The sequence below is a fragment of the Megascapheus bottae genome, chromosome 21, assembly GCF_031878675.1.
Source record: "Megascapheus bottae isolate mThoBot1 chromosome 21, mThoBot2.hap1, whole genome shotgun sequence".
Taxonomy (NCBI): Eukaryota; Metazoa; Chordata; class Mammalia; order Rodentia; family Geomyidae; genus Megascapheus; species Megascapheus bottae.
In genome coordinates, this window is record NC_143529.1 from 39415579 (window position 1) to 39484572 (window position 68994).

The following is a 68994-nucleotide window of genomic DNA, read 5'->3' on the forward strand; positions in this document are numbered from 1 at the left end:
CGGCGGCGGGATGGACGGGGCCGCGGCGCGCTTCGAGCCTCCACCCCGGCGAGGCTGCCCGGCCGGGGCGCGGCGCGGGGCGGCGCGGGGCGGCGCGCGGCGGGGCGGCCTTACCTCTCCGCGCCGCTGGACGGCCCGGCCTGGGCCCCGGCCGCTGCGGTCCGCGAGCCCGCGCTGCGCCGCTCGCCCGCCGCACTGGGCGCTGTGACGGCGGCGCCGCGTGACGGCTGCGCCCCGGCCCCGGCCCCCGCCCGCCCGCCGCTGGTTGGCTGCGCGCGGCGCCCGAGCCGCTGCCGCCAGCTGGTTCGTCGCGCGGAGTGGGGGCGTGACGTCACCGGAGGGGGGGCGGCTGGTGCCCGCCGTCCGCGCCCGCCTCCCCGCGCCCCCATCCCGCCGTCCGCGCCCGCCTCCCCGCGCCCCCATCCCGCCGTCCGCGCCCCCCTCCCCGCGCCCCCTCCCCACGACCCCATCCCGCCGTCCGCGCCCCCATCCCGCCGTCCGCGCCCGCCTCCCCGCGCCCGCCTCCCCGCGCCCCCATCCCGCCGTCCGCGCCCCCTCCCCGCGCCCCCATCTCCGCGCCCCCATCCCGCCGTCCGCGCCCCCTCCCCGCGCCCGCCTCCCCGCGCCCCCATCCCGCCGTCCGCGCCCCCCTCCCCGCGCCCCCATCCCGCCGTCCGCGCCCCCTCCCCGCGCCCCCATCTCCGCGCCCCCATCCCGCCGTCCGCGCCCCCTCCCCGCGCCCGCCTCCCCGCGCCCCCATCCCGCCGTCCGCGCCCCCCTCCCCGCGCCCGCCTCCCCGCGCCCCCATCCCGCCGTCCGCGCCCCCTCCCCGCGCCCCCCTCTCCGCGCCCGCCTCCCCGCCGCGGCGTGGGGGGGGGTGGGCCGGGCTGCGACGTCGGGACCCGAACCCGCGCCCGGCTGCGGGCCGCGGCGAGGCGGGGCGCGCGCCTTCCGGCCTGGCTCCTCTCCAGACCATGGGCCCGCGAGGCGAGCCCTCCGCACCCCACCCGGCCGGACCCCGGGTCCCATCCCGGGCCTGTCCGCAGGGCGCTGGCCTCCGCCCCGCCGCTGCGCTCTCCCCCGCGGGCCCGCCGGGGGTCGTAGGCCCATCGCCAGCCATGTTTCCAGGAGTCCGAGGGGTCCCCCTTCCCCAAGAGTCGACCCGCTCCGCGTCCTCCCGTCCCGGCGCGCTCACCGCGTGGGGTCCGCGTCCTCCCCGGCTGGGGTGTGAGCCGGGGCCTTGCTGTCCAGCGGTGCCGGCGCCTCCTGCGCTCTGCCGGGCCGCACCCCGCGGTGTGCGCCCGGCGTGGAGTCCCAGCCGCTCCCGAGGCCGCGAGTTCAACCCTGGGCTTGGGCGCTGTCCCTGAGCTCTTCAGCTCAAGGCTAGCGCTCTACCACTTTAGCCACAGCTCCACTTCCAGTTTTCTGGTGTTTAAAGGGTCTCCTGGACTGTCCTGCCCGGGCTGGCTGTGAGCCATGATCCTCAGATCTCAGCTTCCTGAGTGGCTGAAATTGTATGGGCCACCAGCGCCCAGCTTGACAATCTTCTTTTCAACTCATATTTAATAATGCTCTTTATTTTCCAGTAGTGTTTGCTTCTTTAAAAAGAGCCTTTAAAAAAAAAAAAAGCTGGACTTGGTGGCTCACGCCTGTCATCCTAGCTACTCAGGAGGCTGAGATCTGAGGATCGAGGTTCAAAGCCAGCCCGGGCACTAAAGTCCATGAGACTCATCTCCAATTAACCACCAGAAAATGGTGCTGTGGCTCAAGGGCTAGGGTGGTAGCCTTGAGCTGAAGAGCTCAGGGACAACACCCAGGCCCAGAGTTCACCCACAACAGGACAAAAAAAAGAGCCTTTTGTTTCCAATTTCCAATCTCCTTGCATTATGGTAAAATAGAGTGGCCAGTGGGATCCTGGCAGAAAGCGGACCGCACACTCTATGCTGCTAATTCAAGCCGTGTTTTATAACAAAGAATGCCCGCAAAGCTGTGGGCAGGTCAGAAAATCCTAAGGGCTGGGCCGACTTCCAGCCCTCCTGCCCATAGGGGGAGCAGTGGCTCCTCTGCTAAAGCAGAACTCAGTGGGAGACCTCGCTAGCCCGGCCCCCATGCTCTGCTGACACTGTCTACAGTGACAGCTCTGAGGTGTTTAAATACCCTGTTCTTGCCCTTGGCCTGGCTTTTAAGATAGTTAAGATACTGTCTTACACGTACCCATGGTTGGAAAAGATGAGGGGAAACGAGGAAGGAATCACTCTGAGCAAGATGCATTGTGCTTATGGAGCACTAGGATCACGTCTATGTGTGTGTGCTCATGGAGCACTGGGATCACGTCTGTGTGTGTGATCATGGAGCACTGGGATCACGTCTGTGTGTGTGATCATGGAGCACTGGGATCACGTCTGTGTGTGTGATCATGGAGCACTGGGATCACGTCTGTGTGTGTGATCATGGAGCACTGGGATCACGTCTGTGTGTGTGATCATGGAGCACTGGGATCACGTCTGTGTGTGTGATCATGGAGCACTGGGATCACGTCTGTGTGTGTGATCATGGAGCACTGGGATCACGTCTGTGTGTGTGTGATCATGGAGCACTGGGATCACGTCTGTGTGTGTGATCATGGAGCACTGGGATCACGTCTATATGTGATCATGGAGCACTCGGATCACGTCTGTGTGTGTGATCATGGAGCACTGGGATCACGTCTGTGTGTGTGATCATGGAGCACTGGGATCACGTCTGTGTGTGTGATCATGGAGCACTGGGATCACGTCTGTGTGTGTGATCATGGAGCACTGGGATCACGTCTGTGTGTGTGTGATCATGGAGCACTGGGATCACGTCTGTGTGTGTGATCATGGAGCACTGGGATCACGTCTGTGTGTGTGATCATGGAGCACTGGGATCACGTCTGTGTGTGTGTGATCATGGAGCACTGGGATCACGTCTGTGTGTGTGATCATGGAGCACTGGGATCACGTCTATATGTGATCATGGAGCACTAGGATCACGTCTATATGTGATCATGGAGCACTCGGATCACGTCTGTGTGTGTGATCATGGAGCACTGGGATCACGTCTGTGTGTGTGTGTGATCGTGGAGCACTAGGATCACGTCTATATGTGATCATGGAGCACTGGGATCACGTCTGTGTGTGTGTGATCGTGGAGCACTAGGATCACGTCTGTGTGTGTGTGTGATCATGGAGCACTGGGATCACGTCTATATGTGATCATGGAGCACTAGGATCACATCTGTGTGTGTGTGATCATGGAGCACTGGGATCACGTCTGTGTGTGTGTGACCATGGAGCACTGGGATCACGGGACTTCGCCTCTTGTTGTGTGCTGACCTCGGGAGCCGTGGACTCTGCCTGTGGGATGTGGGAGCCCTGAGGGTCAGGTTGGTTGTGCAGCTCCTCTGTGACCTCCTCCTCATCTCGTGCTCATGCCGGAGGCCCAGGCCCGCGTCGCGGGTTTCCCTGCTTGCCCTTGCTTCTCCTCTTCCCCCCAGGTTGTCTTTCCCGTTTTTTCTTTCTTTGTCGTCTTTTGCTCTCTTCTCCTTCCCTTTGTTCAACTTCCCCTTCCCTTCCCCTTCCCATCTCATTTCCTTGAAACACCCACTTTATTCCATTCTCAGCTTCCAAACAACCCACGGGCGGCGTTTGCCGGCCACTCACCTCCTGCTCCTGAGGTCAGAGTTCAGAGGGGCAGACGGGCTGACCAGCTGGACCGCAACTCCTCCTCCCCCACCCTCGTCCCTGCGGCCACCCACAGGCTCCAAGGCTAGGAACTGTGAGACCTGGCCAGCGCGACTCCTCCGGGAGGGGGGCCCCTGCCCTGGGAACACACCCGCTGGCGGGTCAGCCACGACCCAGATACCTTTCCCAGGCTGCCTTCACCCCTGGCCAGGCATCCATGCGTCCACCCCTCCATCCTTCCATGTCTGGCGTCATCTGAGCTCTGTCCAACAGAAGGATGGAAAGGCTCTGGCAGCAGTTCTGCAGGAGAGACCCCGCCTCAGGAGGGGTCGCCTGAGGTGGGGCGAGGTGTGGTGGGTGGGGGCGTGTCCTCAGGAGGGTCACCTGGGTTGCACTTGGTAGGGGGATGCTGAAAAGTCCACCTGTTGAACGTCTTTGGGAGTTCATCAAATAATTCTTACCTTACTGAAGCATAGAAGAAGTGAAGCCTGAAACCACGCAGTGTCTAGTGTAAGTGTGGATACATCACACAGCAAGAAGAGGGGGGCTGTAGAAGGCTGGAGGTGAGGTTGTCTAGACGAGGGGGGCTGTAGAAGGCTGAAGGTGAGGTTGTCTAGACGAGGGGGACTGTAGAAGGCTGGAGGTGAGGTTGTCTAGACGAGGGGGGCTGTAGAAGGCTGGAGGTGAGGTTGTCTAGACGAGGGGGGCTGTAGAAGGCTGGAGGTGAGGTTGTCTAGACGAGGGGGGCTGTAGAAGGCTGGAGGTGAGGTTGTCTAGACGAGGGGGGCTGTAGAAGGCTGAAGGTGAGGTTGTCTAGACGAGGGGGGCTGTAGAAGGCTGGAGGTGAGGTTTCTAGACAAGGGGGGCTGTAGAAGGCTGGAGGTGAGGTTGTCTAGACGAGGGGGGCTGTAGAAGGCTGGAGGTGAGGTTGTCTAGACGAGGGGGGCTGTAGAAGGCTGGAGGTGAGGTTGTCTAGACGAGGGAGGCTGTAGAAGGCTGGAGGTGAGGTTGTCTAGACTAGGGGGGCTGTAGAAGGCTGGAGGTGAGGTTGTCTAGACGAGGGGGGGCTGTAGAAGGCTGGAGGTGAGGTTGTCTAGACTAGGGGGACTGTAGAAGGCTGGAGGTGAGGTTGTCTAGACGAGGGGGGCTGTAGAAGGCTGGAGGTGAGGTTGTCTAGACGAGGGGGGCTGTAGAAGGCTGGAGGTGAGGTTGTCTAGACGAGGGGGGCTGTAGAAGGCTGGAGGTGAGGTTGTCTAGACGAGGGGGGCTGTAGAAGGCTGGAGGTGAGGTTGTCTAGACGAGGGGGGCTGTAGAAGGCTGGAGGTGAGGTTGTCTAGAAGAGGGGGGCTGTAGAAGGCTGGAGGTGAGGTTGTCTAGACCAGGGGGGCTGTAGAAGGCTGGAGGTGAGGTTATATAGACCAGGGGGCTGTAGAAGGCTGGAGGTGAGGTTGTCTAGACCAAGGGAGCTGTGGACACCCTCTCACCTCCCCGTCCCTGTGAACACCGCCCGCTCTCATCTCTTCGTCATGGTGGACACCGGCCCCTCTCACCTCTCCCTGACCCCAGTCTCCGTCACACTGTTCCCCAAGGGTCCGCTCAGAAAATGTAGAGGACATGAGCCGTAAGTTAAGGCTGGTCAAGGTTCCTTTCACCAGGAGCGTGACACCACGGACACAGAGACAGCAGAGTGCAGAGCCTTCACCACCAGCCAGGAGGGCAGAGGCCCAGAACTGACAGGAGACATGCTAGCTTCTCATTTCTAGAGGACGTACGTGGAATATTTGGAAAATGTACTGAAAAGAAGTAAGCTAATGAAAAAATACTATGAGCTTACTACAGTTTTCCCCTAGATTCAAAGCAGTGACAGAGGTTCACATGGGAAAACAGACACGTAAAAGCCATCAGAAAATGTGTCCAAACTAAGAATATGGAGCACCGAGTTATGAAATCTGATATGAGAGCTGGGCGCTGGCAACTCACGCCTATGGTCCTAGCTGCTCAGGGGCTGGGATCTGAGGGGTGCAGGCTGCAACTAGACTCGACCGAAAAATCCATGAGAACCTTATCTTTAATTAACTGCTAAAATATGACATTGGAGCTGTGGCTCAAGTGATAGAGTGCTAACCTCAAGCCAAAAAAAAAAAAAAATCAGCGTAAGGAAAAGTAGATCAAAACAGTGCGATTTTTTCTTGACCTACAAAATTGTCCCGGATTCACGAGTCTCAGGATGTCCGTATGTCCTTCTGTGCTCCATAAAGCGTCCAGGGCACAAAGCACAGTAGTTCAGAGGCAGGAGCTCCTGGCCAGCAGTAAACTTGGAGAAACAGGTCACAGGAGTGAAATGCAGCGCCCTGGCTGAGACGCAGAGAGGAGTGCCCAACCCCCGCCCAGGGCCCCACACGCCCAGGGCCTTCAACCGTGACTGCCTAAGGCCCAGCCACCCGCTGTGGCAGAATGGGGGGGCTGTCCAGGTGGCAGCTGCCTGGGTGGGTAACGGGGAGAAGGGTGGTCAGAGGACAAAGTGGGAGAGCGGGGACGACAGCCAGGGGTTGTGGGGGGTGGGGGGACATCCGTCCCCAGGGCAGGGACTTGCTGGGCCCAGCAGCTGGGCTGGGCCAGGCTCCACTGGTGGGCACTGCCATCCAGGCTGAGGTCTTGGTACCGGGAAGGGAGCCCTGAGCTTCCCTTCAGAGCGGTTCCCGATTTCCAGGAGCTGTGACGCCGCACCGGGGTGGAAGCTGTCTGGCTCAGGATTTCCAGAATCGCGCGTAGAAACATTCGGATTAAGAGTCAGTGAAGTCTTGAATGGGGAAAATAATGTGGAGCCCAGCGGGGACAAAATAAAACAGGCACATAAATAATCCCTGCGAGGTGCAACGGCACATCGCCTGGAAAGAAGTGGGTTAAGACGTGCTGGCTGGGGAGCCCAGGCTCCAGGCAGGCCCGGCGCTCCTCCGCGTCCCCAGGGCCCTGTCGCCTGGCAGCCCCTCTGTACTGTCCCACCCCTGGGGACCTGGCTGGCTGCCCGGCAACCGGGGGAGGCTGGAGCTGGGTAGCGTCTCTCAGCGGCGCCCTTTGTGGGTGGACGGGTCCACGTGCAGGCGGCTGCCGGCCGGGTCTGGAGCGCCTCCCCCTCCACCAGGGCAGGGGCAGCCCGAGGGCTGGCACGGGTGGGATGAGGAGGGTGCAGTGTCCAGGCCCCTGCCGCTGGCCCCTTCCGTCCGCCAGGCTTCCTTTCCTTGGCTGACTTGGTTCTGTGACAGGGCCCTCCTGGCCCCCGCGCCACATATCCCTGTCCCTCGGAGCTGCAGGGCCTGCCTTGCCCGGCGTTCGCTGCTCCGGCTCCATCGGCTGGCTCCACCGCCCGCTTCGCTCAGGGCTGGGTGCCGTCTGCTGGAGTCTCGGGCTGGGCTGTGCATGGCGAGTTGGGCATGGGCTCCGGTGTACTGCCACCTGAGGACCGTCCCCGCCTCCCCAGCTCTCGCCATTGGCTGGTCTTGAGTCCCTTGGAGACCGGTTTCTCCGGGGCACGAACAGGCTGCTCTGCTTCTGCCGGCCACCGCTGGCCCGGGACGGGTGGAGCAGCCCAGCTTGTGCTCTGGGGCTGTGAAGGGGAAACGGGCCAGCCCTGGGGATGAAGGGGACTGCGCTGTGAGGGGCGGGGTCCCCTGGGCTGCGGGGGAGGAGGTTGTGTGCACAGCCCGCCCGCATGTCGGAGGCCAGGCAGAGGGGCTCTGCGGCCTTGGCTCTGGGTGGCGGGACCAGCCTCGGGACCCTGCACCGGAGTCCATGCCCGGGGCCTGCCTGGCCCACGCTGCTCTCCTGTTCAGAATCCAGCATCCGCCGAGCAGAAGGGGAGCAGGAGGCCCTGGCGGGGTGGCTGTGGTGAGGCCCCTGGCTTCTGACACGGCCGCCGTGGATGCCTGCGCCTGTGGACGGCTCTGCTGGGCTCAGTGGCCATGAGCTGGCCAGACAGTTGCTGACACAGCGTCTGCGGGGCTGCCACGTCCAGAGGCCCTCAGTGACCAGCTTCCACACCCTCCAGGATCCGGACTCCTGGCCCCTGCTGGTCTCTTTCATCTGCCCACGGAGACCCTGCAAGGCCAAGCTTCCTCTGTGAGGATGAGGGAGTGGGGACCGGAAAGCGGTTCTGTGTGCGTGACACGTGGGACAGGCTCTGCTCACCCCTGGGACTCCCCAGGGGTATGGCCTGTGAGGGCTTCCCCTCCCCGTGGCGTGTACAGAGTCTTGTGAGCCTCCAGTGCCTGTCCGCGGTGCAGCCCAGCGCAGCTCTGTGGTCTTGCAGACGCCAGCACGCAGGGAAGCAGGGTGGGCGGTGCTACCGGGGAGCCAGCCCAGCCGCCCCGCCCCCCCAGCCACCCCGCCCCCCAGCCACCCCACCCTGCCAGGTTCTCAGCACCTTCTCCTCAGTGAGTCACAACGCCTGCTGCCTGCTGCCTGCTGCAGCCCCATGGATGCACTCAGCCATCTCAAGAGCCTGGCGTGAAAATGAGCGGGTACAGAAAGCATGCACACTGTACAATCGTACCCACCACGGAGAAGAGTGGCACTCCATCACTGCAGCAGCTTGAGGAGACCCGGAGGGCACTGGGCTGAGTGGAAGAAGCCAGACACCAAGGCACTCTGCGTTTGCTTACACACGAGTGTGACAGCGCCGAGTCCATGGAGAAGCAGAGTGGTGGTCAGTAGAGACTGGGGACAAGGGAAGATGACAGAAGGAGGCCAGATGCACACACATACACACAAACACACACACACGCACACACACGCACACAGAAACACACCTACGGCTGCACGCGCACAGCAGAAGGGGCACGTTGTGGTCTACAGCCCAAGATGTTCTGCAGAGAAATGTACTGTGCCCTGCTTCGGGCACCGCACACCAAGTCTTACATCAAGTAGCACAGCAGACCCCATAAGTACTCACTCTTAGTTGCACAGCTTTAGAAAAGCAGCGCCTGGCAGAGCGAGCCAGGCAGGAGAGACAGGACGGATGGATGGACACTGCATGCGTCACTCAACATACTTCTGATAAAGTTAACATGAATCTCTTGCTTGGTAGCTTTGCTTGCGCATTTAATATTTCGATGGCACTTCTGTTCCAGGTGAAGAAAGAAACGTGCTAGACGTAAATCTTGGAAAGAATCATAGCTACTATGTGGAGATAAAGTGTTTTTACTGCTTAGCTAACCAAAGAGAACAAATGAGAAACAGAGAGGTGACCGGACAGTAAGAAACTGGGACACACAGCCAGCAGGAGCCAAGAGGGGCAGGGGTGGAAGCTGGGGTAGTTCTGGCGTTGTCTCCTGGCCCCTGAGGCTCACAGGTGAGGGGCTGCTGCCCTGGGTAGAGGACGCCGAGCCCTCCCCGGTGAGAGGGGAGGAGAACGGCGCCTTCGCTCCGCCCAAGCCCTGTGTGCGAGGGTGCACGTCGCCGCCTAGGGGCTGCTCAGTAGAAGAACAGAAAATGTCTGTGTTGAGCTGGTAAACCAGGAGCCAGAGCAGCGCTGGACACACGGCGTGTGCTGTGAACATTTCTCCCAGTGTGCAGCTTGCTCGTTATTCTCTCAGTGTTGATTTTGATGAGCAAGATTCTGTTTTTCTATGGCCAGTGCGTTCTCTTGTCCTAAGAAATCTTGATCCACAGGTCACAAAGGTGTCCTCGAGGCCCTGTTGTCCTCCCGCTGCCTGTGTGTCAGCCCCCGCCAGCCCGGCCAGCTCAACGCCCTTTGACCCTTGCTCCAAAGTGGCTCTCACTCCCTGCCACAGGCTCTGTCTGCTTACACTCTGTTCTGTCCCATCGATCTGTTTGTCCTTCCTCTTGCCAATTCCACTGCCTCTGCAACATTTTGCAATGAGGCGTCATGCAAAAATTAGGGAAATAGTAGCATTTGTGAAATCTGGTACGGACGCATGGGTCTTGAAACCTCTCAAAATATTTTAAAGCAACAATAATTAAACACGCATGGATGGTATGCTCTAATCACAGTAACCTAACTCTAAAAAGGAAAGAATAAATGTCACAATGAGTCCATTGAAAGCCACATGCTGCTTCATCGTGTCTGACAGAGGACGGCACTGGGGACCAGGTCTCTGCCTCCCCACCCGCTGCCCTGCAAATGGCGAGCAGACCCCCTCGGAGGTTCTCCAGAGCCACGGAGAAACAGCCAGGGCCTGGGTACCCGGCCCAGCCACCATGTGGCTCAGGGCGCCCCAGGAGCTCTGGTGGCCTCAGTCGGAGCCCACGCTGGTTTGCAGACCCCCGGTGTCCTGTGCAAGGCTTCTGTGCTAGCAGGGGACTCCAGCACCCTCTCCTGTGCGCTGCCACCTCCTCTCCCCTCAGGCTGTCCTGCCCCACCCCTGGCTTTGGGCAGGACTTCTCTGCCAGTTTCCTTGTGTATAAGCCAGGGGTCCCTTAGGGACGGGCCCCTCCAGCTCTGCCAAAGGCCCGGGCACCACCTCCCCCAGAGAGGCGGTGCCAGGCTCAGGCGATGTCCGTGGCTCGGGCTCCCAGGTTCGAGGGTGACACTGCAAAATTAGGTTGGCTGCAGAAGTGTCTGGAATGGAATCTTTTCCTAGCTCTGGGCAGGAGAGGGGCTGACCTTGGAGGAAGGGTTTGGGAATCAATTCCTGAGGTTTTCGTTGGTGAGGATGTGTAAGGACAGCCAGACCCAACCCAGCCCATGCTGCCACCCTGCACAGCCTTTCCAGGGCCAGGTGGGGCATGGCCTCCCCAGGCGGGTTCTGGCCCTGTCACTCCCCAGGGCAGCCATGGGGGAAAGGCAAGTGGGGGGACATCAGGAGCGGGCACTGCCTCTCCAGCCACTGGATACTGCCCCTGGGAGGTGGTGGACACTTTCCTTGGTGGGACCTAGTTGGAAGGGATGGGTCCCTGGGGGCCAGCTTTGGCTCCCCCCCCCCACGCCGGGTCTCTCTGGCTTCTGTCATCATGAGAGGCGCAGCTTCAGCCACATAGCCTCCCATACACACCTTGTTCCCCGCAGCCCGCAGGCGATGGCCCAGCGACCTTGGAGGAGGTCTCAGAGCCTGTGGGCCACAGCCTTTCGTTTCTCCCTTCCTGTCGTGGTCCCGGGTCATCTAACTGGCACTGACACACGCCAGCAGGTACTAAGAATTCTGCTCCCCACACCGTGTGGCAGCCGTGCGGCCAGCAGGTGGCGCTGGCGTCCTGTGCACAGCCTGGTCCTGGCTCCAGTGTGCATGGGAGCTGGGAGTCTGAATCCCATACTGAGATGTCCCTACTCCCTAGGGAAGAAAGCCACCTCTGGGTATAGGGACAAGGCTCCTGACGCCACCACCAGAGCCTTGTTACCTCTCCATCTGTTAAAGCCACCAACTGTTGGGAGCCGTGTGCAGGGTCAGGCTGGCCCATGAATCTGCATCACTGAGTAAGATAACCACACAAAGAAATGAGTTGTCACATATGAACGCCATGCCTCACTTTGAGCTATATCGTCGGTATTGTGAATCACTTTCTGCTGAGACGTGATTACCATTGGCTACGAATGTGTTATTGCTTTATCACTCTCTGCTGAGACCTATAGTGAGAGTAAACACGTGGACCTGCCCCACCCTGCCCACCTTTGTGCTGATAAGCTCCTGTACCCTGTATTAGCTGAATGGACTTCCTCAATAAACGAGCTCCTGCCTTGACAGGTCTCCCTGACCTCCGGCAAGGGAGGGCTGGGTGCAGGCGGTCAGTCGGCTCTCTCCTTTCTCGGCTTGTCCTGGTCGGGGCGTGTTCTCTCTCTATCCCTCCTGTGGGTCAGGAGGGACTGAGGACTAAAAACCCCAACAACCAAAGACTGAGTTGCCCAGCAGTGGGTGAGGCTGGTGGAGGGCGTGGAGAAAATGGCTGGTCAGGGCCGGGAGCCTAGTGGTAGAGTGCTGGCCAAGCATGCCCAAAGCCCTGGGTTTGATTCCTCGGTACCACGTACAGAGAAAAAGACAGAAGTGGTGCTGTGGCTCACGTGGTAGAGCTCTAGCCTTGAGAAAGCCCAAGGACAGTGCTCAGGCTCCGAGTTCAAGCCCCAAGATTGGCAAAAAAATATGGCTGGAACCAGAGCAGCACCCATTTCTATCTGGGGACAGATGAAAAAGACACTTTCTCAAAAAGCCGAGCGATGCTTGCGGGACAGTGGGCATGGGTTGGATGCAGTGTCCTTGTAATGGTGATGGTGCTTCTTCAGACTGCTCGTGCAGCGTGTAAGGTCAGGCCTCTGCGTCGGGTCCCATGCTGGGTAAACCATTGCACTGTGATATGCAACAACTCAGAGGTCGGACCTGCTCAGTGGGGTAAAGACAGAGTGGAATATTCAGTCAGAAAAATCTTGAGGGGCTCTGGACAAACATATCTGGCCAATCCAAAAGAGGTAATATCCAATTTTGTATAGTCAAACTTACAGCCTCCCCGAGGATGAAAAAATATATATAACGGATCTGAAATGCCAGAAGGATACCCATGAGACAGTGTTCCCACAGGAAAAGGTATCACTGTGTATGTGGCCCCGGAATCTGAGCTTACCACGGCTCCAAACACATGGCTTCAATTAGCCAAAAGAACCACGAGTAAAACTTCCTTTTGTCTCAAGGAAGGCTCGTCTGTACACAATATTCTATTGCAAAATTTGGTCAGGCTTTCTGGGAGTTATCAAGGGCATAAAAATGTAAATCATGATGACACTGTAATATCCAGCCACGTTGGGGGGCCCTGAATCCCCCAGCAATAGAGTCACCAGCACTCAGTGAACTGAGCCTGGAGTCCTTTCAATAGCAGCCCAGCCGTGCGCTCTTAAAGGTACACACCACTCGCAGGCGGTCATCCTCGTGCGCTGTCACCTCTCGATGTCCAGTCAGTAACCACAAGGACACGACCACACACGGGTGGTAGAGCAAGGTGAGCATTTTTACAGAAACAAAAACCATGTGGCAGCTCGGCCTGCCAGGTTACTGCATTCTGGGCCTCTGGTGGGACACCACAGCATTTGGCATGCTGGCTTTGGTGCAAGCAGCCTGGCTGAGGCCACAGGTCACCTGTCTGGAAGTTGTCTTAGCAGCACCCACTTTCCAGCTTGGAGTCTATGGCACTTCTAAGACACTCCGCCCGCCATCTCATGTCTCTGGGGGACCAGAGACCCCCCAGGAAACGCCACTTCCCGTGTGCACCCTTGTTCTGTGACTGCAGAATCACAGATCAGCCATGGTCACTACCGGGACAACAGGCAGCAGGGCTAACGTGGCCCTCAAATCACTCCACCCTACTCCATCTGTGGGAAGAGGTGCGATCCCACCTTCCAGCCCCCACAGACGCTGCACAGGCCTGCAGCCCTGGGATGGGAGCCTGAGCGGGATGTGAGGGACACTCTAGGTCAGCAGGACAGAGTGGATGACAGGAGGAAGTGAGAGTGCAAGTCAGAGGAGGTTAGGGTGGAAAACTGGAGGAAGTCAAAGTAGATGGCAGGAGGAAGTCGGAGTGGAAAACTGGAGGAAGTCGGAGTGGAAAACTGGAGGAAGTCGGAGTGGAAATCAGGGGGAAGTCAGAGTGGAAATCAGGAGGAAGTCGGAGTGGAAATCAGGGGGAAGTCAGAGTGGAAAACTGGAGGAAATCAAAGTAGATGGCAGGAGGAAGTGGGAGTGGAAAACGGGAGGAAGTCGGAGTGGAAAACAGGAAGAAATCAGAGTGGAAAACTGGAGGAAGTCGGAGTGGAAATCAGGAGGAAGTCGGAGTGGAAAACTGGAGGAAGTCGGAGTGGAAAACTGGAGGAAGTCAGAGTGGAAATCAGGAGGAAGTCGGAGTGGAAAACTGGAGGAAGTCGGAGTGGAAATCAGGAGGAAGTCGGAGTGGAAATCAGGAGGAAGTCGGAGTGGAAATCAGGAGGAAGTCGGAGTGGAAAACTGGAGGAAGTCGGAGTGGAAATCAGGAGGAAGTCGGAGTGGAAATCAGGGGGAAGTCAGAGTGGAAAACTGGAGGAAGTCGGAGTGGAAAACTGGAGGAAGTCGGAGTGGAAAACTGGAGGAAGTCAGAGTGGAAAACTGGAGGAAGTCAGAGTGGAAAACTGGAGGAAGTCGGAGTGGAAATCAGGAAGGAATCAGAGTGGAAAACTGGAGGAAGTCAGAGTGGAAAACTGGAGGAAGTCGGAGTGGAAAACTGGAGGAAGTCGGAGTGGAAATCAGGGGGAAGTCAGAGTGGAAATCAGGAGGAAGTCGGAGTGGAAATCAGGGGGAAGTCAGAGTGGAAATCAGGAGGAAGTCGGAGTGGAAATCAGGGGGAAGTCAGAGTGGAAATCAGGAGGAAGTCGGAGTGGAAATCAGGAGGAAGTCGGAGTGGAAAACAGGAAGGAATCAGAGTGGAAATCAGGAGGAAGTCGGAGTGGAAAACTGGAGGAAGTCGGAGTGGAAAACTGGAGGAAGTCGGAGTGGAAATCAGGAGGAAGTCGGAGTGGAAATCAGGAGGAAGTCGGAGTGGAAATCAGGAGGAAGTCGGAGTGGAAAACTGGAGGAAGTCGGAGTGGAAAACTGGAGGAAGTCGGAGTGGAAAACTGGAGGAAGTCAGAGTGGAAATCAGGAGGAAGTCGGAGTGGAAAACTGGAGGAAGTCGGAGTGGAAATCAGGGGGAAGTCAGAGTGGAAAACAGGAAGGAATCAGAGTGGAAAACTGGAGGAAGTCGGAGTGGAAAACTGGAGGAAGTCGGAGTGGAAAACTGGAGGAAGTCGGAGTGGAAATCAGGAGGAAGTGAGAGTGGAAATCCGGAGGAAGTTGGAGTGGAAAACTGGAGGAAGTCGGAGTGGAAAACTGGAGGAAGTCGGAGTGGAAATCAGGAGGAAGTCGGAGTGGAAAACTGGAGGAAGTCGGAGTGGAAATCAGGAGGAAGTCGGAGTGGAAAACTGGAGGAAGTCGGAGTGGAAATCAGGAGGAAGTCGGAGTGGAAAACTGGAGGAAGTCGGAGTGGAAATCAGGAGGAAGTCGGAGTGGAAAACTGGAGGAAGTCGGAGTGGAAATCAGGAGGAAGTCGGAGTGGAAAACTGGAGGAAGTTGGAGTGGAAATCAGGAGGAAGTCGGAGTGGAAAACTGGAGGAAGTCGGAGTGGAAAACTGGAGGAAGTCAGAGTGGAAATCAGGAGGAAGTCGGAGTGGAAATCAGGAGGAAGTCGGAGTGGAAATCAGGAGGAAGTCGGAGTGGAAATCAGGAGGAAGTCGGAGTGGAAAACTGGAGGAAGTCGGAGTGGAAATCAGGAGGAAGTCGGAGTGGAAATCAGGGGGAAGTCAGAGTGGAAAACTGGAGGAAGTCGGAGTGGAAAACTGGAGGAAGTCGGAGTGGAAAACTGGAGGAAGTCAGAGTGGAAAACTGGAGGAAGTCAGAGTGGAAAACTGGAGGAAGTCGGAGTGGAAATCAGGAAGGAATCAGAGTGGAAAACTGGAGGAAGTCAGAGTGGAAAACTGGAGGAAGTCGGAGTGGAAAACTGGAGGAAGTCGGAGTGGAAATCAGGGGGAAGTCAGAGTGGAAATCAGGAGGAAGTCGGAGTGGAAATCAGGGGGAAGTCAGAGTGGAAATCAGGAGGAAGTCGGAGTGGAAATCAGGGGGAAGTCAGAGTGGAAATCAGGAGGAAGTCGGAGTGGAAATCAGGAGGAAGTCGGAGTGGAAAACAGGAAGGAATCAGAGTGGAAATCAGGAGGAAGTCGGAGTGGAAAACTGGAGGAAGTCGGAGTGGAAAACTGGAGGAAGTCGGAGTGGAAATCAGGAGGAAGTCGGAGTGGAAATCAGGAGGAAGTCGGAGTGGAAATCAGGAGGAAGTCGGAGTGGAAATCAGGAGGAAGTCGGAGTGGAAAACTGGAGGAAGTCGGAGTGGAAAACTGGAGGAAGTCGGAGTGGAAAACTGGAGGAAGTCAGAGTGGAAATCAGGAGGAAGTCGGAGTGGAAAACTGGAGGAAGTCGGAGTGGAAAACTGGAGGAAGTCGGAGTGGAAATCAGGAGGAAGTCGGAGTGGAAATCAGGGGGAAGTCGGAGTGGAAATCAGGAGGAAGTCGGAGTGGAAAACTGGAGGAAGTCGGAGTGGAAAACTGGAGGAAGTCAGAGTGGAAAACTGGAGGAAGTCGGAGTGGAAATCAGGAAGGAATCACAGTGGAAAACTGGAGGAAGTCAGAGTGGAAAACTGGAGGAAGTCAGAGTGGAAAACTGGAGGAAGTCGGAGTGGAAAACTGGAGGAAGTCGGAGTGGAAAACAGGAGGAAGTCGGAGTGGAAAACTGGAGGAAGTCGGAGTGGGAATCAGGAAGGAATCAGAGTGGAAAACTGGAGGAAGTCGGAGTGGAAATCGGGAGGAAGTAGGAGTGGAAATCAGGAGGAAGTCAGAGTGGAAAACTGGAGGAAGTCGGAGTGGGAATCAGGAAGGAATCAGAGTGGAAAACTGGAGGAAGTCGGAGTGGAAATCAGGAGGAAGTCGGAGTGGAAAACTGGAGGAAGTCAGTGGAAAACTGGAGGAAGTCAGAGTGGAAAACTGGAGGAAGTCAGAGTGGAAAACTGGAGGAAGTAGGAGTGGAAAACTGGAGGAAGTCGGAGTGGAAATCAGGAAGGAATCAGAGTGGAAATCCAGAGGAAGTCTGAGTGGAAAACTGGAGGAAGTCGGAGTGGAAATCAGGGTGGAAATCTGGAGGAAGTCGGAGTGGAAAACTGGAGGAAGTCGGAGTGGAAATCAGGAAGGAATCAGAGTGGAAATCCGGAGGAAGTTGGAGTGTGGGCAGGAGGAAGTCAGCGTGGGTGGCACCGGACTGGGTCACCTATGACTGCCACGTCAACCAGCGAGGATCACACAAGTCAGGTGGCGTTCAAGTGCTAGCCTTCTGGAGTTCGGGGGCTGTGCCCAGACTCCCAGGGGCCTCCCCACCCTTGCCGAGGCAGGTGTCCTCTGCAGACGTTGGGTCTGGAGAGGCAGGCGTGTGGCGGCATGTCCTGAGGGCAGGCCTGGCAGTCTGCGGCCCAGGAGTGAGGTCTAAGGGAGGACTTGGTGTCAGGGCCAGGGGTTGTGGGCCAGTCCTGCCCTGAACTACCTGATCGGCAACAAGGTCTGGGGAGGCTTGAAGACCAGCTGCACGTCACTGTGCAGACCCCTAGAGCCCCCGCACGTGGGTCAAAGGAGGGACAGAGGGGCAGCAAGGCCCCTGCCTCACAGGGAAAGGCACAAGTCTAGATGCCAGTCCTGGAGTAGCTTGAGCGGCCATAGCCACCAGATGGTGACCTTCACGTCTGTCCAAGGAAATGCTCTGTGCGCCAGTGACCTTCAGTCAGGTCCGCGATGCCCTTTTAGTTAGCTGGAATTTCATCAGTATCCCAGAAGATGTGAGGGTTTGGAATTTAAAAATCCTCCTGTTGAACTTTAAGTTGATATTAAATAGATTCAACACAGAGAGAAAGCATGGGTTTATTTGTTCAGTGTTTGTTCAAGTCAGCCTGTGTCATCAATTGAGGAAATGCAGATAGCCAATGAACTTGGTTCTGGAGTGTGAGAAGATGTGACATGAGGACTGCCCTACCCTGAGGTCTGCTGTGGGAAAAGCCACTTCCAAATGTCAGGGTCACACGCCCTGGAGCACAAAGGGTGAGAAGATCCGCCTGCTTCTCTGGAAACGTGGGCAACCTCAGCCAGGCTGGCATCCCTGCTGCCCCGCCTGGAGGTGTGGCACCAGGAGCCACAGAGGATTTTGCATAAAGAGCCATGGCACAGTGCATGGACCCTGGGCACGGTACAGCCCAATGACACAGCACTGACCCTCACACAGGAAGAGGGGCAGAGCCCCGGGAGACCTTCAGTCCTGCGTGGGGCTCACTGCCAGCCTGCTCTATCCCAGTGGACACACACACAGTGGGCGGCGTGTCAGGTAGCCAGGCCTTGCCCCCACGGCATGCTCAGGCCTGACCACGGGGGAGGTAGAGGAAGAGCTGTCTAGGATCGCCCCTTGTCTGCCCGGCATCCCAGCCCCGCATAGTCAGGCTCTCCTAAGCTTGACTGGGTATGTGGGAGGTCAGCAATGGGGGCCACGTACCCTGGGACCATTCAAACAGGATATTTCATGTCAATACATTTTAAAAGGAAACCAACCCTGGCACTGAGAGGAAGAGACAGCTTCGGGTCCTGGCAAGAAGTCCATCGGGAAAACGGAGACCCCACCCCAGGTAAGAGAGACCCTGCTGCCCAGGTTCTGATCTGCACCTCTCACCCACCCTTGACAGCCAGCCCCAGGCCCAGCCTGTCTGTCTGAGCTTTTTCATTGTATGTTTTGGCTACTTTCCATTTGATGTGCTTCTATTCGAGAGTAGAATCTGGAACTGTCAGACCGTGGTGGCCAGGAAGACAGGGGCTGTGAGCTACCTTGTGGTTCCCCACTGTGGTTCCTCCCCTGAGGCTCCTCCCCTGTGGTTCCTCCCCTGTGGTTCCTCCCCTGTGGTTCTTCCCTGTGGTTCTTCCCTGTGGTTCTTCCCTGTGGTTCCTCCCCTGTGGTTCCTCCCCTGTGGTTCCTCCCCTGTGGTTCCTCCCCTGTGGTTCTTCCCTGTGGTTCCTCCCCTGTGGTTCCTCCCCTGTGGTTCCTCCCCTGTGGTTCTTCCCTGTGGTTCCTCCCCTGTGGTTCCTCCCCTGTGGTTCCTCCCCTGTGGTTCTTCCCTGTGGTTCCTCCCCTGTGGTTCCTCCCCTGTGGTTCCTCCCCTGTGGTTCTTCCCTGTGGTTCCTCCCCTGTGGTTCTTCCCTGTGGTTCCTCCCCTGTGGTTCTTCCCTGTGGTTCCTCCCCTGTGGTTCCTCCCCTGTGGTTCTTCCCCTGTGGTTCCTCCCCTGTGGTTCTTCCCTGTGGTTCTTCCCCTGTGGTTCCTCCCCTGTGGTTCCTCCCCTGTGGTTCTTCCCTGTGGTTCCTCCCCTGTGGTTCCTCCCCTGTGGTTCTTCCCTGTGGTTCCTCCCCTGTGGTTCTTCCCTGTGGTTCCTCCCCTGTGGTTCTTCCCTGTGGTTCCTCCCCTGTGGTTCCTCCCCTGTGGTTCTTCCCCTGTGGTTCCTCCCCTGTGGTTCCTCCCCTGTGGTTCTTCCCTGTGGTTCCTCCCCTGTGGTTCTTCCCCTGTGGTTCTTCCCCTGTGGTTCTTCCCTGTGGTTCCTCCCCTGTGGTTCTTCCCTGTGGTTTCTTCCCTGTGTTTCCTTCCCTGTGGTTCTTCCCTGTGGTTCTTCCCCTGTGGTTCCTCCCCTGTGGTTCCTCCCCTGTGGTTCTTCCCTGTGGTTCTTCCCCTGTGGTTCTTCCCTGTGGTTCTTCCCTGTGGTTCCTCCACTGTGGTTCCTCCCCTGTGGTTCTTCCCTGTGGTTCCTCCACTGTGGTTCCTCCACTGTGGTTCCTCCCCTGTGGTTCTTCCCTGTGGTTCCTCCCCTGTGGTTTTTCCCCTGTGGTTCTTCCCCTGTGGTTCTTCCCTGTGGTTCCTCCCCTGTGGTTCTTCCCTGTGGTTTCTTCCCTGTGTTTCCTTCCCTGTGGTTCTTCCCTGTGGTTCTTCCCCTGTGGTTCCTCCCCTGTGGTTCCTCCCCTGTGGTTCTTCCCTGTGGTTCTTCCCCTGTGGTTCTTCCCTGTGGTTCTTCCCTGTGGTTCCTCCACTGTGGTTCCTCCCCTGTGGTTCTTCCCTGTGGTTCCTCCACTGTGGTTCCTCCCCTGTGGTTCCTCCCCTGTGGTTCTTCCCTGTGGTTCCTCCCCTGTGGTTTTTCCCCTGTGGTTCCTCCCCTGTGGTTCTTCCCTGTGGTTCTTCCCTGTGGTTCTTCCCCTGTGGCTCCTCCCCTGTGGTTCCTCCCCTGTGGTTCTTCCCTGTGGTTCTTCCCTGTGGTTCCTCCCCTGTGGCTCCTCCCCTGTGGTTCCTCCCCTGTGGTTCTTCCCTGTGGTTCCTCCCCTGTGGTTCCTCCCCTGTGGTTCCTCCCCTGTGGTTCTTCCCTGTGGTTCCTCCCCTGTGGTTCTTCCCTGTGGTTCCTCCCCTGTGGTTCTTCCCTGTGGTTCTTCCCTGTGGTTCCTCCCCTGTGGTTCCTCCCCTGTGGTTCTTCCCCTGTGGTTCTTCCCTGTGGTTCCTCCCCTGTGGTTCTTCCCTGTGGTTCTTTCCTGTGGTTCCTCCCCTGTGGTTCCTCCCCTGTGGTTCCTCCCCTGTGGTTCTTCCCTGTGGTTCTTCCCCTGTGGTTCCTCCACTGTGGTTCCTCCCCTGTGGTTCTTCCCTGTGGTTCCTCCACTGTGGTTCCTCCACTGTGGTTCCTCCCCTGTGGTTCTTCCCTGTGGTTTCTTCCCTGTGTTTCCTTCCCTGTGGTTCTTCCCTGTGGTTCCTCCCCCGTGGTTCTTCCCCTGTGGTTCTTCCCCTGTGGTTCTTCCCTGTGGTTCTTCCCCTGTGGTTCCTCCCTTGTGGTTCCCCTCCTGGAGTTCCCACCCTGTGATTTCCCCTTTTTGTTGGACCGTGTATTGTGTGGACCTGAGGGATGTGGACCAGGTGTGGTATGGACCTGAGGGAGGTGGCCATGTGTGGTGTGGACCTGAGGGAGGTGGACCATGTGTGGTGTGGACCTGAGGGAGGTGGACCATGTGTGCTTTGGACCTGAGGAATGTGGACCGGGTGTGGCGTGGACCTGAGGGAGGTGGGCCGGGTGTGGCGTGGACCTGAGGGAGGTGGACCGGGTGTTGTGTGGATCTGAGGGAGGTGGACCGGGTGTGGTGTGGACCTTAGGGATGTGGACTGGGTGTGGTGTGGACCTGAGGGATGTGGACTGGGTGTGGTGTGGACCTCAGGGAGGTGGGCCAGGTGTGGTGACAGCCCAAGGCGTCCCTGCGACCGAGGGGGAGGGAAACACTGTCTTTGTGAATGTGCTGCCACCAGAACCTGAGCTCAAGGCCTTATGCTGTCCTGTGGCTTTTCCAGTCGTGGCTGGCACTCTACCCTTGAGCCACACCTCAAGTCAGACCTTTTGTCTGGTTCATTGGAAATAGGAGTCCCATGGACTTTCCGCACAGGCTAACTTTGAACTGTGATCCTCAGATCTCAGCCCCTGAGTAGCTAGGATTATAGATGTGCATTACCTGAACCTGCTGGAAACTACTCAAAGAACGAATGGGCCTGGGTGAGTGCGTGGACGTGTGTGTGTGTGTGTGTGTGTGTGTGTGTGTACACAGGTGGTACAAATATGAGGTAGGTGTTGAGTGTGTGCAGGTGAATGTGCATGCATAAAGTGAATGTGTGTGTTAGTGTGAGAATTAATGTGAGTCTGAGGATCCATGTGAGTGAGTTAGTGTGGGAATGAATGTGTGACTTTGTGTGTGAGCAGGGTCTCATGTCCTGTCCGGCGGGACGTCAACTAGAGCCAAGAACCTAGAGGGAGGAATGAAAGGGACAGGAGACACGAAGAAGGCAGCAAGACAAGCATTCTGATCAAGCTGCAAATTTTATTTTTCACACAGGGGTTTATATGCCTCTTCAGGAGAGGCAGGAGGGGGTTGGGGTGTGGGAACCGCTTGGGGCAGGGGGTGTGGTAATGGGATGTTTGCTTCTGCTCCGGGTAGAAGCCAGGTGGTAGGATGTTTGCATATCAATGCAAGCAGACATGCAGGCACCAAGAATTCAGGGAAGGGGAGAATGTCTCCGACAGTCTCACACCACACATACTTATTAATTAAACTGAGGCAGGACCAGCAAATTAGAGTCCCTGGCCAACTCTGGGCCTTCAGCTTGAGTTTTTCTGTGAATAAAATGTTAATGGACCCCAGCTCCGTGCTTCATGCAGACACTGAGACCAAGTTAAACAGCTGCAATTGTGTGGCCCGCAAGCCTGACCCCGTAAGAACCACGTTTCACACTGCTGTGCCAGCAGGGCCCATTGGCTGAAATCCCAAGGCTAAGAGAGCCAGTGGGCTCCTCTCCACGCTGGGTGTCTTTGACCAGACTCCAGAGGCGCCCCTCCCCGGGTGAGGGTCAATATGTGGGCTGTCTGTCCTGTAGCAGGACAAACATCGATCAGGTTTAAAGAATCTGTGGGCAGGGCCCTACCCACCAGGCCTGGCCTCTGAGTCCAGCGCTGGGCCTTCTGGGAATGTTCCGGGCACTGACCAAGGCCAGTGTGCTCTGGGCCCGCCGTGCAGCAGGTTGGGTTGGGAACATGGCCTCCCATCAGCTGCTGGTACAGCCCCCAGACGCCCTGCGCAGGCCCCTCCGTGTCCCCAGCCGGCTTCTGCTGGGGCCGGGCCCCTCCAACCTGCAGCCCCGGGTCCAGGCGGCCGGGGGGCTCCAGGTGATTGGCCACATGCATAAGGAGATGTTCCAGGTAAGTCTCGGCAGGCTGTCGGGTCCTGGTTGGGGCGCCCACGCGGGGATGGACGGGGAGCAGCTCTGACCCCCAGCTGGCCTACCAGGTCATGGATGACATCAAGCAGGGCATCCAGTACGTGTTCCAGACCAGGAATGCCCTCACGCTGGCCGTCAGTGGCGCCGGACACTGCGCCCTGGAGACGGCCCTGTTCAACCTGCTGGAGCCCGGGGACTCTTTCCTGGTTGGGGCCAATGGTGTCTGGGGACAGCGAGCTGCAGAGATTGGGGAGCGCATTGGTAAGGGAGAGGGGCCAGGCGTGGCCCTGCTTGACCTTCACATTCATAAGGGAGAGGAGTCAGGCGTGGCCCTGCTTGACCCTCGCATTGGTAAGGGAGAGGGGCCAGGCGTGGCCCTGCTTGACCTTCACATTCATAAGGGAGAGGGGCCAGGCGTGGCCCTGCTTGACCCTCTCATGGCCTCCTAGACAAAGGTGTCACCCACTAGTTCTGCCAGTGCCAGCCTGTGCATCCCAGTGAGAGCCCCTGCACCCTCCAGCTCCCCCAGCTCCGGCCTGCTGTGCCCCTCAGCCCCTTCCTCCCCTCCCACCCTCTCTTCCAGGCAGGTGTCAGGGCTCCGAGGGACCTGGACCCTGACGGGTGCGGCACAATATGGTCTCTGCTCTTCCTGGCCTCTGAGTCCAGGGCGGGAAGGGGTGGGGAAGCTTCTGGTCTGAGGCCCCGTAGCCATGTGCAGTGCCGGGCATCACCGGCCGTGTGACAGGACAGGCTTGCAGAGGCTGACACGCCCCTAAAGCTCAGGAATAGGCCCCTTTCTAGAGTCTGCACACCCCGCCCAGCTAGGGGAGTCTCCAGGAGACAGGAAAGCGTACCAGCCAAGCGACGACTGTGGCTTTGGGGACTCCCTTCCCCACCAGCCCCAAATGCCATGCTAGTAGAGGACCGCTGGTGGGCTCAGGGGGGTGGATGCTGACTGGAGGCCAGGGTGGTGCTGGGTTTACAGGAAAAGTGGCTCTCCCCCCCTCCTCTGCGGTCCCACCCCAGGGCCCTCAGCTGGCTCCCACGGTGGGCGTGGAGGTCTGTACACTGCTCCCTGCCCATTCTGCCCTGCCCCCAGGTGCCCGGGTGCATCCCATGATCAAGGAGCCTGGAGGCTGCTACACACTGCAGGAGGTGGAGAAGGTACCTGGCCGAGAGCGTGGTGAGGGGATGGGGTACAAGACACCCAGGGGTGAGGTCTTCCAAGCATCTAGGACTGACCACAGGAGAGCAGGCCAATGCCAGGCAAAACACCTGGCTACAGCCCTGCAGGAGGCAGGGTGGACTGGCACCACTTTTTTCTCCTAATTCTTCTTGACAGAAACCCCCTCCCAGAGCTGGGGCATGCCAGCTGCCCCCGGCCACCCCACGCTGACCAGAGCCGGGGCATGGCAGCTGCCCCCGGCCACCCCACGCTGACCAGAGCCAGGGCCAGCCCACGCTGACCAGAGGCTCTGAGGCCCTTCATACTCCTGCTGCGTTCTGCAGGCCAGCGGGGTGGGGTCAACGCCCCGCTGTCCCCTCTGCCCAGGGACTGGCCCAGCATAAGCCGGTGCCCCGCTGTCCCCTCTGCCCAGGGACTGGCCCAGCATAAGCCGGTGCCCTGTTGTCCCCTCTGCCCAGGGACTGGCCCAGCATAAGCTGGTGCCCCGCTGTCCCCTCTGCCCAGGGACTGGCCCAGCATAAGCCGGTACTGCTGTTCCTGACGCATGGGGAGTCGTCCACCGGAGTGATGCAGCCCCTGGACGGCTTCGGGGAGCTCTGCCACCGGTGAGTCCCACTCAGGGGGAGCAGGGTCCAGCCTTTGCCACCTGGTGTGGGACAGGCAGGGGCCGCTCCTCTGATTTGAAGCCAGTTCCCCCCATTAAAGAGGAGCCTCCTCGGGCCTTCACAAGGTCTGAGGACCAGGCCTGGGGGCATCATTATGTGGTCCACACCAGGGAGGGCTGCTTCTTCCCCAGGGCCTGCCTTGGCCTTCCCCCGCAGCGCCCAGATCCAGAGCTGCCCCTGCCCCCCCCCCCGCCACCCCCCCCCAGCCCTGTGCAGGAGCTCTGGGGGTCCTCCCAGCCAGGGACAGGTCCCTGGGACCCAGCACTGCTGTCCATACAGCTGACCATAGGACAGGAAGGAAGCCAGTGTGGCAGGAAGGGTCTCCACCCTCCTGAGATGCAGGAGCTCACGTGGGCAAGAGCCCCATCACAGAACCCTGCCACACGGAGCCCTGCTGGGGACAGAGGCACGGACCTAACTTGACTTCTGACTCCCCCTCCACATGGGCTCCAGGATTTCCTGGGCCAATTGATTTATTTATTTTTGCCAGTCCTGGGCGTGAACTGAGGGCCTGAGCACTGTCCTTGGACATTTCTCAAGGCTAGAGCTCTACCCCTTGAGCCATAGCACTACTTCCGGCTTTTTTTCCTATGTATGTGGTACTGGGAAATCGAACCCAGGTCTTCGTGCATGCTAGGCAAGCACTCTACCACTAGGCCACACTCCAGGCCCCTCCTGTGCCTTTTCTGTGGAGAAAGCTGGACAGCGGAGGGCTCTGTCCTCTCCTGCCTCTACTTCTGGCCACTCAGCCCAGCCATAGCTGCTGGTTTTGTGCTATCAAGACAGCAGCATCCAAGCTCTCGGCACTCACGGTCTAGGCACTCAGGCTGGACTCTGTGGGGTCCTGCAGCTGGGATACCGGCTGACACCACAGAAACCCGAGTACCCACACCTGCCCAGTACCCACACCTGCTCAGTACCCATACCTGCTCAGTACCCACATCTGCTCAGTATCCACACCTGCTCAGTACCCACACTTGCTCAGTACCCACACCTGCCCAGTACCCACACCTGCTCAGTACCCACACCTGCCCAGTACCCACACCTGCTCAGTACCCACACCTGCCCAGTACCCACACCTGCTCAGTACCCACACCTGCCCAGTACCCACACCTGTCCAGTACCCACACCTGCTCAGTACCCACACCTTCCCAGTACCCACACCTGCTCAGTACCCACACCTGCCCAGTACTCACACCTGCCCAGTACCCACACCTGCCCAGTACCCACACCTGCCCAGTACCCACACCTGCTCAGTACCCACACCTGCCCAGTACCCACACCTGTCCACTACCCACACCTGCTCAGTACCCACATCTGCTCAGTACCCACACCTGTCCAGTACCCACACCTGCCCAGTACCCACACCTGTCCAGTACCCACACCTGCTCAGTACCCACACCTGTCCAGTACCCACACCTGCCCAGTACCCACACCTGCCCAGTACCCACACCTGCCCAGTACCCACACCTGCCCAGTACCCACACCTGTCCAGTACCCACACCTGCCCAGTACCCACACCTGCTCAGTACCCACACCTGTCCAGTACCCACACCTGCTCAGTACCCACACCTGCCCAGTACCCACACCTGCCCAGTACCCACACCTGCCCAGTACCCACACCTGTCCAGTACCCACACCTGCTCAGTACCCACACCTGTCCAGTACCCACACCTGCCCAGTACCCACACCTGCCCAGTACCCACACCTGTCCAGTACCCACACCTGCTCAGTACCCACACCTGCTCAGTACCCACACCTGTCCAGTACCCACACCTGCTCAGTACCCACACCTGTACAGCTGCCTGTGACCCAGGAGGGAGTCCCCAGCTGCAGAGACCCTGACAACATTTGGGACACAGCTGCTCTGGAGGAGATAGCTGTGCCCTCTCCACTGCCTGCTGGCCTTCAGCTGTCCCATGTCTCCTCTAGACACCAGTGCCTGCTCCTGGTGGACGCTGTGGCGTCTCTTGGTGGGGTCCCTATCTACATGGACCAGCAAGGTAGGGAAGTGCCCTAAAGTGCAGCCTCCCTCCCCACCCTGCACCTGAGCCCTGCCCCTCCCCCTCCTCCTACCACCCTGCACCTGAACTCCAGGGTCTGTCTCCTCCAAGCAACACTAGCTCCTCCTTGGCTGGATGCATTTAATTTCACATATTTGTAAGGGAAAGACATTTGTTCAGCCAAGACCTGGGAGACAGGAAGGTGAGCGGAGGGCATGGTATCTGCAGGGCCAATGCAGCACAGCTGAGATTTGAACCCAGGACACAGACACACAGACACACACACAGACACATGCAGACATAGACACACACACAGACACACAGACAGACACATGCAGACACAGACACACAGACACACAGACAGACACATGCAGACACAGACACACACACAGACACACAGACAGACACATGCAGACACAGACACACACACAGACACACACACAGACACACGTCCCTCCACATACCAGCAGGCAGGCTGGGTGCAGACGAGGCCTGGTCTAGACAAGACGTCTTCCCTTCGCCCCTCCCGGTGCGTCCCCTCTGTCCCAGGCATTGACGTCCTGTACGCGGGCTCCCAGAAGGTCCTGAATGGCCCCCCAGGGGTCTCCCTCATCTCCTTCAGCAGCAAGGCCAAGTGAGTACCCAGACGGACGCAGGTGACACGGTCCCGCTGTCACCTCACGGCCTGGTGTCCTGACCCAGAACCAGGCAGGGTGGGGACGGGGGAGGCTGGGTGACCGGGCCAGGCTTTGTAGAGCTGAGCCTCAGTTTTCCCTCTGTCCTCTCGGTGGGTTGATGTTACCAACCCAGCAGACCCTTCTGACTCTCAATGGTGGTCGCCCTCTGGCAACGTGAGGAATGAGCCAGGACCAACCAGTGGGAGGAGGTGTTAAAGATTACATGGCCAGGACCTGGTCTCTGGCCCTGTCACAGCCCCAGAGCCCCCAGGCCAGCAGAGCTGGGTAGCACCAGCCAGCGACACAAACACGGGGATAGGCCTGGGGCCTGTGACATGGGGCAGCCAAAGGCCGAGCGAGAGTTCCTCCTGCCAGGAGCAAGGTCTCTGCCCGGAAGACGAAGCCCTTTTCCTTCTACATGGACGTCATGTGTCTGGCCAACCTGTGGGGCTGTGATGACGAAGCCAGGATGTGAGAGCGGGCAGGGGTGGGAGGGAGGGGGGATGGGGTGGGTGGGGAGCAGGAGCCATGCTGGCCTCATGTCACCTGGCCTGGAAGCCCAGGTCCAGCCAAAGAAACTCCACTGCCTCTCCACCAGCCCTGCCTTCCCTTGAGCCTTTGGGCCCGGGCTGGCTCCATCGTTCCTTCCTAGGGCTCAGGCTGCCTCTTGCTCGGGGGGCAGCTAATCAGGGATTTGTGAGGCATTCTCGCTCATCACAAAGCCCTGTGTGTCCCCCATGGGCCAGGGTGTCTGTCATTGAGCCCTAGCCTGGGCACAGAGTCCAACGCTAGCTGTTCGGGGACTTGGGTTCCTTGGGACCAGCTCTGAGCTCCCCTGTCCTCCCCTGAACACTGCGGGGGGCCTGTGTGGCCCTCCCTCCCTGGCAGAGGAGCTGCCCCTGCCCTGGGCGCGTGATCCTGCTGCTGGACGGTGCCCCTGGGAAGGGAGCTGACCACTGCCAGAACTGTGCTGCTGCAGGGCGGGGCGGGGGGGCATTGTATGTCACCACATGCCCCAAGGACCCAGACCTCTCCTGCCTCCCAGATTTCATCACACCACGCCGATTATTGGCTTGTTCTGCCTGAGAGAGAGCCTGGCACTCATAGTGGAGCAGGTAAGGGGCAGGGCCATGCCTGGGCCAGGAACGGGGTGCGGTGCAGGGTTCCCCCAGGAGACCCCCTCCCCACCTCTCTCAAACTGCTCTAGGACAAATGGGACAAAATGGTTCCCCTAAGACAGGGATGTTGGTTCATTTGCACAAGGACAAACCCTGGGCAGGGAGGAGCAGTGGAGGGCAGACTGGTGGCCAGCTAGTAGAAGAGAGCCCAGGAGCAGATGCCCCCATAGGATAGATGCAGCAGTCTTCTACCCTGCTCTTGCCAAGCTGTAAACCAGCCTGAAAGAAGGCAGCATGGGAGGGGGCTGCAGAGCAGACCCAAGACCTGGCCTGGGGTCACAGAGGAGGGGAGGGGGCTGCAGAGCAGACCCAAGACCTGGCCTGGGGTCACAGAGGAGGGGAGGGGGCAGCGCCCGGGGCAGACTGGGGCCAGGCTGGGTAAATGCTGGCCGAGAGGTGCTGGTGTCCAGTGGAAAGTCCACTTCCAGGACATGGAGCTCAAGTGGCTCCAGAGATCTGACGAGGCCCTGTCCTCCTTCCTTGGCCGCCCCTGGGAGGTGGCCGCCCCTGGGAGGTGGCCACTGTGTCCCCGCAGGTGTCTCGTGTCCTGCGGGCCCTGAGGATGGTCACAAACAGATGGGGGCCAGGCGCATGCCTGTGAGTGCGTGTGTGCACGTGCCTGCCAATGAAGGGAAGGCCAAAGGAGTCTGGCAAGGGAGGAGAGGTGGAGAGAAGGTCAGGAAGCCCCTGGGGCCTCTGGACGGCCCAGGCCATCTGATGTGACTTCCCCTCCCTCGCCGTGCCCTGGCCCGTGGCCAGGCTCTCCCAGGCCTGCCCTGAGCAGCTCCAGCACACACAGGGCCTCCTGTGCTGCAAGTGGGCTGGGGACCCAACCTGATCCAGGTGGAGCTACTGTAGTCAGGCCAGGGCCTCGTGCTTCGTGTCCCCCTCCCCCCAGGGTCTGGAGGCCAGCTGGAGGCGGCATCGCGAGGCCTCCGCGTACCTGCACTCTCGGCTGCGGGAGCTGGGCTTGCAGCTCTTCGTGAAGGACCCGGTGAGGAGGCAGGGTCAGGGAGCGGGCGTGGCGGGGTGGGAGCCCAGGGAGAAGGACTTCTAGAGGCCCCTTGGCATCTGTGGGAGCCCTGCCGGCAGCCGCTGGCATGGTGGCCCCTCGCCGGGGCCACAGGGGGCTGGGTCAGAGCCAGGACGGCAGGTGGGCAGGGCCCCTGGCTGAGCCCAGGGCTTCCACAGGCAACTCGGCTCCACACCGTCACCACTGTGGCTGTGCCCGCCGGCTACCACAGCAGGGACCTCACCAGCTACTTGATGGACCGCCACGGCATCGAGATCACCGGCGGCCTGGGGCCCTCTTTGGGAAAGGTGAGCCACTCCCCCTGGCCAGGACACGGAGCACGGAGCACGGAGCACAGCAAGCACGCGTGCCCACGGTCCCTGTCGGCTCATGGCGGGCCCAGGACAGTCACAGGAATGCAGGCAGTCCCTCCCTTCTGGTGGGGGCTTCGGTGCAGCCTGGCAAGCCCCTGGAACAGCCCCTCCCTGCCGTCCAGGCCAGAAGCCCAGCTGAGCACCACCAATGCCCCTGGTCCCACTTCTGTTGGCAAACCAGGAGTCCAGATCTGAGCCCAGGGTAGCCTGCACCAGGCTCTCACTGTGCCTGCTGGGCTGGGCCACCTTGGCTCTGACCCACCCCGGCTCTGACCGCCCCCTTAACTGTGATGCACCCGGCTCTGACCCCCTTCTACTCTGACCCCCCCTAACTGTGATGCACCCTGGCTCTGACCCACCCCAGCTCTGACCCCCACTCTGACCCCCCTAGCTGTGACCCACCCCAGCTCTGACCCCCCACTCTGACCTCCCCAGATATGACCCACCCCGGCTCTGATCCCCCACTCTGATCCCCCTAGCTGTGACCCACCCCAGCTCTGACCCCCCTAGCTGTGACCCACCCCAGCTCTGACCCCCACTCTGACCCCCCCTAGCTGTGACCCACCCCGGCTCTGACCCACCCCGGCTCTGACCTCTGACTGGGGTCGAGGCCACAGGCAGACCCTGATGTCTGCCACAATGTGTGCCACCAGGTTCTGCGGATCGGCCTGCTGGGTGGCAATGCCACACGTGAGAACGTGGACCGCCTGGCAGAGGCCCTGAGGGAAGCCCTGCAGTGCTGCCCCCGAAACAGGCTGTGACCCCACCCCCGAGGGAGGCACCCACTGCACGAGGCCCCCAGCACGAGGCCCCCACTGCACAAGGCCCCGGCACGGAGCTGAGGCTGCAGGGCCTGCTGGGCACAGCAGGCAGGGCAGGGCAGTCTCCTCCTGTCCACGGAAGCTTCTGGAACGGGGCCTTCCTCAGGAGCCTCTGCCCTTCCAGGACACTGTGCCTCTCAGCACTCAATAAAGTAGTGGTCAGTTATCTCCTCTCATATGGACAGCAGCGGGGGCCGCCGGGAGGGCCACCCTGTGCCTGCACTGCCACTGCTGGGCGCCTGTGGGGAGACCCTCCCTCAAGACTGGGTACTGTCACCTCACTCTGTCTGCAGGGGTCACCCCAAAACACATCCTCACACGCAACCCCGAGGAAACCCCATCACACAGACAGGCGCCCACAGGCCCTCGGTCCTTCCCTGGAGCGGGCAGCTGAGGGGTCCCTGACCGTGGACTGACCAGGCCTGCTCCCTCCGTCCTTCCCTCGAGCTGAGGGGTCCCTGACCGTGGACTGACCGGGCCTCCTCCCTCCGTCCTTCCCTCGAGCTGAGGGGTCCCTGACCGTGACTGACCAGGCCTGCTCCCTCGGTCCTTCCCTCGAGCTGAGGGGTCCCTGACCGTGAACTGACCAGGCCTGCGCCCTCCGTCCTTCCCTCGAGCTGAGGGGTCCCTGACCGTGACTGACCAGGCCTGCTCCCTCCGTCCTTCCCTTGAGCTGAGGGGTCCCTGACCGTGACTGACCAGGCCTGCTCCCTCCGTCCTTCCCTCGAGCTGAGGGGTCCCTGACCATGGACTGACCAGGCCTGCTCCCTCCGTCCTTCCCTCGAGCGGGCAGCTGAGGGCTCCCTCAGCTCTAATCCCTCTGCTGGGCTCCTCTGGCCTCAGAACCCCACTCATCAATTCTGCGGAGCTTCCAACCAGCCAGTCTCCTAGTCCACTCGGTACCAGGATGTGCACAGGGTGGCCATGCTATGGCTGTGCTCCCAGGATCCCGGGAGAAAGTCCAGGCGGGCACCCTTGCAGGATGTGGCACTGCCATGTGCACGTGGGCGTGTGCTCCATCCCTGTGCTGGCTGGCAGGCTGGGGCGGGCCCTGCGCTGACATGGCCCACGGCAACCAGGAGAGATGGGCCCGAGGGTCCCCTAGAGGTGGCGATTCTGGCCAGGTGGAGCCAGGGGCAGACTGGGGAGGGGCTCTTGGAGAGGCGCCCGGAAGGCAGCGGCTGCATAGCATCTGGCCTTTGTTGGAAGAAAGTCCCTGTCTTGCTTGGGTCTCCCAACAGCAGATACTGAGCTAGAAGTCAACTAGAATGAGCCTGTGAGAGAGAGGACCCGGGACTCACCCTGGGGACCACGCCCGGCCAGTCCCACGCTCGTCAGCTCTGAAGCGGCCCCGCAATCTCAGACCTGGGCACACACAGCTGGCCCCCTGTCCTGTTGCCATTGTTGTTGTCGTGTGGGGGCCATTGCAGCCTGTCCCTTCCCTAGTGCTGATAGGCCTCTGGACCGGGCCTGGCGTGGGGCGTGATGAGTAGAGCTAGCATCGACTTGTGGCCTGGCTGTGTGTGTCCGCGCGTGCGTGCGCGCAGGTCACATGAGAGGCAGGAACTGGGTGCCCAGGCTGGCTGGCTGGACACGGTCCCACACACCCCGAAGGACCGCGGGGGGGGCTTCGCTCAGCAGGTGCCGCTCACATCTAGGCTGCATTTCTCTGATCATTAATGATGCCCTGTGTCTTTTCCTTCCTGCTTGCTTGCGTGGCTTCCTCTGAGAAGTGTCAGCTCACGTGTGTCACTGGTGTAACTTGGGTTTTCACTCTCCGTTGCAGTTCCTGAGTAGTTTCCTGAATTCCAGATGTGTTATCTGTGGCCTGAGCATTTTCTCCCCTCTGTGGTTAAATTATTCGCTTTCCCAATGGTGTCTCCAAAGAGCAGAGTCTTGGTGGAGTCTTTATATTTCCATGAGTTTTACACGCTGTGCTCTTTGTACTGTGGCCCAGAAGCCTTTCCCAGCCTGAGGCAAGGAAAGACCTGCCCGTTTCCCTGGGAACTGGCAGTGCCAGCCGTGACGCCCTCCCATTGCCTGCGCCTGGAGACGGGGTCAAAGTACATTTCCCCATAGCAATTCCCACTAAGTTGTTCCAGCCACATCTGTTACACACACGTGGCTTCCTCTGTTTAATGGACCTGTCAACATGGTGGAAACCCATAGCCCAAACAGCCATTTCTGGCCTCACTGCTCTGCTCCTCAGCCCATCTGGTGTCTCTGTGCGGCCTCTTCTCCCTCTCCCGACTCTCCTAGCCGGAACCCTGTGCACTTCCAGCCAAGCTTGGCTTCATCTTGTCTACTTCTGTGAACTATCCAGCTGGAATTTTGATTGGAACTGCATTAAATCTGTGTATCAAGGACAGTGGTTATAGAGTGAATACTTTCCTGATAAGCAGGAGTTTTCATTTCCACTCATTTATTTTAAATGTACAATATGCCTGTGTGTGTGTATATAATCCTTGGTAGTGGTTTCTTTGATAGTAGATTTCTTTCTTTGCGTTTTCTGACCACTGTCTGGGGCTGGCTGGGTGACAGCGTCATCACATCTTCTACACCCTAGAGCTGGGTCACCTCCCATCAAGCCCCGTGGTCCCCTTGCTTCCTGCCGAGCCCATCTCAGTGGGCTCCCGGCACTCCCGACTTCACACTCTTCTACCGTGCCCTGAGGAGGGGAGTTTGGCGGGGTGGTTTGGCTGTGGAGTGGGGAGGGCTTCAGAATACCTCCTTGCCCTTTAGTCCTGTCGGAACTCTCACTTCTGCCAAGGGAGTTCATCCTGAATCGGACTGAACACCAAGGACGAGACCGGGCTGTCCCCAGCCTCCTCAGTCCACGATGACTCCAGTGGAGACTGAGCCCCCTCTCATGGCAGAGATGGTGGTCCCCTCACATGGGTGTTGGCTGGGGCTGACTGCAGAGCCTCTGAAGGCGCTGGGCACATGGCTTCTCTGTGTGACTGCGCTGGCTCCCAGAAAGGACCCACTGCCTGCCCAGCGCCCAGGGAACTGGCTGTAGTGTGGAAGCTGAGGAGTCAGTGGTGCCCAACGGCGATAGAGCAAAGAAAGTGCGCCAGGCGCCAGCAGCCCCCGCCTGTGATCCTAGCCATGCCGGAGGCTGAGGTCCAAGGCAAACCTGGGCGGAAAAGTTCATGGACTCCCATCTCCAAACTAGCCACCAAAAAAGATGGGGCTGGAGGCATGGTTCACGTAGTAGGACGCCAGCCTAGGAAGAGGACCCGAGTTCAAACTCCTGTATCTATGTTATGTATTATGATATATTATGTACACCAGGGACCCTCTGCTGGCTTCGGTGTCCTCTGAACAAGGAGGTGGGGACAGACACCTGGGCAGGAGTCACTGTTAGAGGCTGAGGTCTGACCTGTCCCCTGTTCACAAGCATCTGTTGTGCTGGGTGTCTGCAGACAGAGCGGGGCCCCTGCCCACTGGGTGTTCTGGAACTTTAATGCATTCAGGATGAGCACAGAGCGTTTCTTTGCCCCACAGGGCTGCACAGCAGAGGTCCCAGGCCGCAGCTCCAGCTCTGTGGACACGGCTGCCCCCGCCCTCCCTTGGGATGCGGCAACTGCTACAGCACCCTGGCCTCACAGCCGCCCCGTGGACGGAGCCCCTCCACCACCCACCCCTCCCCGAATGTCCCAGGGGCCCCCGGGGAGAGCCGAGCAGCCCAGCCCGGCTCAGCTCTCCTTGCTGTCCAGGGCCTTGGTCTTCCGGAAGACGCTCTGCTTGGCGGAGATGCGGTCCTTGTCCTGGATGTTGAAGACCTGGAACTGAAGCAGGCCAGAAGTCACCACCCAGAGCATGGCCCCTGACACCGGCAGCCGCCTGGGCAAGTGGCCCAGCCCACCCTCGGGAGGCAGCTCTCCCTGGAATGGCATCCCTAGCCCAGGCCTGGCGCAGGATGCCCGGCTGGGTGCCCACGTGGGCTGGCTGAGAGCCTGGAGCAGGCTCGTGCTCGACAGTTCCTAAATGGGGTCAGGCCAGGACCCCGGCCGGTGGAGTCTGGCTAGTCCGGGGTGGAGAAGCCACACCAGGCCTCACTGCCGCTGGCACAGGGAGACGTTGCCCGGCCAATGCCAGATGTCCCTGGATGGGGTGACCTTTTCCCCTGGGGGAGGGCAAGCACTGGCCTTGCCAGGGGCGGCCAGCAGAACAGCCAGGCACCCCAAGAGCAGACCAGAGGACGCAATCTTCAGATGCATGGCCACAGGAGTCCATGCGAGCCTGCAGGAATTGGACCCCAAGAGGCTGCCCCCTGAGTGAGGGTGGCCGTGCCAAGTGTGGTTTCGGGGGGATCTGTGGCCATCTCGTGCCCGCACCATGGAGCTGTTCAAGGAGCCAGTGCATGGCCCCTGCGCCCCCAGCATCATGCTCTTCTTCCTCTGACCAGAGGCCTGACCCTACCTCAGCCCTGGGGCTCCTGACCCGAGAGGGGCTGCCCAGAGTGCCAGCCAGGACTCTGCCCCGCCCTGCTGCGACCGCGGGCCTGAGTCCGCTCCGCCAGCGGCCCTACCTTGTCCAGCAGGACATCGAAGTAGGCGGTGGTCCAGTAGGCGGGGTCGCTGGCCGGAAGCTGGAGGAGGGCCTTGATCCCGCTGCCGAGGCGTGGCGGGGGGCTGCGGCCCAGGTGAGTGGCATGGATCTGCAGGGCCCCCTCGGGCTGGCTGGCGAAGGCCTCCACGTGCTGGTAGAGGGCATGGAGGTCCAGGCCCCTGCCCTGCAGCAGGTTGCTCCCGGGCTGGAGGAAGTGGGCCAGGCGCCGTGTGGCCAGGCCGCACAGCAGCACCACCAGCAGCCGGTACACAGCCCCCTGCAGCTCTGCCCAGTCCTCGGGGGCCGGGAAGAGCGCCGAGGCCCACAGCAGCGCCGTCTGTGGGATGGCAGGTCAGGCCCGGGGGCAGCGCCTGGGCCCGTCCTCCAGGCCCCACACACTGGCCCCCACTATGCCCAGCTCCCACTAACCCTGCCCCACCCATGCCCGAGAGCCAGGCCCTCCCCACTCCCCACCTGCTGACCCCAAAGGGCAGCGCCTAAGGCTCTCCTCGGCTTGGCTCCTCCATCCCCACCGGGCCCTTCCTTCTGCCAGGTCTTCCCAAGCTAAGCCCAAGGCGCCCTCAGGACATCAAGACCCTGCCTCCCCTGGGCTTTCCCTCCTGCCCCTCCAGGAGCTGCTTTGCAGCCCACCCCAGGGGCTGCCCCAGGACACTGGACCTGCCTCCCTCCTGCCTGGAGGCCCTGGAATGCTGCTTAGCTGCAATTCTGCCTCCTCAGCTTCTTTTCCTTCCTCCAGTCCCAACACCTCTCAGCTCAGTTTGGGGACTGGAGCCGCCAGGCTTCAGGCATGAAGGTCCACTGGAAGCTGGCCTGCCCACCTCACAGTAGCCTGAGTCCACACAGGGGACTCTCAGCGAAGCCTTTATCCACAACAGCTCAGCCCACCTGTCCTTCAATGGCTGAGCCGAGTGATGGCCCCTGGGTCCCCCTGGGTCACAGAGGACAATCCAGGAAGGGGATGCCTGCAGGGACCCTGCAACTCCACAGCCCCACAAGCTTCCACTGCCCTGCAGGTGGAAGGCAGTGGTAATGGCCAGAGCCCCTGGGCCTTCAAGGGGCAGTGGAGTGGGGCAGTCGCAGTGGTCACCCCTGGGCCTTCCTTCCTTGTTTCTCAGCAAGGACACCTACAAGCCCTCATGGGACCCAGCTCAGTGGGAAGGGACCTAGTGGTCTGGTTCTGCTTCGGGGAGGACGTGGTGGGAATGTCTACAGACATGGGGGTCCCAGAAAGGGGGAGGCTGGGCCCTGTGGCCTCCTGGAGGTCAGACTCAACAGTCCCAGGCTGGCAGGATCTCTTGCCAGACGGTGCTGTGAGCCCTGCACCTCTCCGGAGTTGTCTGGACACTTGTGGCTGCCCCACTGGTGGATGCCATGTGAGGGACAGGCCTGGCCTGCCATGCCCAGCTGTCTGGTCATTGGCTCTGGCAGTCGAGGCAGAGCAGGGACAGTGCCTGGGTGCCCCCCCACGTACCTTCAGGTGGTCGAAGGTCAGGCCAGGGCTCTGGCCGCCGCCCCTCCAGCTCTCCAGGTTCACCCGGTCAAGGATGGAGAGGCTGTCCAGGCGGTGGCCCCGGAGGGTCCCCAGCTCACCCAGCAGCCGTGTGAGCATGTACTCGGTGGAGGCCCTGGAAGCCCAGACACACTGTCAGGCCTGGAGCTACCGCCAGAAAGAAGAGCCCCTCTTCTGTTGCTCCCCACTATCAAAGGCCCCCGAGCCGCGTGGAAGGGCTGGCAGCAAGACAGTGGCCCTGATGAGCGTGGCCTGTGCTGTGTGCGCTCAGCCCGCCTGTGCGTGCGGGCCAAGCCAAGGGTTCAACGCCAGCGTTGGCTTTCAGACTCCCTGGGCAGAATACCGAGGGCAGTGGAAGCCCCCAGGCACCCGGGGTCTCCCGGGTCTGCACAGGGCAGGTGGCAGCACGAGGCCCCCAGGCAGAAGTCGGCGGTGCCCTCGGGCCCTCACTCAGCAGGGGGTGTGGGCTTCAAAGCCGAGCCCACCGTCCGTCCGAGGGAGCACGGCAGGCCCCGGATCAGCCCGCCACCCCGTCCTGAGCACTGCCGCTCGGGGCTTCCTGTGTGACTGCCGAACAACCCTGTGGGGAGAGCCTCGGCGCCCACCCACCGTACCAGAGAGCCTGCAGGGGAGGGACCCTGCTCCGGGTGAAGTGGGGGCCCTGCCAGGCCCCAGGACGCATGAGCAGGCCAGGCCCGTCACCGGAGCCACCCACAGGCCCTGGCTTGTGACTACAGGCCAACCTGGATGGCTCTGCCCTGGCCCTGGTGTGAATCTCAAGGGCACTCCTGCCTCAGCCGCTTCCTCCAGCAGACACTGACCCATGCGGTCACGGGCTGAGGACCAGGCTGAGGCCCCGGAGGGAACCTGGAGGCCAGGGCTCAGCCCTGCGAGCCAGGAGGGGAAGCTCAGAGCCGGCCAGCTCCTGGGCTGGGTCCCGGCCTGGCGTCCTTGCCACCTGGCGACACACATGCTGTCTGCCTGGGGCAGGCGGCGGGCTGGGTCACTGAGGGCTCCCGTGCGCCCTCCACCCCGGCCCTCCACCACGGCACACCCTGTGTAGGAGGGGACAGGCCGCTGGGTCCCAGATCCTCAGGGCCAATGAGCCCACCGTGCAGAGGCAGGCAGGGGCCTGCAGATCCGTCCGGGGGGGCGAGGCGGGGGCCGGGGCGCCCCCCTCCGTCTCCCGGGACCCTCGAGCCCAAAAGTGGCATCTACCTCCAGTGCTGGGCGCTGGCAGGCACCAGGTCCACCCCGTGGCTGCTGATCCTCCTCCAGGCGCCCTCCGGAAATCCGGACACCAGCCGGGCCCCGCCCGGGGCGGCCGCCCCGCGCCTCCTCACCGCCGGCACGACGTTGAAGCAGATCCTCCTCCAGCCGCTGGACACCAGCAGGGACAGGTGGAGCTGGCCGTCCTTCAGGCTGGCCACACTCAGCGACCCTGCGGGGCATAGGTCAGGGAGCTCCTCCGAGGCCCGAGGCCTCCCCCCGTGCCTGCCCCTGTCTCTGCCACCTCACTCTCGCCCTGCGCCCCGCCCCTGGCTGTCTCTGCCCATCGGGAGCCATGGCCAGGCTGGCTGGCTCTGCTCAGCACTGCGGTGTCCACAGCTTCCCTCCTAAGCCTCCTCTCTACCCAGTGCCTGCACCGCGGCGCGGGGCTCTGCCCCCGGTCAGGGACTGAGGTCCCACCACCACCCATGCCCAGCCAAAGTCACCACCCAGGAGAGAGCCCAGGCTGCGAGGGGCAGTGGTGAACCGAGGCCCCAGTGTGAAGCAGAGCTTCCCTCCCGGGGCTCGGCACGCGCGGGCAGCCCCGGGCTCGCAGCCTGCAGCCCGCTGACCCAGGTCTGTGTGGAAGGGGACCAGCCCTGCCCTGGGAACTTGTCTGCTCGCTGCCACACTGGCCAGGCCCCTACCCAGAGACCTGAACCCCAAGATGGGATGTGGGGGTGCACTGGGGCCCCCGCAGTCACCTCCCGCATGCTGAGGGGTCTGCAGAGGACAGCCTCCGGGGACAGGCCTTCTGCAGTGTCTGAGGTCACACGCCCTCCCACCCCCCAGGCAGCCTTCAGCCAACGTGGACAGGACGTGACAGTTCTGTTCTCGTTGGGGAGAGCACAGAGCTGGGAGGCCTGCGTCCCTCCAGATCTTCCCTGACCATGGCAACCACCAGCTCGCCCTGCCCTGGGAGCCCCTCCATACAGACTGGGGCCCCCCGTGTGTGCAGCTGGGCCTCACAAAGCACGAGCCAGGCCAGGCCCCGGGTTCAGGCCGTGTGAGGAGCAACTCACAGTGTGGGGGAGGCCCTGGTCCCCCGTGAGAGGGTGGTGGCCTGGGGACACCTTCCAGGCGTCCTGGTCCAGAAGGTGTGGACTGGCCTGGCTGAGCTGTGTCCAGGGTCCATCTACTCACACCCCAGTCCTTGCTCAAGGTGACCTCACTCATGATGGGTTCCGATGGAAACACCCAGCCCCCATCTGGCTGGCACTGTCTTCTACCACCCTTAGACCCCCCTGGGGAGGCATTTGGGGTAGCAGGGCTGGGAGCTGGTGGCCCCACGCGCTCAGGCCACCTCCTGCACCCTCCATCCCACAGGAGCTGTCTCCTGCCGTGCAGGGGCAAAGGCCTCCCTCTCTGCCAGGACTTAAGGTGCCATGGCCCAGAGCCCTCTGGTGCTCCATTCTGTCTCCTCTGGAAGGATGGCTTGAAAGGTAGCCAGCCCCCCCTGTGCTCGCCACCCACCAGAACCCCCCTATGCTCACCAGAGCCCCCCCTGTGCTCGCCACCCACCAGAACCCCCCTATGCTCACCAGAGCCCCCCCTGTGCTCACCAGAGCCCCCCTGTGCTCACCAGAACCCCCTGTGCTCACCAGAGCCCCCTGTGCTCACCAGAGCCCCCCCAGTGCTCACCAGAACCCCCTGTGCTCACCAGAGCCCCCTGTGCTCACCAGAGCCCCCCTGTGCTCACCAGAGCCCCCTGTGCTCACCAGAGCCCCCCCAGTGCTCACCAGAACCCCCTGTGCTCACCAGAACCCCCTGTGCTCACCAGAGCCCCCCTGTGCTCACCAGAGCCCCCCAGTGCTCACCAGAGCCCCCATTGTGCTCACCAGCCACCAGAACCCCCTGTGCTCACCAGAGCCCCCTGTGCTCACCAGAGCCCCCCCAGTGCTCACCAGAACCCCCTGTGCTCACCAGAGCCCCCTGTGCTCACCAGAGCCCCCCCCCTGTGCTCACCAGAGCCCCCTGTGCTCACCAGAGCCCCCCAGTGCTCACCAGAACCCCCTGTGCTCACCAGAGCCCCCTGTGCTCACCAGAGCCCCCCCAGTGCTCACCAGAACCCCCTGTGCTCACCAGAGCCCCCTGTGCTCACCAGAACCCCCTGTGCTCACCAGAGCCCCCCTGTGCTCACCAGAGCCCCCCCACCTCTGCTCTGGCCGTTGCCAGGAGCTGGGGAGGAGGTGGCGGGGACTGGGCCCAGGCCCAGGGGCCTCTCAGGCAGCAGCACGGGCATGGAAGGAGGCACTGCGGCTTGCTTGGCTCAGAACCTCCTGCTACCCCAACAGGGGCGCCCAGCCGTGGGGCCTGCGGGACACAGGGCCACCTGGGAATGGCCATGTTTGGCCAGGAAGAAGACAGACATGGTTTGCCACTCTAGTGCCGTAATTAGAAGGCTCTGGAGATGACTGGAAAAGTGCCCAGGGACGGAGGAGCCCCAGGAGCCAGGCAGCAAATGCCAGCCTCTGGACTCGGGTCAGTCTCCGACCCAGGACACCCACTAGGCAGGTCTAGGGAGTCCCCATCCAGACACCATCCTCTGCCAGGCCCGAGGACCTACTGGATCCATGAATCAGCAGACAGGGCACCGGGATGGGTGCCAGGCGGTGGCTGTGAGGTCCCCAGGGCCCAAAAAGACCCAAGGAAAGAGCTGGCCTGTTCACCCAGTGCAGAGGGCTGGGGGTGCATGCTCAGAACAGAGGCGCACACTCGAGTGGCCTGGGCAGTCACTGACCTCTGAGGGGCTGGCCAGCCTGGCACCAGCGTCATGGGCCCATGAGGGGCAGCGGGAGCCAGGAAGGTGACTCCAGACAGAACACCCGCCCCCCGAGGAAGCTGCCGGGGTCACACCTGTCCCCTCCCAGAAAGAGCCAGGAAGGTGACTCCAGACAGAACACCCCCCCGAGGAAGCGGCAGCTGCCGGGGTCACACCTGTCCCCTCCCAGAAAGAGCCAGGAAGGTGACTCCAGACAGAACACCCCCCGAGGAAGCGGCAGCTGCCGGGGTCACACCTGTCCCCTCCCAGAAAGATCAGGAAGGTGACTCCAGACAGAACACATCCCCGAGGAAGCGGAGCTGCCGGGGTCACACCTGTCCCCTCCCAGAAAGATCAGGAAGGTGACTCCAGACAGAACACCCCCCAAGGAAGCGGCAGCTGCCGGGGTCACACCTGTCCCCTCCCAGAAAGAGCCAGGAAGGTGACTCCAGACAGAACACCCCCCCGAGGAAGCGGTAGCTGCCGGGGTCACACCTGTCCCCTCCCAGGAGAAGCAGGATATTCTGTTCCCACCCCAGTGTCCCGGCAGGACAACTTGTGTCCTGGTTGTGATCTCCAGAAAGGAGGACTCTGCCCTCAGTGTCCCCGTCCTGGCCCCACCGCCTGCACCCACCCTCCCAGCTAGGCCCTACCTCCTGCCCAGCCAGGCCCAGGCCCCCCAACCACACCAGCCAGATTTCCCTAGACCCGCGGCCAGCACCCAGCCCCAGAGCCCTGAGCCGGGGGTGGGGCTTCCTGCTGGGCACCAGGTCACCAGTTAGAAACTCAGCAAACAGACACATGCACACATGTGTCCATAGCACGTGGGCAGGCCTTCCCGTGTGTGTACACCCAGGTGTACACACACAGTTACACATGCCCCCTGTGCATGCACATGTTCACACACACACAGGACCTGACGCTGTGACGGTCAGAGGCTGAGCATGTCATCACAGACAGCTGTGCCATACCCAGAACCCTCAGCCAGCAACCCACGGGCCTGGAGTTCAAGCCTTTACAAAGCACCCCCCTGGCTTTGGTGGCCTGTAACCCAGCCAAAGAGGCTGAGATCCTGGGACCACAGCTGGAAGCCAGCCCCGTCCAGAGACTACCCCGAAGCTCGAGGTAGGGCCGGGGCTCCAAGTCATACAGCACCAGCCTTGAGCACGGAGGCACAGGGACAGCGCCCGGCCCTGAGTTCAAGTCCCAGGACCGGCACACATGAAAAGTGACACCCAGTTACCCTCATGCGCTCACACCCCACACACGCACAGTGGGGAGGCCCACCTGAGTGCACACACACGTGCACACGCACACAGCACACACACACAGCGCGAGCGCACACACACACACACACGCACACAACACACACACGCACACTGCGCACGGCGCATGCGCCCAGCCCCACCTGGCGGGATGAGACCGTGGTGTTTGCAGTGCACAATGGCAGCCACCAGAAGGTCCTTGAGGACACGCAGGACCTTGCTCGGGACGATATGTCCACAGCACCTGGGGCCGCACTCAGAGGAGGCACTGAAGACGTCGTCCGTCGTCCACGGCTCCAGGCCGGCCGCCCCCCTGGGGATGCCCAGGCAGCAGAGAGCAGGGCTGTCCCCTGGCCTGGTGGCGTCCAGCTCCTCAATCAGGAGGTCCTGGGCGTCCACCCTCAGGGGGAGCTCTACGTCCAGCGGGTCCTCCGAGGAGCGCAGCGCAAACTGGAAGGCCTTCAGGTGGCGGGAGTAGTCCACGAGGAAGCGGGGGTCCAGGGCGTGCACGCGCTCCAGCAGGGTCAGCAGCACGTCCTCCGCGCGGAGGTAGTCCTGCACGCGGGGGGCCTCCCTCGAGCGGATGGCCAGCAGGTAGTGGTGCCACAGAGACACCTGTTGGGACATGGCTGGGGCCAGGGGGCCGGGGCCAGGCCCACAGGGCCACTCTGCAGGCTGGAGAGAGCTGGCTGGGGGGAGGAGGAGGAGCAGCAGCAGGAGCAGGAGGAGCCGGAATCTGCCCAGGTGAACGGCAGGCCTGCAGGCGGGGCTCAGCTCCCCAGGAGTGGATTCCAGCATGGGGGGCAGCAGGTTAAATAGCTGAACCAGGGCCAAGGCCTTTGAAGCGGAGGTGAGTCAGTCAGCAACAATTAGAAACGTCCCAGGGCTGTCCAGGGAGTGGGAGGCCGGCCTGGCCACCACTGCCTAGCCTTCCGCCTGCCTTCCCTGGCGCTGAGTCCCAACCTTAGGCCCCCGAGACAGCAGTGTGTCGTGGCCCAGCCAAGAGCCGCAGAGTGCAGAACTGAGGCCCTGGTGTCTCCCCCACCCCACCCCAGTGGCCGCGTGACCGGGCCTCTGTGAGTGGGCCCTGTCTGCCCTAGCCCTCCACTGGAGAGGTGGTGCACACTACTGAGGATGCAGGTGTCCCAGGGCTCGGGCAAGGCCGGCCAGGGCTGTTCAGGCCCCCATGAGGGGCTGTGGCTTCTCTAAAGCATCCTGGAAAGCAACAGGCCCGAGACCAGGCCTGGGCAGTGCCTGTGTGTCTCCCCTCGCACGCCTGTGTTTCCCAGCCTCTGCTGTCAGGCAGTGGCTAGGAGGAGAAACTGGACTGCCGCCCTGCCGCCCACACTCCCTGGGGCCCTCAGGTGCCCCACCCGGCCCCTCGGGCCTCGCGTTCGAGGGGAGCTAGCACCTACCTGGCCTCAGAGCTGGAGCCATCAGGTTCTGCGGAAGGAGACCTTCTGGCTCCACCTGGCCAGCCTGCACTGCCCCGCCCTGCCCACTGCCACCTCCCTGTCAGGCTGTGGAGTGTGACACATGGCAGGAGGAGCCACGCCCACCGCCCTGGCCCGCAGCGGCAGCCGTGTGCAGGCCGAGCTCACCACCGAGGGTTTGCAAGCCGCCCAGGGAGACCACACTGCGGCCACCCAGGGCTGGCCAGGCCTCCGGGGGCCACACGGGGTGACAGCCACCTGGAAGGCCCAAGTGGAAGCCCGTATGAGGTCCAGCTCCGAGGGCAGGCTCCTGCCCCCGGCTACGTACGCGAGGAAAGGTCTCTCCTCAGAACACCCAGTTCTGGGGCTGCCTGCATTTCTCTACCTCTCCTTAAGCTCAGGTGCTGGGGGTCCTGCCTGGGGCCCCTCAGGGCCCCCAGCTGCCCTTGCCATGGCCCAGATCACCGGGGGGTGCAGGGGGGGGCTGATTCTTGCTATGGCTGCAGAGCTGCTGTGGGCCTGGCCTTGTTTAGGGCCTGAGTTCTCTATCAAGCTGGCCCTGCCTCCTCGTGGTAGTCTCCCCTCCCCCTGGAGACCCAGCCACGCCTGCACACCTGGCCTCTCGCTCTGAGTAGGGCAGCTACCTCAGCTCCTTGCCTACCAGCATCGCCCCCCTCCAGAGATGTGGCAGACCTGGTGCCCTGCCAGCCTTTGTGCTTATCACCTTCCCTGGAAGCCCCTCTGGCAGGTGGTAAATGACGCCCTCACTTCCTGAGATGAGAAGCGGGACGTGGCTCTACCTGCACCAGAAGGCCCCATGGGCCATGGCAGCCTGAGCCAGCCACGGGTACACGGCTTCTGTTGGTTCCTCCCTGCTTGTGGCTGGACACAAGCCCACAGATCCTGTATTTCAGGAATTCCCAGGTGCGCTGGAGGGGAGGCTGCAGCTGAGCACCGCCCAGGCCGAGGGGCTGCCAGGGAAATGCCAGGCCAGTGCTGTCCCCGTGACGGGCTGATGGCAGCGCCTGCACACAGGCCTTCGCAGCCTGGGTTGGACTTTCCCTCCGTTTTTTGTTTGTAGAAATGTATTTTGACGTAGCGGGTATTATCTTCAGACAGCGGGCATAGGGTTTCAGCTCCACATGTTGGCTCATGAGCACCATGCATCTGTGCCACCCCTTCCACCGTTCCCCGACCCCCAGCCCCTCCGCCCCCCGGGCTCCCCTTTCCTAGTTCTGCCTTCACGTGTGAATGCTGAGTCTCTGGCCTGTATTTTCCCACCTTCCCGCTCTCCACCCACCTGCCTCCCCCAGACAGGACACGTTTCAGCTTCCGGTGTTGGTTTTGTGCAACTGCCTGTTGATTGTTCAGCGGGCCACAGCTCGGAGCCCACTGCCAGGTCCATTTCCCTCCTGACCGGCACGCGCCTGCTGTCAGGATGGGCCCACACGGCTCGGACCATCAACAGATGCCGGGCTGTGTCCACCTGCGGGCTGTTGTGAAGATGTGGCTGCTGCTCGGTGAACATCGCGTCTGCTCATGAAGGAATCTCCATCCGCCACTGGACAAATCACTTGCAAATCTTTTCTCACAGAATGGTCTGTGAACTGGCCTTCCGCCTTCTTTTTTTTTTTTTTTTTTTGCCAGTCCTGGGCTTGAGCTCAGGGCCTGAGCACTGTCCTTGGACTCTCTCAAGGCTAGAGCTCTACCACTTGAGCCTCAGCACCACTTCCGGCTTTTTTCTATGTATGTGGTACCGAGGAATCGAACCCGGGTCTTCATGCATGCTAGGCAAACACTTTAACCACTAGGCCACACTCTCGGCCCAGCCTTCCGCCTTCTTATGTGATAGGTTGTTTTGTTTTGCTGCTGGTACAGAGTTTGAACTCAGGACTTCACACTTGCTCAGCTGGTGCTCTACCACGAGAACCATGCCTCTAGCCATTTTTTGCTGATTACTTTGGAGATCGAGACTACCAGGCTTTTCTAGCCTGGTTGATTTTGAAGCACAATCCTCAGCCTTCTGAATAGCTAGGATTACTGTCCTGAGCCACCAGGTAGAGTTCAGACCCCTGAGGGCAGGCTGCCCCCCATCCCACGCGGTGCCCTCCTGACCCCACTCCTCGCCGTGGTCCAGGGTTCAGGCCCCAGCAGTCCTGAGAGAAGGGTGGAGACTGGGGTCCCTGAGCTGCCCCGCCAGGGCAGGATTGCCCTTTGTCGTTACAGCAGCCCCGGCCGCCTTCTGAATAGACAAGCCTGGGATGGGTGAGCGCAGGGACCCTGCCTGGTCCCGGAAAGCCCTCCCCGAAGGCCTCTCTGTGCCATCTGCCGTGACTTGCCACCCCAGGCCCCAGCCCGCCTGGAGCAGAAGGGCCCTGAGGAGTCCTGTGGGTGTTCTAGAGCCCCTCCCCGTGCAGAGAGCAGGACTGCACTGCCTCACCCCACCCTGGCTGGCCTCTCGTCCCCACTCAGTCTCCAGGAATGAGGATGCTGCAGCCTGGCTGTGACTCAGGTGTCCTCCCGGCAAGGGACAAACAAGTAGTCTTGGGACTAGGGTGTGGAGGAATGGGGTGTCCGTGGCCCTGCGTGGCCCTGGGCTGCCCCTGTGGCTGAAACCACTCTGGTGTCTGGTTTGCTGTCTGTGGCCGTCTCGGCTGTCACTCGGGGGCTGACTGCACACCAGGTAAGCAGGCAGGTCCGCGGGGCAGTGGGGACTGCTCCGGGCAGTTCCCTGGCTGCCCAAAGCCAGCGGGCTGGGGTCATGGCCCCTTTGGGCTCTGTCCAAACCGTGTGGCCTGGGCAGGAAGTGGACTGTGTGCACTGCCCTCTAATCCCAGAGCTGACTGGACCCTGGCCCAGACGCCAGCTCAGACAGAGCCCGAGCTGCTCATGGCTTCCAAGTCTGTCCACCACTGCTGACTGTGAGGGCCCAGCCTGGCTGCCTAGCTGCCTGGCCGCCAGCCCACTCCCCAGCCAGTCCCAGTGCAGAAGGGTCTGCGCTGCCAGGCTGCAGATTGTCTGCGCTCCGAGGCTGTGAGGCGGTGGAAAAGCCCCTCTGAACGGCGCTTCCGGACAGCTCAGGGCGCCACTCTGACGCAGCCTGCTGGGCGCATGGCAGAGGCAGGTGTACTGGGCAGCGAGGGGCCCTAGGCCAGGGCTGTGGGCAACAGTAGTGGGCTATGGCTGGGGGTGGTGGACAGCAGGCTGGGCAATGACAGGGCTTGCTGCTGGCCGGGGAGCGCTGATGCCCATAAGGTCTGACAGGTGGGCAGTCCAGTCATTCTCACCTCCAGAGCCCCTCACCCCACCTTTGCTCCAGCTTCAACTGAGACCCCCCTCCCGCACCCTCCACCCCCAGCCCCCTCTCTTCTTAAGGTCCAGGATGAAGCCTTCAAGCCCCGGTCCATGAACTGGACCCCCATGTCCACCGGGAGCTCCCGGTCTCTAGGTCTGCTTCCCAGGAGGTGCCTAGACCATGACCAGGGTGGAACCTGGACCAGAGGCCCAGGTCAGCCTCCAGAGTCCTCCCCTGGGCCGCACCTGGATACAGTGGGCTGCACACACGGCCGAGAGGCCTGGCCCGCCTCTGCCAGCCCGTCTCTGAAGGCCTGCATGACGGCTGTCCAGGTGGGCCGAGTAGGGGCCCCGGCGTCCTGGGAAGCGCAGGAGCACTTCCAGGGAGAGCCTCTTTTGGGCACAGGCGTCTCACCTTCAGAAGCTGGTCCTGTCCGGTCCTCGGGTGGCAGTGCTAGAACAGGCACACTGAGTACTAAGTGTCTGCCTTACTTTCTAGTCCCTTCCGGACCTGACCTGCCTGGCAGACTCCTCAGATCCCTGAGGGAGATGGGGGCATCCCCCCCCCAGATCCCCATGCAGGCTGGCCCCTCGCGTGGGAGGAGAGGTCACTTCCAGTGGCTGCCAGATCTCACCAGCACCAGTCCGGCTCAGAGTGGTCCCGGCTGGGAATGGGGAGCCTTCGGGGGATTCACCCAGGCCCGGGAGTGTTAGACCCAGTCCTGAGACCCCAGAAGGCCCACGCTGGAGCAGAGAGGGCTGCTCTGGGCACCACGGAAGGTGTCCTTCCTGACACGATCACACCCTTCCTGCAGACCCTCTCCCACCCCCCAGTGGACTTCGTGGGCAGCTGAACAGAAAGAAATGCGACTCTACGTGGCCAGGCCCAGCGTCCTGGAAACCCTGGAAGAGGGCCAGGGGAACGCCGCTTCAGGGGGCCCCCCACGTGGAAGGGTGGGGCAGCAGGATCCCCTCCCCAGGCCTCCGGCCGCCTGCCCCGGACACGGCGTTGCATTAATGGTGCAGAGCTCCTTGTCAAGGGTTAAATTAAGCCTGCAGGTTTCTGGGTGGAGAGGAACCTGCACCTGGGGGCTGGGGCAGCCACGCAGAGACGGCTTCACCCCACGTGTCCAGGGGAACGGCTTCCAAGCCACAGCTCCTCAGTCCCGTAACGAGTCCTGTGCTGTTTCCACGGAAACCCAGCCCTCAGCGTCCAGTTGTCACAGCAACGCCCATGGGCTTGTTTGGCCTGTGGTCTCAGTGACCAAGTCAGGCTCGGCTCCAGGGCACCTCAGGACGGGTGCAGCTCCAGGCCTGGGGCAGCCCAGAGATACCCCAGGAGGAGACCCCAGCCACACAACTCCGCATTGGGCCTCATGAGCTCTGCCTCCAGCGAGAGTGGCCGTGCAGAGGGCCCCGGGCTGGGGCTGGACTCCGTGATAAGGGTGAGTGTGTGGCTTGTGGAGAGCAGGGGCCAGGGGCACTTGAGATGGAGCGCTGGGGAGCAGACGCACCTCCCTGACGCCCAGGGCCGCGTTCCTCCTGCCCACGTGTCTGGCGTGAACCTGAGTGTGCAAACACAGCCAGGCTAGGGCCCACCTTCCTCCTCCCTCCCCGGTCGGCCTCTCAGCCTCCGGCTTGCATCCCGTTGCCTGAGATTCTGCGCCGGCACTATTCTGGGCTCCCCTGCTGTTCTCTCTGTGGTCAGTGTGGCAGCCGGCAGGGCCCCAGCCGCCCACTCCGAGCTCCATTCCTGCCGCAGTCCACACCACAGCACTGCCACACCCCGCGTCTGCCGCCAACTTCCAGAGCCCCCGCACCGCCCCCTCACAGCCTCCCCACGCTCCCGCTCCTGTCAGAGGAGCACCCCGGAGGGCCAAGTGCTCAGTGACATTTAGCAACCAGCTCTCAGACCCTGACGCCATGCTGCGGGGCCAGAGAGGGGAGGCAACACAGCCTTCGGGTCTGCTGCAGAGGAATTACCCACGGGTGCTGCAGACCCACGGGTGGCTCAATGACCTCGCCAGGTGCCCCCACCCGGGGCATGGTCTGAATGTGGGATTCCGGTAATGTAAGAGATAAGAGAGCCGCCAGCAGGCGGCTTCCGCCCGGAGCGGCCTCTGCCCTGATGGGGTCTCAGGCCGGCTGAGAGCAGAGGAACGGAGGCCAGGCCCGCCGGGCCTCCTGTCCAGTGCAGCCCTCACTGCACCCTGTGTGGGCTCCCTCCCCCCTCCCTCCCTCCCCCCCCCCCTCCCTCCCTCCCGCTCCTGCTGGGAAGCAGGCCCAGGTGGACATGACTTGCTGTGGTGGCTGTCAGGTTTGAAGAAGAAACTGGGACGGGCTGGTGTCCCTGGTGTGGGCATGGGTGACTGTCCAGCACGGGAGGGGCACGCTGCTGCCCGGCCCCTGAACACTGCATGGGGCCTGGCCAGGTCTACACCCTCACAGGACAACACCTGTTATTTACACTTCAGTGATTTCAATCTCAATGCAATTACACCTAGGCAGGCAGCAGGCAGATGCCCAGATAGCTGTCCATCCAGACAGGGCCAGGCCTGGAGAGATGCCCAGATAGCTGTCCATCCAGACGGGGCCCGGCCTGGACAGATGTCCAGGTAGATAGCTGTCCATCCAGACGGGGCCCAGCCTGGAGAGATGTCCAGGTAGACAGCTGTCCATCCAGACGGGGCCCGGCCTGGAGAGATGCCCAGGTAGATAGCTGTCCATCCAGACAGGGCCCGGCCTGGAGAGATGTCCAGATAGCTGTCCATCCAGACGGGGCCCGGCCTGGAGAGATGTCCAGGTAGATAGCTGTCCATCCAGATGGGGCCCGGCCTGGAGAGATGTCCAGATAGCTGTCCATCCAGACGGGGCCCGGCCTGGAGAGATGTCCAGATAGCTGTCCATCCAGACGGGGCCCGGCCTGGAGAGATGTCCAGGTAGATAGCTGTCCATCCAGACTGGGGCCTGGCCTGGAGAGATGCCCAGATAGCTGTCCATCCAGACGGGGCCTGGCCTGGAGAGATGCCCAGATAGCTGTCCATCCAGACGGGGCCCGGCCTGGAGAGATGTCCAGGTAGATAGCTGTCCATCCAGACAGGGCCAGGCCTGGAGAGATGTCCAGGTAGATAGCTGTCCATCCAGACGGGGCCCGGCCTGAAGAGATGGTCTGGTCCTCCGCCTGCAAATGGGGAAACCATGGGCCTGGGTAACCAGGGTCCCTGTGGGACCAGGACTGACATTCACCCCCTGCCTGGAGAAGCCTGCATGACCTCCTCCACTGGTCAGACAGCCTCCTTGTATCCTCACTACCTCTGCACAGCGCCCCAGCACACCAGCCTTCACGGGCCTCTGTGAGCGGGAATCAGATAGAGGCAGGTCCGGACCCCTGACCTTCACCCCAGTGGGCAATCTGGGCTCAAGAGCTCAAAAACCTTCATACAAGGGGGGGGCAATTCAGGGCTTCCTGCGGCCTCCAGCCCAGGGCCAACACACAGCGGGGGAGACTTTCCACCCCAGACTCGTTACGGCAGCAGCCGGGACTGTTCTGACATTCCATGTTCTGACTTCTGGGAATGTGCACACTGTATGTAGTTATGTATATATACATATGTGTGTGAGTGCATGTGCATGTGTATAAACATAAGTGGACTCTCTTAGCTGTTTTTTAGTTCACACTTTGGTAACATTGACACAGGTGTACAGCCATTTCTACCATCTCTCCCCCAAACCCACCCTTTCCTTTCTTTCTTTCTTTCCTTCTTTCTTTGGGTTACGGTTATCATCAGGTAATAGGTACATTTACTTCTCATACATTGATATCCCTTCTCATGTTTTTGTCCCTATATCCCTCCCCCACCTCCTCCCAACCATCTCAAAAAAAACAAATAAACGTATATACAATATGCCAGGTAAAAAAAAAAGTCAGATACTGTAACAATATGAGATTAACCATTAGGGCAAAGAAAGAAAAGAGAAATTGCATAGTACACCAAGAACAACAATCGCACAAGATAAAGCGCTTGTTTCCATATCCTACATCCTTTCATTTTGTCTCATCCTATGTGACCTTATGTACCTAGCTTCTGAGTTATTGTAATCCTCTCCTAGGAGAGTCCTAGATGTGTACTTATTATTACAAATGGGGGAAACCGTTGAACCTATGTTCCTTTGGTTCTGGCTTACTTCACTTAATATTTTTCCAAGTATTTCCATTTCCTTATGAGCGGGGTGATGTCATTCTTTCTGAGAGATGTTTATTTGGGTGGGGAAGCTTGAATTCAGGGCCTGAACACTGTCCTTGGGCTTTTCCCTCAAGGATAGAGCTCTGCTACTTGAGCCACAGCATCACTTCCAGCTTTTTCAATGTACGTGGTACCAAGGAATCGAACCCGGGTCTTCGTGCATGCTGGGCAGGCACTCTACCACTAGGCCACACTCCCAGCCCAGCAATGCCCTTCTTTCTGATAGCAGCACAGAATTCCACTGTGTAGAAATACCACATCTTCTTGATCTCATCATCTACTGAGGAGCATCTAGGTTGGTTCCATATCTTAGCTATGGTAAATAATGCTGCAATGAACATCGTTGTGCTAGTGGCTTTAGTATGCCCTGGTTTCTGGATATTGGGGTACATGCCAAGGAGTGGGATTGCTGTGTCACAGGGGAGCTCTATGCCTAGTCTTTTGGGAACCAACCATACTGCTTTCCAGAGTGGTTGAACAACTTTACACTCCCACCAGCAGTGTAGTAGTGATCCCTCCTGTCCACACCCCCTCCAGCGTCTGTTGTTACCAGGTTTCTTGATCGTGGCCATTCTAACTGGGGTGAGGTGGAATCTCAAAGTTGTTTTGATTTGTATTTCTTTTATTCCCCTCAAACTCTTCTGTCCTGTAAAATAAAACTCTCCCCATCAGGCCTTACCTCCATCCCCCCTGGCCAGGCTCCCTTCCTCCCTTCCCTGGCTGGGCTCCCTTCCTCTGCTTTCTGGGCATGTGGTGGAAATGAAATCATGCCGTGCTGGCTGACTCTGCTCGGAATCATGTCTGGGAATTCACCTGCCTATAGCCCTGAAGCTTGGGTTAGAATCCCCTCCTGTTGAGTCTGAGAGGTGTCCCTGCCCAGCACGGAGGGGCATTAGATCCGTGGGTGGCTCCACCTGCTGGCTTCTGTGAGCAGTGTGCCAGTCAAGTTCATTGCTGGCCCTGAGAAGAATAAGGACTTCACCAAAGGCTAGGAGGAGACAGCCCTTTCAAGGAGACCCTGGGTGAGAAATCCCCAGGCTGGGAAACGTTTTCTCTCCAGAGCTTAGTCTCTCTGACCTTGACCTTGACCTTGACCCGGACCTTGACTTCCTGGCTTCAGCACCTGAATTTCCTTCTCAAACATGAAGCTTTTCATCCATGTGAATGGATGCCTGGAAGGAAGTCCATTCTGTGTGCTGAGGAGAGGGGCTGCCCTTTGGAATTTAGACCATATGAAAGGACGAGTACGAGAAGACCTACCAGAAGGCCTGGCCACCTGTCATTCCAACCGAGGAGCCAGCTCAGAGCCAGCACAGGCAGGAAAGTCTATGTGCCTCCTCTCCAGTCAACCACCAAGAAGCAAGAAGAGGAGCTGTGCGTCAAATGGTAGTGTGCTAAACTTCAGCAAAAAAGCTCAGGGGCAGCATTTAAGTCTTGAGTTCAGGCCCCAGAACCAGTGCAAAAAATAGAATAAGATAAAATAAATAAGAGAAAGGATCAGAGAGGGCTAAGGCCGAAGTAAGGGCAGCCCTACCCCCTTCCACAGCATGACAAAGCAGGCCAAGGAGAAGAGACGCCATCTTCACCGCAAAGCCCATCTCACCCAGCCTGTAAACGTGAGGCCCACGAGGCAGCCCGCACTGCCCACCCCTCGCACGTCTGTGGCGTGGATGCAGGCGTCCTGCAGTGACCTCCTGTGAAGCCTCCGCCCCACGTCTCATAGCAGATCCACCAGTTCACAGCCCCGCTTTCTGCCTTCAGTGCACACAGATTTCTCTCTAAGCAAGACTCCACTTTCCCAACCACTTTCCCTCCTGTCACTCTGACCCCACATGGCTCCATATGGCTCCAGAGCTGCCTGGGGCTCCCCTCTCTCTGCTCCCTCCTTCCTCTTCCACCCCCCTGCAAACAGACTTTGTACTAGGCCTTGGCCCTACCGTCTCTTAGGATGGATTCTGCACTGTCTAATGCACGCTCTCTCTCTCTCTCTCTCTCTCTCTCTCTCTCTCTCTCTCTCTCTCTCTCTCTCTCTCCCTCCCCCCCCCCCGTCATGAGGGAGTTTGAGCTCAGGGTCTAGGTGCTGTCTCTGAGCTTTTCTGCTCGAGGCCAGTGCTCAAGCTGGTGGTTAATTGGAGATAAGAGTTCCATGGACTTTCCTGCCTGGACTGGTTCCACTCCTGAGTCAGGAGCACAAGTGTGAGCCTTGTTACTCTCTTACTAATCACCCCACCATCATAAACCATCATAACCCTGGGAAGCCTGCAAGGGGGCAGGGACACCAGCACAGACAGGACAGACAGCGTCCTCACCCTCAGAGCACACCGGGCTGAGTCTTTCAAAGTAGGTGACGCACACTTCCCATGGTTCCCACTGGGTTTTCAATAATTCCTGCAGTATCTGAGCATCCCAGCCAAACGTTCTATGCCTAGCACTGGTGGCTTGTGCCCACAAACCCAGCTAGTCAGAAGAGTGGATCCAGGGGATCACAGTTCAAGCCCATCCATGAGGAAGGGGGGTCTGCTAGACTCCCACCTCCAAAATAAGCAACGGAAAAGGTGGCTGAGATGTGGCACAAGGGGTAGAATGGCAGCTAAGCAAGAAACTTCTGCGATTGTGATGTCAGGTGGCACCCGTGGCCGTGCTTCTGTTTCCTTGCAGCCTGGGAAGGAAAATACTGTGCATCTGTCCCCATCCTGCCCCTGCTGAGTCCCAAGAGACCAGGAGAGGCTCTGCAAGCCTTGCCCCCTCACTCCTCACATGGGGCCTGGCCCTGCAGACCGGGTACGCTTCTAGACAGTAGTGAGGGGGCCCAAACAGGCCCTGCCAGGACCGCACCCTGCCGGAGGGTGGGGTCAAGGTAGCCTGCATCCTGCCCCACCCAGACCTAGGCTCCTCCAGGAGGCCAAGCAGGGCCCTGAGGACCACAGAGAGCCAGGCCCTGGGGGCTGGGCTCCGTTGGGAACCCCTGCTTCCACTTCTCCCATCAGAAGCTGTACTGGGACCATTTTTGGCTTTGTCCTTGACAGTTTACAAGGACCAAGAAAGCCCCAGACACATGGCATCAAACCGCAGGTGCAGAGGTTAACGCAGACTTGTGGCCCCAGAGCCTGGAGCGGGAGCCCAGCGTCACGGCGGGTATGACCACTGGAATCTGGACCAGGAGCATGTGCCCTGGAGGGGGATGTGTGGGCTGGCTCACTGCCTGGCTTATTGGTAATCATACAAGGACTCAGGACACCACTGGTTGAGGAGGAGGGATCGTGACTGGAATATTTGAGCCCAGATCGAGAAGCGGGGTTAGCAAGCAAAGACTAATAAACAGCCAAACAATGCCACAGGAGAGATCTTGTAATCATGAGTAGTGGAGATCTTCACCCACAGCAGGGATCCTGTGTTCATGTGTAGTGGAGATCTCCTTCCACAGGAGGGATCCTGTGTTCATGTGCAGTGGAGAACTTCATCCACAGCAGGGATCCTGTGTTCATGTGTAGTGGAGATCTTCATCCACAGGAGGGATCCTGTGTTCATGTGCAGTGGAAATCTTCATCCACAGGAGGGATCCTGTGTTCATGTGCAGTGGAGATCTTCATCCACAGGAGGGATCCTGTGTTCATGTGCAGTGGAGATCTTCATCCACAGGGAGGGATCCTGTGTTCATGTGCAGTGGAGATCTTCATCCACAGGAGGTATCCTGTGTTCATGTGTAGTGGAGATCTTCATCCACAGGAGGGATCTGTGTTCATGTGCAGTAGAGATCTTCATCAACAGGAGGTATCCTGTGTTCATGTGTAGTGGAGATCTTCATCCACAGGAGGGATCCTGTGTTCATGTGTAGTAGAGATCTTCATCCACAGGAGGGATCCTGTGTTCATGTGCGGTGGACATCTTCATCCACAAGAGGGATCCTGTGTTCATGTGCACTGGAGATCTTCATCCACAGGAGGGATCCTGTGTTCATGTGCAGTGGAGATCTTCATCCACAGGAGGGATCCTGTGTTCATGTGTAGTGGAGGTCTTCATCCACAGGAGGGATCCTGTGTTCATGTGCAGTGGAGATCTTCATCCACAGGAGGGATCCTGTGTTCATGTGTAGTGGGGATCTTCATCTACAGGAGGGATCCTGTGTTCATGTGTAGTGGGGATCTTCATCCACAGGAGGGATCCTGTGTTCATGTACACTGGGGATCTTCATCCACAGGAGGGATCCTGTGTTCATGTGCAGTGGAGATCTTCATCCACAGCAGGGATCCTGTGTTCATGTGCAGTGGAGATCTTCATCCACAGCAGGGATCCTGTGTTCATGTGTAGTGGAGATCTTCATCCACAGGAGGGATCCTGTGTTCATGTGCAGTGGAGATCTTCATCCACAGCAGGGATCATGTCTTCATGTGTAGTGGAGATCTTCATCCACAGGAGGGATACTGTGTTCATGTGTAGTGGGGATCTTCATCCACAGGTGGGATCCTGTGTTCATGTACACTGGGGATCTTCATCCTCAGGAGGGATCCTGTGTTCATGTGTAGTGGGGATCTTCATCCTCAGGGAGGATCCTGTGTTCATGTGTAGTGGAGATCTTCATCCACAGGAGGGATCCTGTGTTCATGTGCAGTGGAGATCTTCATCCACAGGAGGGATCCTGTGTTCATGTGCGGTGGACATCTTCATCCACAAGAGGGATCCTGTGTTCATGTGCACTGGAGATCTTCATCCACAGGAGGGATCCTGTGTTCATGTGCAGTGGAGATCTTCATCCACAGGAGGGATCCTGTGTTCATGTGTAGTGGAGGTCTTCATCCACAGGAGGGATCCTGTGTTCATGTGCAGTGGAGATCTTCATCCACAGGAGGGATCCTGTGTTCATGTGCGGTGGAGATCTTCATCCACAGCAGGGATCCTGTGTTCATGTGCAGTGGAGATCTTCATCCACAGCAGGGATCCTGTGTTCATGTGTAGTGGAGATCTTCATCCACAGCAGGGATCCTGTCTTCATGTGTAGTGGAGATCTTCATCTACAGGAGGGATCCTGTGTTCATGTGTAGTGGGGATCTTCATCCACAGGAGGGATCCTGTGTTCATGTACACTGGGGATCTTCATCCACAGGAGGGATCCTGTGTTCATGTGCAGTGGAGATCTTCATCCACAGCAGGGATCCTGTGTTCATGTGCAGTGGAGATCTTCATCCACAGCAGGGATCCTGTGTTCATGTGTAGTGGAGATCTTCATCCACAGCAGGGATCATGTCTTCATGTGTAGTGGAGATCTTCATCCACAGGAGGGATACTGTGTTCATGTGTAGTGGGGATCTTCATCCACAGGTGGGATCCTGTGTTCATGTACACTGGGGATCTTCATCCTCAGGAGGGATCCTGTGTTCATGTGTAGTGGGGATCTTCATCCTCAGGGAGGATCCTGTGTTCATGTGTAGTGGAGATCTTCATCCACAGGAGGGATCCTGTGTTCATGTGCAGTGGAGATCTTCATCCACAGGAGGGATCCTGTGTTCATGTGCAGTGGAGATCTTCATCCACAGGAGAGATCCTGTGTTCATGTGCACTGGAGACCTTCATCCATAGGAGGGATCCTGTGTTCATGTGCAGTAGAGATCCTCATCCACAGAGGGATCCTGTGTTCATGTGTAGTGGAGATCTTCATCCACAGCAGGGATCCTGTGTTCATGTGCAGTGGAGATCTTCATCCACAGGAGGGATCCTGTGTTCATGTGTAGTGGAGATCTTCATCCACAGGAGGGATCCTGTGTTCATGTGCAGTGGAGATCTTCATCCACAGCAGGGATCCTGTGTTCATGTGTAGTGGAGATCTTCATCCACAGGTGGGATCCTGTGTTCATGTGCAGTGGAGATCTTCATCCTCAGCAGGGATCCTGTGTTCATGTGCAGTGGAGATCTTCATCCACAGGTGGGATCCTGTGTTCATGAGCAGTGGAGATCTTCATCCACAGCAGGGATCCTGTGTTCATGTGTAGTGGAGATCTTCATCCACAGGTGGGATCCTGTGTTCATGTGCAGTGGAGACCTTCATCCTCAGCAGGGATCCTGTGTTCATGTGCAGTGGAGATCTTCATCCACAGGAGGGATCCTGTGTTCATGTGTAGTGGAGATCTTCATCCACAGGTGGGATCCTGTGTTCATGTGCAGTGGAGATCTTCATCCACAGCAGGGATCCTGTGTTCATGTGCAGTGGAGATCTTCATCCACAGCAGGGATCCTGTGTTCATGTGCAGTGGAGATCTTCATCCACAGGAGGGATCCTGTGTTCATGTGCAGTGGAGATCTTCATCCACAGCAGGGATCCTGTGTTCATGTGCAGTGGAGATCTTCATCCACAGCAGGGATCCTGTGTTCATGTGCAGTGGAGATCTTCATCCACAGGAGGGATCCTGTGTTCATGTGCAGTGGAGATCTTCATCCACAGCAGGGATCCTGTGTTCATGTGTAGTGGAGATCTTCATCCACAGGAGGGATCCTGTGTTCATGTGCAGTGGAGATCTTCATCCACAGCAGGGATCCTGTGTTCATGTGTAGTGGAGATCTTCATCCACAGCAGGGATCATGTCTTCATGTGTAGTGCAGATCTTCATCCACAGAGGGATCCTGTGTTCATGTGTAGTGGGGATCTTCATCCACAGGAGGGATCCTGTGTTCATGTACCCTGGGGATCTTCATCCTCAGGAGGGATCCTGTGTTCATGTGTAGTGGGGATCTTCATCCTCAGGGAGGGATCCTGTGTTCATGTGTAGTGGAGATCTTCATCCACAGGAGGGATCCTGTGTTCATGTGTAGAGGAGATCTTCATCCACAGCAGGGATCCTGTGTTCATGTGTAGAGGAGATCTTCATCCACAGGAGGGATCCTGTGTTCATGTGTAGTGGAGATCTTCATCCACAGCAGGGATCCTGTGTTCATGTGTAGAGGAGATCTTCATCCACAGGAGGGATCCTGTGTTTATGTACAGTGGAGATCGTCATCCACAGGAGGGATCCTGTGTTCAAGTGTAGTGGAGATCTTCATCCAGAGCAGGGATCCTGTGTTCATGTGCAGTGGAGACTTTCATCCACAGGAGGGATCCTGTGTTCATGTGCAGTGGAGATCTTCATCCACAGCAGGGATCCTGTGTTCATGTGTAGTGGAGATCTTCATCCACAGCAGGGATCATGTCTTCATGTGTAGTGGAGATCTTCATCCACAGCAGGGATCCTGTGTTCATGTGTAGTGGGGATCTTCATCCAAAGGAGGGATCCTGTGTTCATGTACACTGGGGATCTTCATCCTCAGGAGGGATCCTGTGTTCATGTGTAGTGGGGATCTTCATCCTCAGGGAGGGATCCTGTGTTCATGTGTAGTGGAGATCTTCATCCTCAGGAGGGATCCTGTGCTCATGTGCAGTGGAGATCTTCATCCACAGCAGGGATCCTGTGTTCATGTGTAGAGGAGATCTTCATCCTCAGGAGGGATCCTGTGCTCATGTGCAGTGGAGATCTTCATCCACAGGAGGGATCCTGTGTTTATGTACAGTGGAGATCGTCATCCACAGGAGGGATTCTGTGTTCAAGTGTAGTGGAGATCTTCATCCACAGGAGGGATCCTGTGTCATGTGAAGTGGAGATCTTCATCTACAGGAGGGATCCTGTGTTCATGTGCACTGGAGACCTTCATCCACAGGAGGGATCCTGTGTTCATGTGCACTGGAGATCTTCATCCACAGGAGGGATCCTGTGTTCATGTGCACTGGAGATCTTCATCCACAGGAGGGATCCTGTGTTCATGTGCACTGGAGATCTTTATCCACAGGATGGATCCTGTGTTCATGTGCAGTGGAGATCTTCATCCACAGCAGGGATCCTGTGTTCATGTGCAGTAGAGATCTTCATCCACAGCAGGGATCCTGTGTCATGTGAAGTGGAGATCTTCATCCACAGGAGGGATCCTGTGTTCATATGCAGTGGAGATCTTCATCCATAGGAGGGATCCTGTGTTCATGTGTAGTGGAGATCTTCATCCACAGGAGGGATCCTGTGTTCATGTGCACTGGAGATCTTCATCCACAGGAGGGATCCTGTGTTCATGTGTAGTGGAGATCTTCATCCACAGGAGGGATCCTGTGTTCATGTGTAGTAGAGATCTTCATCCACAGGAGGGATGCTGTGTTCATGTGCACTGGAGATCTTCATCCACAGGAGGGATCCTGTGTTCATGTGCAGTGGAGATCTTCATCCACAGCAGGGATCCTGTGTTCATGTGCAGTAGAGATCTTCATCCACAGCAGGGATCCTGTGTCATGTGAAGTGGAGATCTTCATCCACAGGAGGGATCCTGTGTTCATATGCAGTGGAGATCTTCATCCATAGGAGTTAACCTGTGTTCATGTGGAGTGGAGATCTTCATCCACAGGAGGGATTCTGTGTTCAAGTGTAGTGGAGATCTTCATCCACGGCAGGGATCCTGTGTTCATGTGCAGTGGAGATCTTCATCCACAGCAGGGATCCTGTGTTCATGTGTAGTAGAGATCTTCATCCACTGGAGGGATCCTGTGTTCATGTGTAGTGGAGATCTTCATCCACAGGAGGGATACTGTGTTCAAGTGAAGTGGAGATCTTCATCCACGGCAGGTATCCAGTGTTCATGTGCAGTGGAGATCTTCATCTACAGCAGGGATCCTGTGTTCATGTGTAGTAGAGATCTTCATCCACAGGAGGGATCCTGTGTTCATGTGTAGTGGAGATCTTCATCCACAGGAGGGATCCTGTGTTCATGTGTAGTGGAGATCTTCATCCACAGGAGGGATCCTGTGTTCATGTGTAGTGGACATCTTCATCCACAGGAGGGATCCTGTGTTCATGTGCAGTGGAGATCTTCAGCCACAGGAGGGATCCTGTGTTCATGTGCAGTGGAGATCTTCCTCCATAGCAGGGATCCTGTGTTCATGTGTAGTGGAGATCTTCATCCACAGGAGAAATCCTGTGTTCATGTGTAGTGGAGATGTTCATCTACAGGAGGGATCCTGTGTTCATGTGCAGTGGAGATCTTCATCCACAGGAGGGATCCTGTGTTCATGTGCAGTGGAGATCTTCAGCCACAGGAGGGATCCTGTGTTCATGTGCAGTAGAGATCTTCATCCACAGCAGGGATCCTGTGTCATGTGAAGTGGAGATCTTCATCCACAGGAGGGATCCTGTGTTCATGTGCACTGGAGATCTTCATCCACAGGAGGGATCCTGTGTTCATGTGCAGTGGAGATCTTCATCCACAGCAGTGATCCTGTGTTCATGTGTAGTGGAAATCTTCATCCACAGGAGGGATCCTGTGTTCATGTGTATAGAGATCTTCATCCACAGCAGGGATCCTGTGTTCATGTGGAGTGGAGATCTTCATCCACAGCAGGGATCCTGTGTTCATGTGTAGAGGAGATCTTCATACACAGGAGGGATCCTGTGTTTCTGTACAGTGGAGATCGTCATCCACAGGAGGGATCCTGTGTTCAAGTGTAGTGGAGATCTTCATCCACAGGAGGGATCGTGTGTTCATGTGCACTGGAGATCTTCATCCACAGGAGGGATCCTGTGTTCATGTGCACTGGAGATCTTTATCCACAGGAGGGATCCTGTGTTCATGTGCAGTGGAGATCTTCATCCACAGCAGGGATCCTGTGTTCATGTGCAGTAGAGATCTTCATCCACAGCAGGGATCCTGTGTCATGTGAAGTGGAGATCTTCATCCACAGGAGGGATCCTGTGTTCATATGCAGTGGAGATCTTCATCCATAGGAGGGATCCTGTGTTCATGTGTAGTGGAGGTCTTCATCCACAGGAGGGATCCTGTGTTCATGTGTAGTGGACATCTTCATCCAGAGCAGGGATCCTGTGTTCATGTGCAGTGGAGACCTTCATCCACAGGAGGGATCCTGTGTTCATGTGCAGTGCAGATCTTCATCCACAGGAGTTATCCTGTGTTCATGTGCAGTGCAGATCTTCATCCACAGGAGGGATCCTGTGTTCATGTGCACTGGAGATCTTCATCCACAGGAGGGATCCTGTGTTCATGTGCAGTAGAGATCTTCATCCAGAGCAGGGATCCTGTGTTCATGTGCAGTGGAGATCTTCATCCACAGGAGGGATCCTGTGTTCATGAGTAGTGGAGATCTTCATCCACAGGAAGGATCCTGTGTTCATGTGCAGTGGAGATCTTCATCCACAGGAGGGATCCTGTGTTCATGTGCAGTGGAGATCTTCATCCACAGGGAGGGATCCTGTGTTCATGTGTAGTGGAGATCTTCATCCACAGGAGGGATCCTGTGTTCATGTGCAGTGGAGATCTTCATCCACAGAAGGGATCCTGTGTCATGTGAAGTGGAGATCTTCATCTACAGGAGGGATCCTGTGTTCATGTGCAGTGGAGATCTTCATCCATAGGAGTTATCTTGTGTTCATGTGGAGTGGAGATCTTCATCCACAGGAGGGATTCTGTGTTCAAGTGTAGTGGAGATCTTCATCCACGGCAGGGATCCTGTGTTCATGTGCAGTGGAGATCTTCATCCAGAGCACGGATCCTGTGTTCATGTGTAGTGGGGATCTTCATCCACAGAAGGGATCCTTTGTTCATGTGCAGTGGAGATCGTCATCCACAGCAGGGATCCTGTGTTCATGTGTAGTAGAGATCTTCGTCCACAGGAGGGATCCTGTGTTCATGTGTAGTAGAGATCTTCATCCACAGGAGGGATCCTGTGTTCAAGTGTAGTGGAGATCTTCATCCACAGCAGAGATCCTATGTTCATGTGCAGTGGAGATCTTCATCCACAGGAGGGATCCTGTGTTCATGTGTAGTGGACATCTTCATCCATAGCAGGGATCCTGTGTTCATGTGCGGTGGAGGTCTTCATCCACAGGAGGGATCCTGTGTTCATGTGTAGTGGAGATATTCATCCACAGGAGAAATCCTGTGTTCATGTGTAGTGGGGATCTTCATCCTCAGGGAGGGATCCTGTGCTCACGTGTAGTGGAGATCTTCATCCACAGGAGGGATCCTGTGTTCATGTGCACTGGAGATCTTCATCCACAGGAGGGATCCTGTGTTCATGTGCAGTGGAGATCTTCATCCACAGCAGTGATCCTGTGTTCATGTGTAGTGGAGATCTTCATCCACAGGAGGGATCCTGTGTTTATGTACAGTGGAGATCCTCATCCACAGGAGGGATCCTGTGTTCAAGTGTAGTGAAGATCTTCATCCACAGGAGGGATCCTGTGTTCATGTGTAGTGGAGATCTTCATCCAGAGCAGGGATCCTGTGTTCATGTGCAGTGGAGATCTTCATGCACAGGAGGGATCCTGTGTTCATGTGCAGTGGAGATCTTCATCCACAGAAGTTATCCTGTGTTCATGTGCAGTGGAGATCTTCATGCACAGAAGGGATCCTGTGTTCATGTGCACTGGAGATCTTCATCCACAGGAGGGATCCTGTGTTCATGTGCAGTGGAGATCTTCATCCAGAGCAGGGATCGTGTGTTCATGTGCAGTGGAGATCTTCATCCACAGGAGGAATCCTGTGTTCATGTGCAGTGGAGATCTTCATCCACAGCAGGGATCCTGTGTTCATGTGCAGTGGAGATCTTCATCCACAGCAGGGATCCTGTGTTCATGTGCAGTAGAGATCTTCATCCACAGCAGGGATCCTGTGTCATGTGAAGTGGAGATCTTCATCTACAGGAGGGATCCTGTGTTCATGTACACTGGAGATCTTCATCCACAGGAGGGATCCTGTGTTCATGTGCAGTGGAGATCTTCATCCACAGCAGTGATCCTGTGTTCATGTGTATTGGAGATCTTCATCCACAGGAGGGATCCTGTGTTTATGTACAGTGGAGATCCTCATCCACAGGAGGGATCCTGTGTTCAAGTGTAGTGGAGATCTTCATCCACAGGAGGGATCCTGTGTTCATGTGTAGTGGAGATCTTCATCCACAGGAGGGATCGTGTGTTCATGTGCAGTGGAGATCTTCATCCACAGAAGTTATCCTGTGTTCATGGGCAGTGGAGATCTTCATCCACAGGAGGGATCCTGTGTTCATGTGCACTGGAGATCTTCATCCACAGGAGGGATCCTGTGTTCATGTGCAGTGGAGACCTTCATCCAGAGCAGGGATCCTGTGTTCATGTGCAGTGGAGATCTTCATCCACAGGAGGAATCCTGTGTTCATGTACAGTGGAGATCTTCATCCACAGCAGGGATCCTGTGTTCATGTGCAGTGGAGATCTTCATCCACAGCAGGGATCCTGTGTTCATGTGCAGTAGAGATCTTCATCCATGCAGGGATCCTGTGTTCATGTGCAGTGGAGATCTTCATCCACAGCAGGGATCCTGTGTTCATGTGCAGTAGAGATCTTCATCCACAGCAGGGATCCTGTGTCATGTGAAGTGGAGATCTTCATCCACAGGAGGGATCCTGTGTTCATATGCAGTGGAGATCTTCATCCATAGGAGTTATCCTGTGTTCATGTGGAGTGGAGATCTTCATCCACAGGAGGGATTCTGTGTTCAAGTGTAGTGGAGATCTTCATCCACGGCAGGGATCCTGTGTTCATGTGCAGTGGAGATCTTCATCCACAGCAGGGATCCTGTGTTCATGTGCAGTAGAGATCTTCATCCACAGGAGGGATCCTGTGTTCAAGTGTAGTGGAGATCTTCATCCACAGCAGGGATCCTATGTTCATGTGCAGTGGAGATCTTCTACCATAGCAGGGATCCTGTGTTCATGTGCGGTGGAGGTCTTCATCCACAGGAGGGATCCTGTGTTCATGTGTAGTGGAGATCTTCATCCATAGCAGGGATCCTGTGTTCATGTGTAGTGGAGATCTTCATCCACAGGAGAAATCCTGTGTTCATGTGTAGTGGAGATCTTCATCTACAGGAGGGATCCTGTGTTCATGTGCAGTGGAGACCTTCATCCACAGGAGGGATCCTGTGTTCATGTGCAGTGGAGATCTTCATCCACAGGAGGGATCCTGTGTTCATGTGCAGTGGAGATCTTCATCCACAGGAGGGATCCTGTGTTCATGTGTAGTGAAAATCTTTATCCACAGGAGGGATCCTGTGTTCATGTGCAGTGGAGATCTTCATCCACAGAGGGATCCTGTGTTCATGTCTTTGGAGATCTTTATCCACAGGCAGGATCCTGTGTTCATGTGCGGTGGAGATCTTCATCCACAGGAGGGATCCTGTGTTCATGTGCATTGGAGATCTTCATCCACAGGAGGGATCCTGTGTTCATGTGCGGTGGATATCTTCATCCACAGGAGGGATCCTTTGTTCATGTGCAGTGGAGATCTTCATCCACAGAGGGATCCTGTGTTCATGTGTGGTGGAGATCTTCATTGACAGGAGGGATCCTGTGTTCATGTGCAGTGGAGATCTTCATTCACAGGAGGGATCCTGTGTTCATGTGTAGTGAAAAACTTTATCCACAGCATGGATCCTGTGTGAAGGTGCAGTGGAAATCTTCATCCACGGCAGGGATCCTGTGTTCATGTGCGGTGGAGATCTTCATCCACAGGAGGGATCCAGTGTTCATGTACAGTGGAGATCTTCATCCACAGGAGGGATCCTGTGTTCAGTGTAGTGGAGAACTTCATCCACAGGAGGGATCCTGTGTTCAGTGTAGTGGAGATCTTCATCCATAGGAGGGATCCTGTGATCATGTGTAGTGGACATCTTCATCCACAGGAGGGATCCTTTGTTCATGTGTAGTGGAGATCTTTATCCACAGCAGGGATCCTGTTTTCATGTGTAGTGGGGATCTTCATCCACAAGGCGGATCCTGTGTTCATGTGCAGTGGAGATCTTCATCCACAGGAGGGATCCTGTGTTCAGTGTAGTGGAGATCTTCATCCACAGGAGGGATCCTGTGTTCATGTGCAGTGGAGATCTTCATCCACAGCAGGGATTCTGTGTTCATGTGTAGTGAAGATCTTCATCCACAGGAGGGATCCTTTGTTCATGTGTAGTGGAGATCTTTATCCACAGGAGGGATCCTGTGATCATGTGTAGTGGACATCTTCATCCACAGGAGGGATCCTTTGTTCATGTGTATTGGAGATCTTTATCCACAGCAGGGATCCTGTTTTCATGTGTAGTGGGGATCTTCATCCACAAGGCGGATCCTGTGTTCATGTGTAGTGGAGATCTTTATCCACAGGAGGGATCCTGTGTTCAGTGTAGTGGAGATCTTCAGCCACAGGAGGGATCCTGTGTTCATGTGCAGTGGAGATCTTCATCCACAGAGGGATCCTGTGTTCATGTGCGGTGGAGATCTTCATTGACAGGAGGGATCCTGTGTTCATGTGCAGTGGAGATCTTCATTCACAGGAGGGATCTTGTGTTCATGTGTAGTGAAAAACTTTATCCACAGCAGGGATCCTGTCTGCAGGTGCAGTGGAAATCTTCATCCACCGCAGGGATCCTGTGTTCATGTGCGGTGGAGATCTTCATCCACAGGAGGGATCCCGTGTTCATGTGCAGTGGAGATCTTCATGCACAGGAGGGATCCTGTGTTCAGTGTAGTGGAGATCTTCATGCACAGGAGGGATCCTGTGTTCAGTGTAGTGGAGATCTTCATCCACAGGAGGGATCCTGTGATCATGTGTAGTGGACATCTTCATCCACAGGAGGGATCCTGTTTTCATGTGTAGTGGGGATCTTCATCCACAAGGCGGATCCTGTGTTCATGTGCAGTGGAGATCTTCATCCACAGGAGGGATCCTGTGTTCAGTGTAGTGGAGATCTTCATCCACAGGAGGGATCCTGTGTTCATGTGCAGTGGAGATCTTCCTCCACAGCAGGGATTCTGTGTTCATGTGTAGTGGAGAACTTCATCCACAGGAGGGATCCTTTGTTCATGTGTAGTGGAGATCCTTATCCACAGGAGGGATCCTGTGTTCATGTGCAGTGGAGATCTTTATCCACAGGAGGGATCCTGTGTTCATGTGCTGTGGAGATCTTCATCCACAGGAGGGATCCTTTGTTCATGTGTAGTGGAGATCTTTATCTACAGCAGGGATCCTGTGTTCATGTGCACTGGAGATCTTCATCCACAGGAGGGATCCTTTGTTCATGTGTAGTGGAGATCTTTATCCACAGGAGGGATCCTGTGTTCAGTGTAGTGGAGATCTTCATCCACAGGAGGAATCCTGTGTTCATGTGTAGTGGAGATCTTCATCCACAGGAGGGATCCTGTGTTCATGTGCAGTGGAGATCTTCATCCACAGGAGGGATACTGTGTTCAGTGTAGTGGAGATCTTCATCCACAGGAGGGATCCTGTGTTCAGTTTAGTGGAGATCTTCATCCACAGGAGGGATTCTGTGATCATATGTAGTGGACCTCTTCATCCACAGAAGGGATCCTTCGTTCATGTGTAGTGAAGATCTTTATCCACAGCAGGGATCCTGTGTTCAGTGTAGTGGAGATCTTCATCCACAGGAGGCATCCTGTGTTCATGTGTAGTGGAGATCTTCATCCACAGGAGGGATCCTGTGTTCATGTGCAGTGGAGATCTTCATCCACAGGAGGGATCCTGTGTTCAGTGTAGTGGAGATCTTCATCCACAGGAGGGATCCTGTGTTCAGTGTAGTGGAGATCTTCATCCACAGGAGGGATTCTGTGATCATGTGTAGTGGACATCTTCATCCACAGAAGGGATCCTTCGTTCATGTGTAGTGGAGATCTTTATCCAAAGCAGGGATCCTGTGTTCATGTGTAGTGGGGATCTTCATCCACAGGACGGATCCTGTGTTCATGTGCATTGGAGATCTTCATCCACAGGAGGGGTCCTGTGTTCATGTGCGGTGGATATCTTCATCCACAGGAGGGATCCTGTGTTCATGTGCAGTGGAGATCTTCATCCACAGAGGGATCCTGTGTTCATGTGCGGTGGAGATCTTCATTCACAGGAGGGATCTTGTGTTCATGTGTAGTGAAAAACTTTATCCACAGCAGTGATCCTGTCTGCAGGTGCAATGGAAATCTTCATCCACCGCAGGGATCCTGTGTTCATGTGCGGTGGAGATCTTCATCCACAGGAGGGATCCCGTGTTCATGTGCAGTGGAGATCTTCATCCACAGGAGGGATCCTGTGTTCAGTGTAGTGGAGATCTTCATCCACAGGAGGGATCCTGTGTTCAGTGTAGTGGAGATCTTCATCCACAGGAGGGATCCTGTGATCATGTGTAGTGGACATCTTCATCCACAGGAGGGATCCTTTGTTCATGTGTAGTGGAGATCTTTATCCACAGCAGGGATCCTGTTTTCATGTGTAGTGGGGATCTTCATCCACAAGGCGGATCCTGTGTTCATGTGCAGTGGAGATCTTCATCCACAGGAGGGATCCTGTGTTCAGTGTAGTGGAGATTTTCATCCACAGGAGGGATCCTGTGTTCATGTGCAGTGGAGATCTTCATCCACAGGAGGGATCCTTTGTTCATGTGTAGTGGAGATCTTTATCCACAGGAGGGATCCTGTGTTCATGTGCTGTGGAGATCTTCATCCACAGGAGGGATCCTTTGTTCATGTGTAGTGGAGATCTTTATCTACAGCAGGGATCCTGTGTTCATGTGCACTGGAGATGTTCATCCACAGGAGGGATCCTGTGTTCATGTGTAGTGGAGATCTTTATCCACAGGAGGGATCCTGTGTTCAGTGTAGTGGAGATCTTCATCCACAGGAGGAATCCTGTGTTCATGTGCAGTGGAGATCTTCATCCACAGGAGGGATCCTGTGTTCATGTGCAGTGGAGATCTTCATCCACAGGAGGGATACTGTGTTCAGTGTAGTAGAGATCTTCATCCACAGGAGGGATCCTGTGTTCAGTTTAGTGGAGATCTTCATCCACAGGAGGGATTCTGTGATCATGTGTAGTGGACATCTTCATCCACAGAGGGGATCCTTCGTTCATGTGTAGTGGAGATCTTTATCCACAGCAGGGATCCTGTGTTTATGTGTAGTGGGGATCTTCATCCACAGGACGGATCCTGTGTTCATGTGCATTGGAGATGTTCTTCCATAGGAGGGATCCTGTGTTCATGTGCAGTGGAGATCTTCATCCACAGGAGGGATCCTGTGTTCATGTGCAGTGGTGATCTTCATCCACAGGAGGGATCCTGTGTTCAGTGTAATGGAGATCTTCATCCACAGGAGGGATCCTGTGTTCAGTGTAGTGGAGATCTTCATCCACAGGAGGGATCCTGTGTTCATGTGCAGTAGAGATCTTCATCCACAGGACGGATTCTGTGTTCATGTGCTATGGAGATCTTCATCCACAGCAGGGATCCTGTGTTCATGTGCAGTGGTGATCTTCATCCACAGGAGGGATCCTGTGTTCATGTGCAGTGGAGATCTTCATCCACAGGAGGGATCCTGTGTTCATATGCAGTGGAGATCTTCATCCACAGAGGGATCCTGTGTTCATGTGCAGTGGAGATCTTCATTGACAGGAGGGATCCTGTGTTCATGTGCAGTGGAGATCTTCATCCACAGAGGGATCCTGTGTTCATGTGCAGTGGAGATCTTCATTGACAGGAGGGATCCTGTGTTCATGTGCAGTGGAGATCTTCATTCACAGGAGGGATCCTGTGTTCATGTGTAGTGGAGATCTTCATCCACAGGAGGGATCCTGTGTTCATGTGCAGTGGAGATCTTCATCCACGGCAGGGATCCTGTGTTCATTTGCGGTGGAGATCTTCATCCACAGGAGGGATCCCGTGTTCATGTGCAGTGGAGATCTTCATCCACAGGAGGGATCCTGTGTTCAGTGTAGTGGAGATCTTCATCCACAGGAGGGATCCTGTGTTCAGTGTAGTGGAGATCTTCATCCACAGGAGGGATCCTGTGATCATGTGTAGTGGACATCTTCATCCACAGGAGGGATCCTTTGTTCATGTGTAGTGGAGATCTTTATCCACAGCAGGGATCCTGTTTTCATGTGTAGTGGGGATCTTCATCCACAAGGCGGTTCCTGTGTTCATGTGCAGTGGAGATCTTCATCCACAGGAGGGATCCTGTGTTCATGTGCAGTGGAGATCTTCATCCACGGCAGGGATCCTGTGTTCATTTGCGGTGGAGATCTTCATCCACAGGAGGGATCCCGTGTTCATGTGCAGTGGAGATCTTCATCCACAGGAGGGATCCTGTGTTCAGTGTAGTGGAGATCTTCATCCACAGGAGGGATCCTGTGTTCAGTGTAGTAAAGATCTTCATCCACAGGAGGGATCCTGTGATCATGTGTAGTGGACATCTTCATCCACAGGAGGGATCCTTTGTTCATGTGTAGTGGAGATCTTCATCCACAGGAGGGATCCTGTGTTCATGTGCAGTGGAGATCTTCATCCACAGGAAGGATACTGTGTTCAGTGTAGTGGAGATCTTCATCCACAGGAGGGATCCTGTGTTCAGTTTAGTGGAGATCTTCATCCACAGGAGGGATTCTGTGATCATGTGTAGTGGACATCTTCATCCACAGAAGGGATCCTTTGTTCATGTGTAGTGGAGATCTTTATCCACAGCAGGGATCCTGTGTTCATGTGCAGTGGTGATCTTCATCCACAGGAGGGATCCTGTGTTCAGTGTAATGGAGATCTTCATCCACAGGAGAGATCCTGTGTTCATGTGCG

At 57.9% G+C, this 68994-nt stretch overlaps 3 protein-coding genes across 3 annotated transcripts in view; 1 reads left to right on the top strand and 2 right to left on the bottom strand.

Annotated features, from left to right (window-relative positions):
• Positions 1-193, bottom strand: part of Kif1a (kinesin family member 1A) — an 81662-nt gene extending 81469 nt beyond the window's left edge. Inside the window, exon 1 of the mRNA XM_090355179.1 lies at positions 115-193. The gene's annotated coding sequence lies outside the window, so the exon portion shown is untranslated. The remainder of the gene's footprint in view (positions 1-114) is intronic.
• Positions 194-21807: 21614 nt separating this feature from the next.
• Positions 21808-30140, top strand: Agxt (alanine--glyoxylate aminotransferase). The gene is made up of 11 exons (XM_090354441.1): positions 21808-22038; positions 22127-22319; positions 23158-23222; positions 23749-23849; positions 25842-25912; positions 26462-26546; positions 26965-27060; positions 27635-27704; positions 28666-28761; positions 28959-29087; positions 29807-30140. The coding sequence occupies exons 1-11, from the start codon at positions 21808-21810 to the stop codon at positions 29912-29914; spliced, it is 1245 nt and encodes a 414-aa protein (XP_090210567.1). The 3' UTR covers positions 29915-30140.
• A 2975-nt stretch (positions 30141-33115) lies between these two features.
• Mab21l4 (mab-21 like 4) lies at positions 33116-42849 on the bottom strand. Its single transcript, XM_090354442.1, has 6 exons — positions 42770-42849; positions 41498-42191; positions 37278-37500; positions 36021-36174; positions 34509-34865; positions 33116-33765 (listed from the first exon to the last, which is right to left on the bottom strand). The coding sequence occupies exons 2-6, from the start codon at positions 42150-42152 to the stop codon at positions 33673-33675; spliced, it is 1482 nt and encodes a 493-aa protein (XP_090210568.1). The 5' UTR covers positions 42153-42191; positions 42770-42849; the 3' UTR covers positions 33116-33672.
• Between the last annotated feature and the right edge of the window lie 26145 nt (positions 42850-68994).

What these genes read in the sequence shown, in the direction of transcription:
- Agxt (XM_090354441.1), top strand. Translation starts at nt 21,808, where the DNA reads ATGTTCCGGGCACTGACCAAGGCCAGTGTGCTCTGGGCCCGCCGTGCA. An exon ending in AGAGATTGGGGAGCGCATTG is followed by an intron (nt 22,320 to 23,157) that starts GTAAGGGAGAGG and finishes CCCTGCCCCCAG; the next exon opens with GTGCCCGGGTGCATCCCATG. An exon ending in TATCTACATGGACCAGCAAG is followed by an intron (nt 25,913 to 26,461) that starts GTAGGGAAGTGC and finishes CCTCTGTCCCAG; the next exon opens with GCATTGACGTCCTGTACGCG.
- Mab21l4 (XM_090354442.1), bottom strand. Translation starts at nt 42,152, where the DNA reads ATGCTGGAATCCACTCCTGGGGAGCTGAGCCCCGCCTGCAGGCCTGCC. An exon ending in GCCAGCGCCCAGCACTGGAG is followed by an intron (nt 36,175 to 37,277) that starts GTAGATGCCACT and finishes CTGGGCTTCCAG; the next exon opens with GGCCTCCACCGAGTACATGC. An exon ending in TCGATGTCCTGCTGGACAAG is followed by an intron (nt 33,766 to 34,508) that starts GTAGGGCCGCTG and finishes GGCCTGCTTCAG; the next exon opens with TTCCAGGTCTTCAACATCCA.